The sequence below is a fragment of the Tachyglossus aculeatus genome, chromosome 10 (genome assembly GCF_015852505.1).
Source record: "Tachyglossus aculeatus isolate mTacAcu1 chromosome 10, mTacAcu1.pri, whole genome shotgun sequence".
NCBI classification, from domain to species: Eukaryota; Metazoa; Chordata; class Mammalia; order Monotremata; family Tachyglossidae; genus Tachyglossus; species Tachyglossus aculeatus.
In genome coordinates, this window is record NC_052075.1 from 28,133,360 (window position 1) to 28,194,307 (window position 60,948).

A 60,948-nucleotide genomic window follows, 5' to 3' on the forward strand; every position below is an offset into this window, starting at 1 on the left:
ATCCCCAAGCCTCAGTTAATTGGAGGGAACGGGAGGGCTTCGAGGGCGCCTCCTCCTGGCCGACCTCGCGGGCTTCAGGAGAAAACCCGACCTCAGCCGATCCCCAAGCACCGGTTGGTTTGAAGGGGTCGGGAGAAGCTGAGAGGGCGCCCTCTGCTGACCGAGTCTAAGGGATGCAGGTGAATACCTGGTCCCAGCCAATCCCGGTACTACACTAATTTGGGGGCCATGGGATTAACTGCGTGGGCGCCATCTGCTGGACGGGCCCGCGAGTTGAAGAGAAATCCCTTGCCCCAACCAATCCACGCCCCACTGAATGCGGGGTGGGCCGGTAGGTGATGTGAGGGCACCCTCTTTTGGCCGAGCCCAGGAGCTGCAAGATGGTCCCCGGCTTCAGCAGATCCCTCCGCTCCACTCAGTTGAGGAGATGGGGGACAAGGAAAGAGCTGCGAGGGCGTCATTTCCTAGAAGAGCTCACGAGCTGCAGGAGAATCTCCTACCCCAGCCAATCTCCAAACACCAGTTGATTGCGGGGAACGGGAGCAGTTGTGAGGGCGACCTCTGCTGGCCCACACAGAGCAGTGCAGGTCGGGCCATGGCCCCGGCCAATCCCCACACTCCACTGAATGGTGTGTGCGCCGTGAGGATCTGGGAGGGCACCCTCTGCTGTCCGACCCCAGGAGCTGCAGGAGTGTCCCGGGCTCCAGCCGATCCCCACGCTCCTCTCATTTAATGAGGTGGGGGGAACGGGAAGAGTTGCGAGGGCGTCCTGTGATGCCCGAGCTGGCGAGCTGCCGGAGAATCCCTGACCCCAGCCAGTCCCCAAACCCCAGGTTATTTGGGTGAAAGGGTGGAGCTGCGAGGGCGCCCCCTGCTGGCCGATATCGCGAGCTGCAGGTGTATCCCCAACCCCAGGCAATCCCCAAGCACCAGTTGCTTGGGCGAAAGGGGAGGAGATTTGAGTGCGCCCCAGCTGGTCGGCATCTCGAACTTCAGGAAAATCCGCACCCTCATTCGTCCCCAAGCGCCATTAAATTTGAAGGGGCAGAGAGAAGGTGGGACGGCGCCCTCTGCTGACCGAGTCTAAGAGCTGAAGGCTAATATCCGGGCCACTCACTACACTAATTTGGGGGCGACGGATTCATTGTGAGGGCGACCTTCGCTGGCAGGGCGCCCGAGCTACCGAAAAATCCCTTGCTCCAACCATTCCGCGCCCCACTGAATGAAGGATTTGCCGGGAGGTGATGTGCGGGCACCCTACGTTGGCTGAGCCCAGAAGCTACAGGACGGTCTCCGGCTCCAGCAGATCCCTAGGCTCCACTCAGTTGAGGAGAGGGGGGAAACCGTAAGACCTGCGAGGGCGTCCCCTGCTGGCCGACCTCGCGAGCTGCAGGAGTATCCCCGAACAACCAAAATCCCCGAGCACCAGTTGCTTAGGTGGACTGGGAGGAGGTTTTACTGCGCCCCCTCCTGGCCAACTTTGCGAACCTCAGGGGAATCCCCAAACTCAGCCGATTCTCAAGCACCGCTTGATTTGCAGTGGTCGTGAAAAGCTGAGAGAGCGAACTCTGATGACCGAGTCTAAGAGATGCAGGGAAATACCCGGTCCCCTCCAATCCCCGGACTACACTAATTTGGGGGCGACGGGATTACCGGCAAGGGCGCCATCAGGTGGCCGGGTGCGCTATCAGCAGAGAAATCTCTTGCCCCAACTAAACCACGCACCACTGAATGAGGCGTTGGCCGGGAGGTGATGCAAGGGAGCCGTCTGTTGGCCGACCCCAGGAGCTGCAGGATGGTCCCCGGTTCCAGCAGATCCCTCTGCTCGACTCAGTTGAGGAGAGGGGGGACACGGTAGGAGCATCGAGGGCGTCCTCTGCTGGCCGAGTTCGCGAGCTGCAGGAGAATCCCAAACCCCAGCCAATCCCCAAGCATCATTTGATTGCGGGGAATGGGGGGAACTCCGAGGGCGCCTTCTGCTGGCCCACACAGAGCTTTGCAGGTCGGGCCACGGTCCCAGCCAATCCCCGCAATCCACTGAATGTCGGGTTCGCCGTGAGGAGCTGCGAGGGCCCTCTGTTGGCCGAACCCAGGAGATGCAGGAATGTCCCCAACTCCAGCCTATCCCCACCATCCACTCATTTAAGGAGAGGGGGAGAAACGGGAAGAGCTGCAAGGGCGTCCTCTGCTGTCCGAGCTCGCGAGCTGCAGGAAAATCCCCGACCCCAGAAAATCCCCAAGCCTCAGTTAATTGGAGGGAACGAGAGGGCTTCGAGGGCGCCTCCTCCTGGCTGACCTCGCGGGCTTCAGGAGAAAACCCGACCTCAGCCGATCCCCAAGAACCGGTGGGTTTGGAGGGGTAGGGAGAAGCTGAGAGGTCGCCCTCTGCTGATCGAGTCTAAGGGATGCAGGTGAATACCCGGTCCCAGCCAATCCCGGCACTACACTAATTTGGGGTGAAGGGATTAACTGTGTGGGCGCCATCTGCTGCCCGGGCCCGCGAGTTGAAGAGAAATCCCTTGCCCCAACCAATCCGCGCCCCACTGAATGCGGGGTGGGCCGGGAGGTGATGTGAGGGCAACCTCTTTTGGTCGAGCCCAGGAGCTGCAGGATGGTCCCCGGCTCCAGCAGATCCCTACATTCCACTCAGTTGAGGAGACGGGGGACAAGGTAAGAGCTGCGAGGGTGTCGTCTCCTAGAAGAGCTCATAAGCTGCAGGAGAATCTCCGACCCCAGCCAATCCCCAAACACCAGTTGATTGCGCGGAACGGGAGCAGCTGCGAGGGCGACCTCTGCTGGCCCACACAGAGCAGTGCAGGTCGGGACACGGCCCCGGCAAATTCCCGCACTCCACTGAATGTTGTGTGGGCCGTGAGGAGCTGGGAGGGTGCCCTCTGCTGTCCGAGGCCAGGAGCTGCAGGAGTGTCCCGGGCTCCAGCCGATCCTCACGCTCCTCTCATTTAAGGAGTGGGTGGGACAGAAAGAGTTGCGAGGGCGTCCTGTGCTGAGCGAGCTCGATAGCTGCAGGAGAATCTCGGATCCCAGCTAATTCACAGGGCCCAGTTTATTGGGGGAAATGGGAGGAGCTGCGAGGGCGCCATCTGCTGTCAGGGCCCGCGAGCTGCAGGAGTATCCCCGACCCCAGCCACTCCCCAAGCACCAGTTGCTGGGGGGAACGGGATGGGCTCCTACTGTGCCCGCTGCTGGCCGACCTCGAGAACATCAGGGGAATCCCTAACCTCAGCAAATGGCCAAGCACCTGTTAATTCGGAGGAGCCCGGTGAAGCTGAGAGGGCGCCCTCTGCTGACCAAGTCTAAGAACTGTAGGGGAATTCCCGGCCTCAACCAATTCCCGCACTACACTAATTTGGGGGCGACGGGATTAACTGCGAGGGCTCCATCAGCTGGCAGGGCCCGCGAGATGAAGAGAAATCCCGTGCCCCAACCAATCCGCGCCCCACTGAATGGGGGGTGGGCCAGGAGGTGATGCGAGGGCGCCCTTTGTTGGCCGAGCCCCGGAGCTGCAGGACGGTCCCCGGCTCCAGCAGATCCCTATGCTCCACTCTGTTGAGGAGACGGGAGACACGGTAACAGCTGCGAGGTCGTCCTCTGTAGGCCGAGCTCGTGAGTTGCAGGAGACTCCCCGGCCCCAGCCACTCCCCAAGCACCAGTTGCTCCGGGGAAACGGGAGGAGATCTTAATGCGACCCCTGCTGGTCACCGGTTGATTTGGAGGAGTCGGGTAAAGCTGAGAGGGCGCCCTCTGCTGACCAACTCTAGGAACTGCAGGGGAATACCCGTTCTCAACCAATCCCCGAACTACACTAATTTGGGGGCGACGCGATTAACTGCGAAGGCATTTTCTGCTGGCAGGGCCCGCGAGATGAAGAGAAATCCAGCAGATCCTTACGCTCCACTCTGTCGAGGAGATGGGGGACACGGTAAGATCAGCGAGTTCGTCCTCTGCTGGCCGAGCTCGTGAGTTGCAGTAGAATCCCCGACCCCAGCCAGTCGCCAAGCACTAGTTGATTGGGGGGAAGGGGAGGAGCGGCGAGGGCGCCCTCTGCTGGCCCACAAAGAGCACTGCAGGTCGGCCCAGGGCCCCAGCAAATCCCCGCACTCCACTGAATGGCGTGATGGCCGTGAGGAACTGCGAGGACGCCCTCTGCTGGCCGAGCCCAGGAGCTGCAGGAATTTCCGCGGCTCCAACATTTCCCCACGCTCCACTCATTTAAGGAGAGGGCGGTACCGGGAACAGTTGCGAGGGCATCCTCTGCTGAACGAGCTCACGAGCTTCAGGAGAATCCCAGACCCCAGCCAATACACAAGCCCCAGGATATTGGGGGGAAAGGGAGGAGCTGCGAGGGCGACCCTGCTGACCGACCTCGCGAACTGCAGGAGTATCCCCTACCCCAGCCAATAGCCAAGGACCTGGTGCTTTGGGGGAACGGCAGAAGCTTTTAATGCGCCCCCTACTGGCCGAACTCGCTAACGTCATTGGAATCTCCAACCTCAGCTGCTCCCCAAGTACCTGTTGTTATGGAGGGTTCGGGAGAACCAGCGAGGGTGCCCCCGTTTTCCCCTCCCGCCCGGGCTCCATTTGCACATGCGCTACGCTCTCCAGGGCGGGGGCTACCTTCTCCAACGGCCTGGGCTCCGACAGCGCATGCGCCGCGCTCTCCTGAACGGCCCTCCCTCCACCACCCCCCCGTCGTGCACTCCGACTGCGCATGCTCCGCCCTCTCCGGGGCGGGGACCCTCCTCCCCTCGCCGAGGCTCCGAATGCTTCTCCCCTCAACTAGCTCCACACGCGCGTGGGCAGAGCTCCCTCCCTTCTCCCCCCTCACCCACCCGGGCTTCAACTACGAATGCGCCGCGTTTTCTAGGGCTGAAGATATAGCTTTGGGGACTGTATCGTTCATTCATTCATTCAATCGTATTTACTTATTGACCGCTTTCACTCTGTAGAGCACAGTACTAAGCGCTTGGGAATAGGACAGTATATAGTATATTACATATTTTATTAATTATAGTATAAAACAGTAGAATATAGTACAGTATAGAGAAGCAGTGTGGTTCAGTGGCAAGAGCCCGGTCTTTGGAGTTAGAGGTCAGGGGTTCAAATCCGGACTCCACAGCTTGTCAGCTGTGTGACCTTGGGCAGGTCACTTCACGTCTCTGGGCCTCAGGTCCATCTGTAAAATGGGGATGAAGACTGTGAGCCCCGCGGGGGGCAACCTGATCACCTTGTAACCCCCAGCGCTTGGAACAGTGCTTTGCACAGAGTAAGCACTTAATAAATGCCATCTTTATTATTATTATTATTACCTCCAGGCCCCGGTCCATCTCTGCGTCCTAGACTTGGGTTCCCTCAACCTTCCGGCACTGGTCCCCTTGTCTTCCGGTCCAGGTACCACTTTGCCTCTCGGTCCGGGTACCCCTATTCCCCTGGCCCTGATCCCCATCTCTCGGCCCAGGTACTCCTCTGCATTCCTGCACTGGTCCCCCTGTCACCCAGCCCAGATACCCCTCTGCCATCCAGCCCTAGGACCCCTCTGCCTCCCAGCCCTGGTCCCCCGTATCCCGGCCCAGGTACACCTGTCTCCTGGACCTGGTCCCCCTCTGCTTCCCTGCCTTGGTACTGCCGTCTGCCTCCAGGCACTGGTCCCCCTCTGCCTCCCTGTCCTGATCCCCCACCGCCACTCGGCCTTAGTCCCCCTCTGCCTCCCGGCCCAGGTACCCCTCTACCTCCCGGCCCTGGGCCCCGTCTGGCTCCCTGCCTTGGTCCCCCTCACTCAAATTCCTGGACCAGGCCGGCCTCTGCCTCTATGACCTGTTCACACCCTGTCCCTAGGCCCTGCTTCCCCTCTGCTTCTCAGCCATAGTCCCACTGTCTCCTGGCCCAGGTACCCCTCTGACTCCCGGCCCTGGTCGCACTGTCTACCAGCCCTGGTCCCCCCTTTCTCCCGGTCCTGGCCGCTCTCTGCCTCCCTGAACTTGTCACACCGCTTCTCGGCCCTGGTCCCCCTTTGCCTCCCGGCCCTGGTTCCCCTCTGCTTCCCGGCCCTGGTCCCCCGTCTACCGGCCCGGGTACCCCTCTGCCTCCTGGCCCTGGTCCCCCGCTGCCTCCAGGCCTTTGGCCCCCTCTGCCTCCCGGCCCTGGTCCCCAAGGCCTCTCAGCTCTGGTCCCCCTCTTCCTCCGGCCAAGGTATCACACCACCGCCTGGACGAAATCCCCTTCAGCTTCCTTGCCCTGGCCCCCATCTACCAGCCCAGGTACCCCTTGGCCTCCCGGCTCTGGTCCCCCTGTATCTTTCCCGGGAACCCCTCTGTCTCCTCTCCCTGGTCCCCATCGGCCTCCTGACCCTGGTCCCCCTCTGCAGCCTGCCCTGTTCCTGTGCCTCCCGGCCCTGATCTGCTTCAACATCCAGGCCCTTGGGTCTCTCCCCGTGCCAGCCCTGGGTCCCCTCTACCTCCCGGCTCTGGTCCCTTTCCGCCTCGCAGCCCTGGTCCGCCTGTCTCCTGGCCCAGGTACCCCGCTGCTTCCTGGCCCTGGTCCCCCTCTGCTGCCGTGCCCTGGTCCCCCTATGCCTCCCGGCCCAGGTCCCTGTGTGACTCTCCGCCCTGGTCTCCTTCTACCTCTACGGACGTTCCGGCCCTGGTCTCTGTCGCCTGGCCCAGGTACCCCTCTGACTCCTGGCCCTAGTTCACCCTCTATCTCCCCACCTTGTTCTCCCTCTGCCTTCTGGCCCCAGTCCCCCTCTGCCACCCTGCCCCTGACCCCCAACCCGGGCCTCTAGGCCCTGGTGCCTCTCTGCTTCCCGGCCCAGGTACCCCTATGCCCCTCTACCTCCCTGCCCTAGTTCCCCTGTCTCTTGGCCCAGTTACCCATCTGCCTCCTGGCCCTGGTCCCGCTCTGCCGCCCGGCACTGGTCCCTCTGTGTCTCCTGGCCGTGGTATAGTTCTACCTCCAGGCCTTGGGTCTCTCTCCGTCCCAGCCCTGGGTCCCCTCTACCTCCCGGCCCTCGTCACTGTCTTCCGGACCAGGTACCATTCTGCCTCCTGGTCCTGGTCCCCCTCTCTCCCGGCCCAGGTACCATTCTGTCTCCTGACCCTGGTCCCCCTTTCTGCCGGCCCAAGTACCCCTCTGCTTCCTGGCCCTGGTCCCCGTCTGCCACGGTCCACCTCTGCCTCCCAGCCCTGGTCGCCTTCTACCTCCAAGCCTTGGGTCTCTCTCCGTCTCGGCCCTGGGTCCTCTCTACCTCCCAGCCCAGGTCCCCCTGTCTCCTGGCCCAGGTAACCCTCTACTCCTTGGCCGTGATCCCCCCTGCCTTCCCGCCCTTGTCCCCCTCTGCCTCCCTGCCCTGGTCCCCTGTCTGCCTCTTGGCCTTTGTCCCACTCTGCCCTTTGGCCCTGGTATCCCTGTCTCCCAGCCTAGGGACCCATCTGCTTCCTGGCACAGGTCCCCGTCTGCCTCTAGGCCCCGGTCCCCTTCTGCCTCCCGGACCTGGCCCCTTAATGTTTCCAGGCCCTGGTCTCCTTTTACGTCAGGGGTTCGAATCCTGCTCCACCGCCTGTCACCTGTGTGACCTTGGGCAAGTAACTTCATTTATTGACACCCATGCCTGTCACCCCCGCCAGCTCTTCCGTTCATTCAACTCCCTTCTCAGGCCCCCGGTTCCTCCCCCTCCTCCTTCCCTCACCCTCAAAGATCTGGCCTCGTACTTCATTAACAAAATTAAATCCATCAAGTCCGACCTCCCCAAAGTCACTTCCCCCACTTCTCCAACCCCCCGGCTCTCAACACTCTCTGCTACTCTACCATCCTTCTCAGCAGTATTCTCAGAGGAGCTCTCCTCCCTCCTCTCAAGTACTACTCCGGCCACCTGTGCTTCTGAACGCATTCCCTGTCACCTCATGATATCTCTCGCTCCATCCCTTCTCCCCTCCTTAACTTCCATCTTCAACCCCTCACTCTCCACTGGTTCCTTCCCCTCTGCCTTCAAACATGCCCATGTCTCTCCCATCCTAAAATCACCCTCTCTTGACCCCACCTCACCTTCCAGTTATCGCCCCATATCCCTCCTACCATTCGTTTCCAAACTCCTTGAACGAGTTGTCTACACGCGCTGCCTAGAATTCCTCAACAACAACTCTCTCCTCGACCCCCTCCACTCTGGCTTCCGTCCCCTACATTCCACGGAACCTGCCCTCTCAAAGGTCACCAATGACCTCCTGCTTGCCAAATCCAACGGCTCCTACTCTGTCCTAATCCTCCTCGACCTCTCAGCTGCCTTCGACACTGTGGACCACCCCCTTCTCCTCAACACGCTATCTGACCTTGGCTTCAAAGACTCCGTCCTCTCCTGGTTCTCCTCTTATCTCTCCGGTCGTTCATTCTCTGTCTCTTTTGCAGGCTCCCCCTCCCCCTCCCATCCCCTTACTGTGGGGGTTCCCCAAGGTTCAGTGCTTGGTCCCCTTCTGTTCTCGATCTACACGCACTCCCTTGGTGACCTCATTCGCTCCTACGGCTTCAACTATCACCTCTACGCTGATGACACCCAGATCTACATTTCTGCCCCTGCTCTGTCCCCCTCCCTCCAGGCTCGCATCTCCTTCTGCCTTCAGGACATCTCCATCTGGATGTCTGCCCGCCACCTAAAACTCAAAATGTCCAAGATTGAACTCCTCGTCTTCCCTCCCAAACCCTGCCCTCTCCCTGACTTTCCCATCTCTGTTGACGGCACTACCATCCTTCCCGTCTCACAAGCCCGCAACCTTGGTGTCATCCTCGACTCCGCTCTCTCATTCACCCCTCACATCCAAGCCGTCACCAAAACCTGCCGGTCTCAGCCCCGCAGCATTGCCAAGATCCGCACTTTCCTCTCCATCCATACCGCTACCCTGCTCGTTCAAGCTCTCATCCTATCCCGTCTGGACTACTGCATCAGTCTTCTCTCTGATCTCCCATCCTCCCCCACTTCAATCCATACTTCATGCTGCTGTCCGGATTGTCTTTGTCCAGAAACGCTCTGGGCATGTTACTCCCCTCCTCAAAAATCTCCAGTGTCTACCAATCAATCTGTGCATCAGGCAGAAACTCCTCACCCTGGGCTGCAAGGCTCTCATAACCTCGCCCCCTCCTACCTCACCTCCCTTCTCTCCTTCGACAGCCCAGCCCGCATCCTCCGCTCCTCTGCCGCTGATCTCCTCACCGTACCTCGTTCTCGCCTGTCCCGCCATCGACCCCCGGCCCGCGTCATTCCGGAGGCCTGGAATGCCCTCCCTCTGCTCATCCGCCAAGCTAGCTCTCTCCCTCCCTTCAAGACCCTAGTGAGAGCGCACCTCCTCGAGGAGGCCTTCCCAGACTGAGCCCCTTCCTTCCTTTTGCCCTCGTCCCCCTCTCCATCCCCCCATCTTACCTCCTTCCCTTCCCCACAGCACCTGTATATATGCTTGTACATATTTATTACTCTATTTATCTATTTATTTATTTTACTTGTACATATCTATTCTATTTATTTTATTTTGTTAGTATGTTTGGTTTTGTTCTCTGTCTCCCTGTTTTAGACTGTGAGCCCACTCTTGGGTAGGGACTGTCTCTGTTGCCAACTTGTACTCCCCAAGTGCTTAGTCCAGTGCTCTGCACACAGTAAGCGCTCTATAAATAGGATTGATTGATTGATTGAATCATTTCTCTGGGCTTCAGTTACCTCCACTGTAAAATGGGGATTAAGACCGTGAGCCGCACGTGGGACAACCTGATCACCTTGTAAATTCCTCAGCGCTTAGTACAGTCCTTTGCACATAGTAAACCTTAATAAATTCCATCATTATTATTATTATTACAACCTGGCAACATAGTAAGCATCGTACATAGTGAGCGCGGGCGCGGAACGAATGCGCATGAGCCGGGCTCTCCCGGGAGTGCCCCCTTTTTCCCCTTCCGCCGGCGCTCTGGCTGCACATGCGCTATGCTCTCCAGGGCGGGGGCTCCCTCCTCACCCCCCGCCGTGGCGAACTGCGACTAAGCATGCGCCGCCCTCTCCGGGTCGGGGCCCCCTCCTCCCCTCGCCTAGGCACCGACTGCGCATGCGCCCCGCTCCTCCCGTCCCTCCGGGCTCCGAACGCGCATGCGCCGTGCTCCGTCCGTTCTTCCCCGCATTACCGGGCTTCGACTGCGCATGCGCAACGCCATCTAGGGCTGAAGATATAGCTCTGGTGACTGTATCGTTCATTCATTCATTCAATCGTATTTATTGAGCACTTACTGTGTGTAGAGCACTGTACTAAGAGGTTGGTAACAGGAAAGGATATAGGACATTACACTTTAGTATAGTGCAGTATAGCGAAGCAGTGTGGTTCAGTGGCAAGAGCCCGGGCTTTCGAGTCAGACGTCAGGGGTTCGAATCCCGCTGCACCGCTTGTCACCTGTGTGACCTTGGGCAAGTCACTTCAGTTCTCTGGGCCTCAGTTACCTCCTCTGTAAAATGGGGATTAAGACCGTGAGCCCCATGTGGGACACCCTGATCACCTTGTAAATTCCCCAGCGCTTACTACAGTGTCTTGCATATAGTAAGCGCGCCGCGCTCTCCCGGACGGGGCCCCTTTTTCCCCACCCGCCCGGACTCCGACTGCGCATGCGCTACGCTCTCCTGGGCGGCGGCTCCCTTCTCTCTCGGCCCGGGCTCCGACCTCGCATGCGCCGCGCTCTCTCGCGCGGGCCCCCTTTCCCTTCCTACCCGCGCTCCGACATCGCATGCGCTACGCTCTCCAGGGCCGGGGCTTCCTTCTCCCCAGTCCCGGGCTCCTTCCGCGCATGCGCCGCGCTCTCCAGGACGGGCCTCGCTCCTCCCCTCCCCCCCCAGTGGCGCACTCCGAATGCGCATGCCCCGCCCTCTCCGGGGCGGAGCCCCCTCCGACACTCGCCGAGGCTCCGAAAGCGCATGCGCGCCGCTTCTCCTCCCCCACCCTGGCTCCGCACGCGCATGCGCAGAGCTGCATCCCTTCTCCACCCCCCCCAACCGGGCTTCGAATGCGCATGCGCCGCGCTCCCCAGGGCTGAAGCTTTTGGGACTATATCGTTCATTCATTCATTCAATCGTATTTCTTTATTGAGCGCTTACAGTGTGTATAGCACTGTACTAAGCGCTTGGGAATAGTATAGTATGTCGTATATTAGAGTATGGTATAGTACAGTATAGAGAAGCAGTGTCGTTCAGTGGCAAGAGCCCGAGCTTTGGAGTCAGAGGTCAGGCGTTCAAATCCCGACTCCACCGCTTAACAGCTGTGTGACCTTGGGCAAGTCACTTCACTTCTCTGGGCCTCAGTTCCATCTGTATAATGGGGATGAAGGCTGTGAGCCCCGCGGGGGGCAACCTGATCACCTTGTAACCCTCCAGCGCTTAGAATAGTGCTTTGCACATAGTAATCGCTTAGTAAATGTCACTATTATTATTATTATTATTATTACCTTCAGGCCCTGGTCCATCTCTGCGTCCTGGACTTGGGTTCCCTCAACCTCCCGGCACTGGTCCCCCTATCTTCCGACCCAGGTACCACTCTGCCTCTCGGTCCAGGTCCCCCTATTCCCCTGGCCCTGATCCCGCTCCCTCTCTGCCTCGCGGCCCTGCGCCCCATTTCCCGGGCCAGGTACTCCTCTGCTTCCCTGCCCTGGTCCTCCTTTCACGCAGCCCAGATATTCCTCTGCCATCCATCCCTGGGACCCCTCTGCCTCCCTGCCCGGGTCCCCCTGTATCCCGGCCCAGGTACCCCTGCCTCCTGAACCTGGTCCCCCTCGGCTTCCATCCCTACTCTCCACTCCTTTAAGGAGGAAGGGGACGGGAATAGTTGTGAGGGAGTCCTCTGCGGAACGAGATCGCGAGCTTCAGGAGAATCCCAGACCCCAGCCATTTCACAAGCCCCGGTTGATTCCGGAGAACGGGAGGAGCTTCGATTGCGCCCTCTGCTAGCTCATACAGAGCACTGCAGGTCGGGCGACGGCCACAGCCAATCCCCGCAATCCACTGAATGGCGTGTGGGCCGTGAGGAGCTGCGAAAGCGCCCTCTGTTGGCCGAGCCCAGGATTTGCAGGAATTTCCGCGGCTCCAACGTTTCCCCACGCTCCACTCATTTAAGGAGAGGGCGCGAACCGGAACAGTTGCGAGGGCATCCTCTGCTGAACGAGCTCACGAGCTTCAGGAGAATCCCAGACCCCAGGTAAAACACAAGCCCCAGTTCATTGGGAGGAAAGGAAGGAGCTGCGAGGGCGACGCTGTTGACCGACCTCGCAAGCTGGAGGAGTATCCCCACCCGAGCCAATCCCCAAGGACCTGGTGCTTTAGGGGAACAGGAGGAGATTTTAATGCGCCCCCTGCTGGCAAACTCGCTAACGTCATTGGAATCCGCAACCTCAGCTGCTCCCCAAGCACCGGTTGATTTGGAGGGTTCAGGAGAACCAGAGAGGGCGCCCTCTGCTGGCCGATTCTTAGACCTGCAGGGGCATACCCGGTCCTAGCCAATCCCCGCACTACACTAATTTGGGGGCGACGGGATTACCTTCGAGGGCGCCATCTGCTGGCCGGGCCCACGAGCTGCAGATACATCCCTTGCCCCAACCACTCCGTGCACCACGAAATGGGGTGTGGGCCGGGAGGTGATGCGAGGGCGCCCTCTGTTGTCCGACCCGAGGAGTTGCAGAAGGGTCCCTGACTCCAGCAGATCCCTACGCTCCACTCAGTTGAGGAGAGGGGGGAAATGGTAAGAGCTGCGAGGGCATGATCTGCTGGCCGAGTTCGCCAGCTGAAGGGGAATCCTGGACCCCAGCCAATTCCCAATCTCCAGTTGATTGGGGGGAACGGGAGGTGCTGCGAGGGCGCCCTCCGCTGGCCCACAGAGAGCACTGCATGTCGGGCCACGGCCCCAGCCAATCCCCGCACACCACTGAATATCGTGTTGGCCGTGAGGAACTGCGAGGGCGCCCTCTGCTGGCCGAGCACAAGAGATGCAAGAAGGTCCCCGGCTCCAGCAGATCCCCACTCTCCACTCATGTAAGGAGAGGGGGGAAACGGGAAGAGCTGCGAGGGAGTCCTCTGCTGGCCGAGCTCGCGAGCTGCCAGAGAATCCCTGACCCCAGCCAGTCCCCAAGCCCCAGTTTATTTGGGTGAAAGTGTGGAGCTACGAGGGCGCCCCCTGCTGGCCGATCTCGCGAGCTGCAGGTGTATCCCCGACCCCAGGCAATCCCCAAGCACCGGTTGCTTGGGCGAAAGGGGAGGAGATTTGAATGCGCCCCCAGCTGGCCGACATCTCGAACTTCAGGAGAATCCGCACCCTCACCCGTCCCCAAGCACCGTTAGATCTGAAGGGGCAGCGAGAAGGTGAGAAGGCGCCCTCTGCTGACCGAGTCTAAGAGCTGAAGGGGAATACCCGGTCCCCTCACTAAACTAATTTGGGGGCGACAGATTCACTGTGAGGGCGCAATTCGCTGGCCGGGAGCACGAGCTGCCAAGAAATCCCTTGCCACAACCAATCCGCGCCCCACTGAATGAGGGGTGGGCTGGGAGGTGATGTGCGGGCACCCTAGGTTGGCCAAGCCAAGGAGCTGCAGGACGGTCTCCAGCTCCAGCAGATCCCTAGGCTCCACTAACTTGAGGAGGGGGGAAAACCGTAAGACCTGCGAGGGCGTCCCCTGCTGGCCGACCTCGCGAGCTGCAGGAGTATCGCCGACCAACGACAATCCCCAAGCACCATTGCATAGGTGGAACGGTAGGAGGTGTTAGTGCGCCCCCTTCTGGCCGACTTTGTGAAATTTAGGGGAATCCCCAAACTCAGCCGATTCTGAAGCACCGGTTGACTTGCAGGGGTCGTGAAAAGCTGAGAGAGCGAACTCTGATGACCGAGTCAAAGAGCTGCTGGGAAATACCCGGTCCCCTCCAATCCCCGGACTACACTAATTTGGGGGCGACGGGATTACCGGCGATGGCGCCATCACCTGGCCGGGCGCGCTATCAGCAGAGAAATCCCTTGCCCCAACTAATCCGCGCCCCACTGAATGGGGCGTTGCCCGGGAGGTGACACGAAAGCGCTGTCGGTTGGCCGATCCCAGGAGCTGCAGGACGGTCCCCTGCTCCCGCAGATCCTTCTGCTCAACTCAGTTGACGAGGGGGGGGGGAAACGGTAAGAGCGGCCAGGGCGTCCTCTGCTGGCCGAGCTCGCGAGCTGCAGGAGAATCCCCGACCCGAGCCAATCCCTAAGCATTATTTGATTGCTGGGAATGGGAGGAACTCCGAGGGCGTCCTCTTCTGGCCCACACAGAGCACTGTAGGTCGGGCCACGGCCCCAGCCAATCCCCGCACTCCACTGAATGGCGTGTTGGCCGCTAGGAGCAGCGAGGGTGCCCTCTTTTGGCCGAGCCCAGGAGCTGCAGGAATGTCCCCGTCTCCAGCCGATCCCCATGAACCACTCATTTAAGGAGAGGGAGAGAAACCGGAAGAGCTGCAAGGGCGTCCTCTGCTGGACGAGCTCTTGAGCTGCAGGAAAATCCCCGACCCCAGCAAATCCCCAAGCCTCATGTAATTGGAGGGAACAGGAGGGCTTCGGGTGCGCCTCCTCCTGGCCGACCTCGCGGGCTTCAGGAGAAAACCCGACCTCAGCCATTCCCCAAGCATCGGTTGGTTTGGAGGGGTCGGGAGAAGCTGAGATGGCGCCCTCTACTGACCGAGTCTTAGGGCTGCAGGTGAATACCCGGTTCTAGCCAATCCCGGCTCCAGCCAATCCCGGCCCTACACTAATTTGGGGGCGACGGGATTAACAGTGTGGGTGCCATCTTCTGGACGGGCCCGCGAGTTGAAGAGAAATCCCTTGCCCCAGACAATCCGCGCCCCACTGAATGGGAGGTGGCCCGGGAGGGGACGTGATTGCACCCTCTTTTGGCCGAGCCCAGGAGCTGCAGGACGGTCCCTGGCTCCAGTAGATCCCTATGCTCCACTCAGTTGAGGAGACGTGGGACATGGTAAGAGCTGCGAGGGCGTCGTCTCCTAGAAGAGCTCACGAGCTGCAGGAGAATCTCCGACCCCAGCCAATCCCCGAACACCAGTTGAAAGCGGGGAACGGGAGCAGCTGCGAGGGCGACCTCTGCTGGCCCACACAGAGCAGTGCAGGTCGGGACACGGCCCCGGCAAATTCCCGCATTCCACTGAATGGTGTGTGGGCCGTGAGAAGCTGGGAGGGCGCCCTCTGCTGTCCGAGCCCAGGAGCTGCGGGATTGTCCCGGGCTCCAGCCGATCCCCACGCTCCTCTCATTTAAGGAGGTGGGGGAACGGAAACATTTGCGAGGGCGTCCTCTGCTGAGCGAGCTCTATAGCTGCAGGAGAATCCCTGACCCCAGCTAATCCACAAGGCCCAGTTTATTGGGGGGAAATGGAGGAGCTGCGAGGGCGATTTTGCTGTCAGGGCCCGCGAGCTGCCGGAGTATCCCCGACCCCAGCCACTCCCCAAGCACCAGTTGCTCGGGGGGAACGGGAGGAGCTATTACTGCGCCCACTGCTGGCCGACCTCGCGAACTTCAGGGGAATCCCTAACCTCAGCCGATGCCCAAGCACCGGTTGATTTGGAGGAGTCGGGTAAAGCTGAGAGGGCGCCTTCTGCTGACAGCGTCTAAGAACTGCAAGGGAATACTGGGCATCAACCAATCCCAGCACTACACTAATTTGGGGGCGACGGGATCAACTGAGAGGGCGCCATCTGCTGGCAGGGCCCGCGAGATGAAGAGAAATCCCTTGCCCCAGCCAATCAGCGCCCCACTGAATGGGGGGTAGGCTAGGAGGTGATGCGAGGGCGCCCTCAGTTGGCCGAGACTCGGAGCTGCAGGACAGTCCCCGGCTCCAGCAGATCCCTACGCTCCAGTCAGTTTAGGAGACGGGGGACAAGGAAAGATCTGCGAGGGCATCGTCTCCTAGAAGAGCTCACAAGCTGCAGGAGAATCTCCGACCCCAGCCAATCCTCAGAAGCAGTTGATTGCGGGGAACGGGAGCAGCTGCGAGGGCGACCTCTGCAGGCCCACACAGAGCAATGCAGGTCGGGCCATGGCCCCGGCCAATCCCCGCACTCCACTGAATGGTGTGTGGGCCGTGAGCACCTGGGAGGGCGCCCTCTGCTGTCTGAGCCCAGGAGCTGCAGGAGTGTCCCGAGCTCCAGCCGATCCCCACGCTCCTCTCATTTAAGGAGGGGGGTAACGGAAAGATTTGCGAGGGCGTCCTCTGCTGAGCGAGCTCGATACCAGCAGGAGAATCCCTGACCCCAGCTAATCCACAAGGCCCAGTTTATTGGGGGGAAAAGGAGGAGCTGTGATGGCGTCATCTGCTGTCATGGCCCGCGAGCTGCCGGAGTATCCCCGACCCCAGCCACTCCCCAAGCACCAGTTGCTCGGGGTCAACGGGAGGAGCTCCTTGTGCGCCCCCTGCGAGCAGACCTAGCGAACATCAGGGGAATCCCCAACCTCAGCCGATGCCCAAGCACCGGTTGATTAGAGGAGTCGGGTGAAGCTGAGAGGGCGCCCTCTGCTGACCGAGTCTAAGAACTGCAGGGGAATACCCGGTCTCAACCAATCGCAGCACTACACTAATTTGGAGACGACGGGACTAACTGCGAGGGCATCTTCTGCTGGCAGGGTCCGCGAGATAAAGAGAAATCCCTTGCCTCAACCAATCCGCGTCGCACTGAATGGGAGGTGGGCCAAGAGGTGATGAGAGGGCGCCCTGTTTTGGCCGAGCCCCGGAGCTGCTGGACGGTCCCCGGCTCCCGCAGATCCCTACACTCCACTCTGTTGAGGAGAAGGGGGACACGGTAAGAGCTTCGAGGGCGTCCTCTTGGCCGAGCTTGTGGGTTGCAGGAGAATCCCCGACCCCAACCAGTCCCCAAGCTCTAGTTGATTGGGGGAAACGGGAGGAGTGGCGAGGGCGCCCTCTGCTGGCCCACGCAAAGTACTGCAGTTCGGCCCAAGGCCTCAGCCAATCCCAGCACTCCACTGAATGGGGTGTGGTCTGTGAGGATCTGCGAGGGCGCCCTCTGCTGGCCGATCGTAGTAGCTGCAGAAATACCCCAGCTCCAGCCGATCCCCACGATCCACTCATTTAAAGAGAGGGGGGACACGGGAAGAGCTGCGAGGGCGTCCTCTGCTGGCCAAGCTCTCGAGCTGCTGGAGAGTCCCCACCCTAAGCACTCCTCAAGCACCAGTAGATTGGGTGGAACGAAAGGAGGTGCGAGGGCGGCCCTGCTGGCCGACCTCGGGAGCTGCAGGAGTATCCCCTACCCCAGCCAATCCCCAAGGACCAGGTGACTTGGAGGGGACGTGAGAAGCTGAGAGAACGTCCTCGGTTGATGGATTCTACGAGCTGCAGGGGAATCCCCGTTCCCAGCCAATCCCCGCACTACACTAATATGGGGGCGACGGGATTAACTGCGAGGGTCCCATCTGCTGGCCGGGCCCGCGAGCTAGAGAGAAATCCCTTGGCCCAACCAATCCGTGCCCCCACTGAATTGGGAATGGGCCGTGAGGTGATGCACGGGCGCCCTCTCTTATCCGAGCCCAGGAGCTGCTGGATGGTCCCCGGGTACAACAGATCCCACCTCTCCATTCATTTAAGGAGGGGTGGGGGGGACGGGAACAGTTGCGAGGGAGTCCTCTGCTGAACGAGCTCGCGAGCTTTAGGAGAATCCCAGACCCCAGCCAATTCACAAGCCCCAGTTGATTCCGGAGAATGGGAGGAGCTTCGAGGTCGCCCTCTGCTGGCCCACACAGAGCACTGCAGGTCGGGCCACGGCCACAGCCAATCCCCGCGCTCCACTGAGCTGCGAGGGCGCCCTCAGCTGGTCGAGTCCAGGAGCTGCAGGAATTTCCTCGGCTCCAACAATTCCACACGCTCCACTCATTTAAGGAGAGTGCGAGACCGGGAACAGTTGCGAGGCCATCCTCTGCTGAACGAGTTCACGAGCTTCAGGAGAATCCCAGACCCCAGCCAATACACAAACCCCAGTTTATTGGGGGGAAAGGGAGGAGCTGCGAGGGCGACCCTGCTGGCCGACCTTGCGAGCTGCAGGACTATCCCCCACCCCAGCCAATCCCCAAGGACCTGGTGCTTTGGAGGAACAAGAGGAGCTTTTAGCGCGCCCCCTGCTGGCCGAATTCGCTAACGTCATTGGAATCCCCAACCTCAGCTGCTCCCCAAGCACTGGTTGATTTGGAGGGTTCAGGAGAACCAGAGAGGGCGCCCTCTGCTGACCGAGTCTAAGACCTGCAGGGGCATACCCGGTCCTAGCCAATCCCCGCACTACACTAATTTTGGGGCGACTGGATTAACTGCGAGGGCGCCATCTGCTGGCCGGGCCCGCGAGCTGCAGATGGATCCCGTGCCCCAACCACTCCGTGCACTACGAACTGGGGTGTGGGCCGGGAGTTGATGGGATGGCGCCCACGAGAGAGGCCCCGAACAGCGGGTATTGGCTGGGGAAGTGTCCCATCCTGCATGTCCCTGGGTGGGCCAGCAGAGGGATCTCCCGCTGCTCGGCCTGTTCTCCCGAATCAACAGGTGTTTGGGGATTGGCTGGAGTCGGGTATTCTCCTGCAGCTCGCGAGCTCGGCAGGCAGAGGACGCCCTCGCAGCTCTTGCCCTTTCCCCGACTCTCCTTTAATGAGTGGAGCGTGGGGATAGGCTGGGGGAGGGGACCATGCTCCAGCTACTGGACTCTTGGACTCTGTCAGGAGAGGGCGCCCTCTCAGCTTCTCGCGTTCCCTCCAAATTAACTGGTGCTTGGGTATCGGATGAGGTCGGGGATTCTCCTTAAGTTCGGGAGGTCGGCTAGCACCTCCGGTTCCCGCAAACAACCGGTGCTTGGGGACTGGCCGGGGTCGGGGATTCTCCTGCAGCTCGCGAGCTAGTCGAGCAGTGGACGCCCTCCCAGCTTCTCCCGTTTCAATCAATCAATCGTATTTATTGAGCGCTTATTGTGTGCAGAGCACTGTACTAAGCGCTTAGGAAGTACAAGTTGGCAACATATAGAGACGGTCCCAACCCAAAAGTGGGCTCACAGTCTAAAAGGGGGAGACAGAGAACAAAACCAAACATACTAACAAAATTAAATTAAATAGGATAGATATGTACTAGAAAAAAATATAAATAAAAAGATTGAGTAATAAATGTATACAAACATATATACATATCTACGTTTCGCAGCTTCTACTTAACTGAGTGGAGCATGGGCATTGGCTGCAGCTGGGGACCCTCCTGCAGCTCCTCGGCTCAGCCAGTTTAGAATGGCCTCGCAGGGATTCACTTCTCCTCCATTCAGTGGGGCGCAGATTAGTTGGGGCAAGTCATTTCCATGCACTCTACGACTCTGTCAGCAGAGGGCGCCCTCTCAGTTTCCTCCGTTGACTCCAAGTCAAATAATGTTTGGGGATCCGCTGAGTTCGGGGATTCTCCTGCCGCTCGCAAGGTCTGCCAGCAGGGGGCCACCTCGCAGATCCTCCCGATCCACTAATCAACTGGTGCCTGAGGATTGGCTTGGATCGCGGATTCACCTGCTGCTCGCGAGCTCGTCCAGCAGAGAACGCCTTGGCAGCTCTTCCCTTTTCCCCGATTCTCCTTAAATGAGTGGAGCGTGGGGATAGGCTGGGGCAGGGGACCATGCTCCAGCTACTGTGCTTGGCCAGCAAAGAGCGCCCTCGAAGATCCTTCCGCAACTCCATCCACTGGGGCGCGGATTGGTTGGGGCAAGGGATTTCCCTGCAGCTCGAGGTCACGGCCAGCAGATTGCGCCCTCGCAGCTTTTCCCATCACCCCCTCATCAGTGGAGTGCAGAGATTGCCTTGGGCCGCGAATTCCCCTGCAGTTCTTGGACTTGGTCAGCAGAGGGCGCCAAATCTCATCCGCTCCAAATCAACTGGTGTTTGCGGACCGCCTGAAGTCGGGGGTTCTCCTTAAGCTCGCGAGGTCGGCCAACAGGGGGCGCCCTCGCAGCCCCGCCCGTTCCCCCCGTCAACTGGTGTTTGGGGGTTGGCTGGGATCTGGGATTCACCTCCACCTCGCGAGCTCGTCCAGCAGGGGACGCCCTCGCAGCTGTTCCCTTTTCCCCGAATCTCCTTAAATGAGTGGAGCGTGGGGATCGGCTGGAGCTGCGGACCCTCCTGCAGCTCCTGGTCTCGGCCAACAGAGGGCGCCCTCGCAGCTCCTCCAACCCCAGGCCCCATTCAGAGTAAAGCGGGTATTGGCTGGGGAAGTGTCCCGTCCTGCAGGTCTCTGGGTGGGCCAGCAGAGGGCACGATCGCAGCTCGGCCTGTTCTCCCGAATTAACAGGTGCTAGGGAATTGGCTGGGGTCGGGGATTCTCCTGCAGCTCGCGAGCTCGGCCGGCAGAGGACGCCCTCGCTGCTATTTCCTTTTGCCCCTCTCCTTAAATGAGTGTAATGGGTGGATCGGTTGGTGTCGGGGACCCTTCTGCAGCTACAGGGTTTGGCCAACAGAGGGCGCCATCGCAACTGCTCCCAGCCACCCTCCATTCAGTGCAGGGCAGGGATTGTCTCGGGCCTCGGCCAGTCCTGCAGTGTTCTGGGTGGGCCAGCAGAGGGCGCCATCGGAGCACCTCCGGTTCCCGCAATCAACCAGTGCTTGGGTATTGGCCGAGGTCGGGGATTCTCCTGGAGCTCGCGAGCTCGGCCAGCAGCAGACGCCCTCACAGCTTTTCCCGTTTCGCACCCTCTCCTTAACTGAGTGGAGCATGGGCATCGGCTGTAGCCGTGGACCCTCCTGCAGCTCCTCGGCTCAGCCAGCTGAGAACGCCCTCGCAGGGATTCACTTCTCCCCCATTCAGTGTGCAGCCGATTAGTGGGTGCAAGTGATTTCCCTACACTCTTCGACTTTGTCAGCAGAGGGCTCCCACTCAGTTACCTCCATCACCTCCGAATCAAATAGTGTATGGGGATCCGCTGAGTTCGGGGATTCTCCTGACGCTCGCGAGGTCGGCCAGCAGGGGGCCACCTCGCCGATCCTCCCGATCCAGTAATCAACTGGTGCCTGGGGATTTGCTGGGGTCGAGGATTCACCTGTTCTCGCGAGGTCGGCCAGCAGAGGACGCCCTCACAGCTCTTCCCACTTCCCCGCTTCCTTAAATGAATGGAGCGTAGGGATCGGCTGGAGCCGGTGACCGTCCTGCAGCTCCAGGGCTCGGCCAGCAGAGAACGGCCTCGCAGGTATTCCCGTCCCCCTATTCAGTGGGGCGCGGATTGGTTGTGCCCCCTCGCAGGTCCTCCCGATCACTCAATCAACTGGTGCTTTGGAATTCGCTGGGGTCGGGGATACGCCTGTGGCTCACGAGCTCCCTGCAGCTCGAGGGCCCGGCCAGCATTGGGCGCCCTCGGAGGTTCTCCCGTCGCCTCCAAATCACTGGACTGAGGGGATTGGCTTGGCCGGGATTCACCTGCAGCTCTTGGACTCGGTCAGGAGAGGGCGCCCTCTCAGCTGCTCGCGTTCCCTCCAAATTAACTGGTGCTTGGGTATTGGATGAGGTCGGGGATTCTCCTTAAATTCGGGAGGTCAGCTAGTTCGGGGCACCCTCGCAACTCTTCCCGTTCCCCCAATCTACTGGTGTTCAGGGATTACCTGTGGTCCTGTCTTCTCCTGCAGCCTAGCTCGGCCAGCAGAGGACGCCATTAGAGCTCTTCCCGTTTCCCCCCTTCTCCTGAAGGAGTGGATCGTGGGGATCGGCAGGAGCCCGGGACCCTCCTGCAGCTCCTTTGCTCGGCCAACAGAGAGCGCCCTCATAGCTCCTCCAGGCCCAGGCCCCATTCAGAGAAAAGCGTGTATTTGCTGGGGAAGTGCCCCGTCCTGCAGGTCTCTGGGTGGGCCAGCAGAGGGCGCTCCCGCTGCTCGGCCTGTTCTCCCGAATCAACAGGTGCTTGGGGATTGGCTGGGTTTGGGGATTCCCCTGTAGCTCTTGGACTCGGTCAGGAGAGGGCGCCATCTCAGCTGCTCGCGTTCCCTCCAAATTAACTGGTGCTTGGGTTTCGGATGAGGTCAGGGATTCTCCTTTATTTCGGGAGGTCGGCTAGCTCGGGGCATCCTCGCAAGTCTTCCCATTCCCCAAATCTACTGGTGTTCAGGGATTGGCTGGGGTCCGGTCTTCTCCTACAGCCTAGCTCCTCCAGCAGAGGATTCCATAAGATCGCTTCCCGTTTCCCCCCTTCTCCTGAAGGAGTGGATCATGGGCATCGGTAGGAGCCCGGGAACCTCCTACAGCTCCTATGCTCGGCCAGCAGAGAGCGCCCTCTCAGCTCCTCCAGGCCCAGGCCCCATTCAGAGTAAAGCGGGTATTGGCTGGGGAAGTGTCCCGTCTTGAAGGTCTCTGTGTGGGCCAGCAGAGGGTGCTCCCGCAGCTCGGCCTGTTCTCCCGATTCAACAGGTGCTTGGGGTTTAGCTGAGGTCGGGGATTCTCCTGCAGCTCGCGAGCTCGGCCGGCAGAGGACGCCTTCGCAGCTCTTCCCGTTTGCCCCCTCTTCTTAAATGTGTGTAGTGGGGGGATCCGTTGGTGTCGGGGACCCTCCTGCAGCTTCAGGTTTAGGCCAACAGAGGGCGCCATCACAACTGCTCCCAGCTACCCTCCATTCAGTGCAGGGCAGGGATTGGCTGGTGTCTCGGCCCGTCCTGCAGTGCTCTGGGTGGGCCAGCAGAGGGCGCCATCGCAGCACCTCCGATTCCCGCAATCAAGCGGTGCTTGGGGATTGGCCCGGGTTGGGGATTCTCCTGCAGCTCGCGAGCTCGGCCAGGAGAGGACGCCCTCACAGCTTTTCCCGTTTCGCAACACCTCGTTAACTGAGTGGAGCATGGACATCGGCTGTAGCCGGGGACCCTCCTGCAGCTCTTCGGCTCAGCCAGCTGAGAATGCCCTCGCAGGGATTCACTTCTCCGCTATTCAGTGGGCCGCCGATTAGTGGGGGCAAGTGATTTCCCTGCACTCTTCGACTCTGTAAGCAGAGGGCGCCCTCTCAGTTTCCTCCGTCACCTCCAAATCAAATAGTGTTTGGGGATCCGCTGAGTTCGGGGATTCTCCTGCCGCTTGCGAGGACGGCCAGCAGGGGACCACCTCGCAGATCCTCCCTATCCCCTAAGCAACTGGTGCCTGGGGATTGGCTGGGGTCGGGGATTCGCCTGGACCTTGCCATCTCCTCCAGCCTAGACGCCCTCGCAGCTCCTCCTGGACCAGGTCCCTTTCAGAGAAAAGCGGGTATTGGCTGGGGAAGTGTCCGTCCTGCAAGTCTCTGGGTGGGCCAGCAGAGGGCGCTCCCAATGTTGGCTATATGTTGCCAACTTGTACTTCCCAAGAGCTTAGTACAGTGCTCTGCTCACAGTAAGCGCTCAATAAATACGATTGATGATGCTCGGCCTGTTCTCCCGAATCAACAGGTGCTTGGGGCTTGGCTGGGGTCGGGAATTCCCCTGCAGCTCTCGAGCTGGGCCGGCAGAGGACGACCTCGCAGGTTCTCCCGTCGCCCCCAAATCAGTGGACTGAAGGGATTGTCTGGAGCCGGGATTCCCCTGCAGCTCTTGAACTCGGTCAGGAGAGGGCGCCCTCTCAGCTTCTCACGATCCCTCCAAATTACCTGATGCTTGGGTATCGGATGAGGTCGCGGATTCTCCTTAAGTTCGGGAGGTCGTCTAGCTCGGGGCACCCTCGCAACTCTTACCGTTCCCTCAATCTACTGGTGTTCAGGGATTGGCTGGGGTCCGGTCTTCTCCTGCAGCCTAGCTCGGCCAGGAGAGGTCGCCATTAGAGCTCTTCCCGTTTCCCCCCTTCTCCTTAAGGAGTGGATCGTGGGGATCGTCAGGAGCCCGGGACAATCATGCAGCTCCTTTCCTCGGCCAACAGAGAGTGCCCTCGCAGCTCCGCCAGGCCCAGGCCCGATTCAGAGAAAAGTGGGTATTGGCTGGGGAAGTGTCCCTTCCTGCAGGTCTCTGGGTGGGCCAGCAGAGAGCGCTCCCGCTGCTCAGCCTGTTCATCCCGAATCAACAGGTGCTTGAGGATTGGCTGGGGTCGGGGATTCTCCTGCAGTTCGCGACCTCGCCCGGCAGAGAAGGCCCTCGCAGCTCCTCCCGCTTGTCCCCTCTCCATAAATGAGTGTAGTGGCGGGATCGGTTGGTTTCGGGGACCCTCCTGCAGCTACGGGGTTCGGCCAACAGAGGGAGCCGTCGCAACTGCTTCCAGCCACCCTCCGTTCAGTTCAGGGCAGGAATTGGCTTAGGCCTCGGCCCATCCTGCAGTGCTCTGGGTGGGCCAGCTAAGGGAGACCTCACAGCACCTCCGATTCCCTCCAATTAACTGGTGCTTGGGGAGTGGCTGGGGTCGGGGATTCTCCTGCAGGTCGCCATCTCCGCCAGCCTAGACGCCCTCGCAGCTCTTCCCGGGCCAACCCCAATTCAGAGAAGCGTGGGGATTGGCTGAGGCAGGTGCCGGTCCTGCCGGTCTCTGGGTGGGCCAGCAAAAGGCGGCCTCGCACCTCCTCCCGTTCCCCCAATCAACTGGTGCTTAGGTGCGAGGTGGGCCAGCAGATGACGCCCTCACAGCTCTTCCCACTTCCCCGCTTTCTTAAATGAGTGGATCGTGGGGGTCGGATGGAGCCGGTGACCATCCTGCAGCTCCTGGGCTTGGGCAGGAGAGAACGCCCTAGCAGGTGCTCCCGTCCACCCATTCATTGGGGCGCGGATTGGTTGTGCCCCCTGGCAGATCCTCCCGATCCCCAAATCAACTGGTGCTTTGGAATTGGCTGAGGTCGGGGATTCGCCTGCGGCACACGAGCTCCCTGTAGCTCGAGGGCCCGGCCAGTAGAGGGCGCCCTCACAGCTTCTTCCGTAGCCCCCAAATCAGAGGACTGAGGGGATTGGCTGGGGCCGGGAATCCCTTGCAGCTCTTGGACTCGGTCAGGAGAGGGCCTGCGTCAGCTCCTCGCGTTCCCTCCAAATTAACTGGTGCTTGGGTATCGGATGAGGTCGGGGATTCTCCTTACGATCGGGAGGTCGGCTGTCTCGGGGTACCCTCGCAACTCTTCCCGTTCCCCCAATCTACTGGTGCTCAGGGATTGACTCGGGTCCGATCTTCTCCTGCTGCCTAGCTCGGCCTGGAGAGGACGCCATAAGAGTTCTTACCGTTTCCCCCTTTCTTCTTAAGGAGTGTATCGTGGTGATCGGCAGGAGCCCGGGACAATCCTGCGGCTCATTTCCTCGGCCAACAGAGAGAGCCCTCACACCTCCTCCAGGCCCAGGCCCGATTCAGAGAAAAGCGGGTATTGGCTGGAGAAGTGTCCCGTCCTGCAGGTCTCTGGGTGGGCCAACACAGGGCGCTCCTGCTGTTCGGCCTGTTCATCCCGAATCAACAGGTGCTTGGGGATTGGCTGAGGTCGGGGATTCTCATGCAGCTCGCGACCTCGGCCGGCAGAGGACGCCCTCGCAGCTCTTTTCGTTTGCCCCCTCTTCTTAAATGAGTGTAGAGGGGGGATCGGTTGGTTTCTGGGACCCTCCTGCAGCTACAGGGTTCGGCCAACATAAGGCGCCATCGCAACTGCTCCCAGCCGCCCTCCATTTAGAGCAGGGCAGTGCTCTGGTGGGTCACCAGAGGGCGCCATCGCAGCACCTCCGGTTCCCGCAATCAAACGGTGCTACGGGATTGGCCGGCGTCGGGGATTCTCCTGGAGCTCGCGAGTTCGGCCAGCAGGGGGTCAACTGGCTGATCGTTCCGATCCTCTAATCAACTGATGCCTGGGGATTGGCTGGGGTCGGGGATTCACCTGCTGCTCGCGAGCTCGGCCAGTAGAGGACGCCCTCGCAGCTCTTCCCGTTTCCCCGACTCTCCTTAAATGAGTGGAGCGTGGGGATAGCCTGGGGCAGGGGACCGTGCTCCAGCTTCTGTGCTTGGTCAGCAGAGGGTGCCCTCGAAGATCCTTCCGCAACTCCATCCACTGGGGCGCGGATTGGTTGGGGCCAGGGATTTCCCTGCAGCTCGAGGGCACGGACAGCAGATGGCACCCTCGCAGCTTGTCCCATCACCCCTAGATCAGTGGAGTGCAGATATTGGCTGGGGCCGCGAATTCCCCTGCAGTTCTTGGACTCGGTCAGCAGAGGGAGCTAACTCGTCTACTCCCGTCCGCTCCAAATCAACTGGTGCTTGCAGACCGCCTGAAGTCGGGGGTTCTCCTTAAGCTCGCGAGGTCGGCCAACAGGGAGCATCCTCGCAGCTCCGCCCGTTCCCCGCGATCAACTGGTGTTTGGGAATTGGCTGGGGTCGGGGATTCACCTGCACCTCGCGAGCTCGGCCAGCAGGGGACGCCCTCGCAGCTCCGCCCGTTTCCCCGACTCTCCTTAAATGACTGGAGCGTGGGGATCGGCTGGAGCTGGGGACCCTCCAGCATCTCTTGGGCTCGGCCAACAGAGGGCGCCCTCGCAGCTCCTCCCGGCCCAAAACCCATTCTGTGGAGCGCGCTGATTGGCTGGGGCCTGGGCCCGTCCTGCAGTGTTCTGGGTGGGTCAGCAGAGGGCGACCTCACAGACCCTCCAATCAAGTGGTGCTTGGGGATTGGCTGTGGTCGGGGATCCTCCTGCAGCTCGCCATCTCCGCCAGCCTAGACGGCCTTGCAGCTCTTCCCGGGCCAACCCCCATTCAGAGAATCGTGGGGATTGGCTGGGGCAGGGGCCTGTCCTGCAGGTCTCTTGGTGGGCCAGCAGATGGCGGCCTCGCAGCTCCTCCCGTTCCCCCAATCAACTGATGCTTAGGGATTGGCTGGGGTCAGGGATTCTCCTGCAGCTCGCGGGGTCGGCCAGCAGAGGACGCCCACGCAGCTCTTCCCACTTCCCTCTTCCTTAAATGAGTGGAGCCTGGAGATCGGCTGGAGCCTGTGACTGTCCTGCAGCTCCTGGGCTCGGGCAGGAGAGAACGCCCTCGCAGGTACTCCCGTGCCCCCATTCAGTGGGACGGGGATTGGTTGTGCTCCCTCGCAGTTTCTCCTGATCCCCCAATCAACTGGTGCTTTGGAATTGGCTGGGGTCTGGGATTCGCCTGCGGCTCACGAGCTCCCTGCAGCTCGAGGGCCTGGCCAGCAGAAAAGGCGCCCACGCGGATTCTCCCTTTGCCCCCAAATCAGTGGACTCAGGGGATTGGCTGGGTCTGGGATTCCCCTGCAGCTCTTGGACTCGGTCAGGAGAGGGCGCCCTCTCAGCTGCTCGAGTTCCCTCCAAATTAATTGGTGCTTGGGTATCGGATGAGGTCGTGGATTCTCCTTTAGTTCGGGAGGTCGGCTAGCTCGGGGCACCCTCGCAACTATTCCCGTTCCCCCAATCTACTGGTGTTCAGGGATTGGCTGTGGTCCGGTTTTCTCCTACAGCCTAGCTCGGCCAGCAGAGGACGCCATATGAGCTCTTCCCGTTTCCCCCCTTCTCCTGAAGGAGTGGATCGTGGGGATAGGCAGGAGCCCTGGACCCTCCTGCAGCTCCTTTGCTCGGCCAATGTGGGCCGTGAGGATTTACGAGGGCGCCCTCTGCCAGCCGAGCCCAGGAGCTGCAGGAATTTCCGCGACTCCAACATTTCCCCACTCTCCACTCATTTAAGGAGAGGGCGGGACCAGGAACAGTTGCGAGGGCATCCTCTGCTGAACGAGCTCACGAGCTTCAGGAGAATACCAGACCCCAGCCAATACACAAGCCCCAGTTTATTTGAGGGAAAAGGAGGAGCTGCGAGGGCGACCCTGCTAGCCGACCACGCTTGCTGCAGTAGTATCCCCCACCCCAGCCAGTCCCCAAGGACCTGGTGCTCTGGGGGAACGGGAGGAGCTTTTAGTGCGCTCCCTGCTGGCCGAACTCGCTAATGTCATTGGAATCCCCAATCTCAGCTGCTCCCCAAGCACCGGTTGATTTGGAGGGTTCAGGAGAACCAAAGAGGGCGCCCTCTGTTGACCGAGTCTTAGACCTGCAGGGGCATACCCGGTCCTAGCCAGTCCCCGCACTACACTAATTTGGGGGCGACGGAATTAACTGCGAGGGCGCCATCTGCTGGCCGGGCCCGCGAGCTGCAGATAAATACTTTGCCCCAACCACTCCGTGCCCCACGAAATGGGGTGTGAGCCGGGAGGTGCTGCGAGGGCGCCCTCTGTTGTCCGTACCGAGGACCTGCAGGACGGTCCCTGGCCCCAGCAGACCCCTGCGCTCCACTCAGTTGAGGAGAGGGGGGAAATGGTACGAGCTGCGAGGGCGTGATCTGCTGGCCGAGTTCGCGAGCTGTAGGGGAATCCTCGACCCCAGCCAATTCTCAAGGACCAGTTGATTGGGGGGAACGGGAGGAGCTGCTAGGGCGCCCTCTGCTGGCCGAGCCCAAGAGCTGCAAGAATGTCCCCGGCTCCAGCAGATCCCCACTCTCCACTCATGAAAGGAGAGGGGGGGAAACGTGAAGAGCTGCTAGGGAGTCCTCTGCTGGCCGAGCTCGTGAGCTGCCGGGGAATCCCTGACCCCAGCCAATCCACAAGCCCCAGTTTATTGGGGTGAAAGGGTGGAGCTGCTAGGGCGTCCCCTATTGGCCGACCTCGCGAGTTTCAGGTGTATCCCCGACCCCAGGCAATCCCCGAGCACCAGTTGCTTGGGGGAAACGGGAGGAGATTTTAGTGTGCCCGAGCTGGTCGACATCTCGAACTTCAGGAGAATACACACCCTCACCCGTCCCCAAGCACCGTTTGATCTGACGGGGCAGCGAGAAGGTGAGAAGGTGTCCTCTGCTGACCGAGTCTAAGAGCTGAAGGCTAATATCCGGGCCACTCACTACACTAATTTGGGGGCGACGGATTCATTGTGAGGGCGACCTTCGCTGGCAGGGCGCCCGAGCTACCGAAAAATCCCTTGCTCCAACCATTCCGCGCCCCACTGAATGAAGGATTTGCCGGGAGGTGATGTGCGGGCACCCTACGTTGGCTGAGCCCAGAAGCTACAGGACGGTCTCCGGCTCCAGCAGATCCCTAGGCTCCACTCAGTTGAGGAGAGGAGTGAAACCGTAAGACCTGAGAGAGCGTCCCTGCTGGCCGACCTCGCGAGCTGCAGGAGGATCCCCGACCAACAACAATCCCCAAGCACCAGTTGCTTCGGTGGAACGGGAGAATGTGTTACTGCGCCCCTGCTGGCCGACTTTGCATACTTTAGGGGAATCCCCAAACTCAGCTGATTCTCAAGCACCGGTTGATTTGCAGGTGTCGGTAAAAGCTAAGAGGGCGAACTCCGCTGACCGAGTCTAAGAGCTGCAGGGAAATACCCGCTCCCCTCCAATCCCCAGACTACACTAATTTTGGGGGCGACGGGATTACCGGCGAGGGCGGCATCAGCTGGCCGGGTGCGCAATCAGAAGAGAAATCCCTTGCCCCAACTAATCCGCGTCCCACTGAATGGGGCTATGGCTGGGAGGTGATGCTAGGGCGCCGTCAGTTGGCCGATCTCAGGAGCTGCAGGAAGGTCCCCGGCTCCAGCAGATCCCTCCGCTCCACTCAGTTGAGGAGAGGAAGGGAAACGGTAAGAGCAGCGAGGGCGTTCTCTGCTGGCCGAGCTCGCGAGCTGCAGGAGAATCCCCGACCCCAGCCAATCCCCAAGAATCATTTGATTGCGGGGAATCGGAGGATATCCGAGCGCGCTCTCTGCTGACCCACACAGAGCACTGCAGGTCGGGCCAAGGCCCCAGCCAATCCCCGCACTCCACTGAATGGCGTGTTCGCCGTGAGGAGCTGCGAGGGCGCCCTCTGTTGGCCGAGCCCAGGAGCTTCAGGAATGTCCCCGCCTCCAGCCGATCCCCACGATCCACTCATTTAAGGAGAGGGGGAGAAACGGGAAGGTCTTCGACGGGGGCCTCTACTGGCCGAGCTCGCGAGCTGCAGGAAAAACCCCGACCCCAGCAAATCCCCAAGCCTCAGTTAATTGGAGGGAACGGGAGGGCTTCGAGGGCGCCTCCTCCTGGCCGATCTCGCGGGCTTCAGGAGAAAACCCGACCTCAGCCAATACCCAAGCACCGGTTGGTTTGGAGGGGTCGGGGGAAGCTGAGAGGGCGCCCTCTGCTGACCGAGTCTAAGAGCTGCGGGTCAATACCCGGTTTCACCCAATTCCGGCACTACACTAATTTGGGGGCGACGGGATTAACTGCATGGGCGCCATCTGCTGGCCGGCCCCGCGAGTTGAAGAAAAATCCCTTGCCCCAACCAATCCGCGCCCCACTGAATGGGGGGTGGGCCGGGAGGTGTTGTGAGGGCACCCTCTTTTGGCCGAGCCCAGGAGCTGCAGGACGGTCCCTGGCTCCAGCAGATCCCTATGCTCCACTCAATTGAGGAGACGGGGGACAAGGTAAGAGCTGCGAGGGCGTCGTCTCCTAGAAGAGCTCACTAGTTGCAGGGGAATCTCCGACGCCAGCCAATCCCCAAACGCCAGTTGATTGTGGGGAACGGGAGCAGCTGCGAGGGCGACCTCTGCTGGCCCACACAGAGCAGTGCAGGTCGGGACACGGCCCCGGCAAATTCCCGCACTCCACTGAATGTTGTGTGGGCCGTGAGGAGCTGGGAGGGTGCCCTCTGCTGTCCGAGCCCAGGAGCTGCAGGTGTGTCCCGGGTTCCAGCCGATCCCCACGCTCCTCTCATTGAAGGAGGAAAGATTTGCGAGGGCGTCCTGTGCTGAGCGAGCTGGATAGCTGCAGGAGAATCCCTGACCCCAGCTAATGCACAAGGCACAGGATATTGGGGGGAATGGGAGGAGCTGCGAGGGTGCCATCTGCTGTCAGGGCCCGCGAGCTGCAGGAGTATCCCCGACCCCAGCCACTCCCCAAGACAAAGTTGCTCCGGGGGAACGGGAGGAGCTCTTAGTGCGCCCCCTGCTGGCCGACCTCGCGAACTTCAGGGAAATCCACAAACTCGGACAATGCACAAGCACCGGTTGATTTGGAGGAGTCGGGTGAAGCTGAGAGGGCGTCTTCTGCTGACCGAGTCTAAGAACTACAGGAGAATACCCGGCCTCAACCAATCCCCGCACTACAATAATTTTGGGGCGATGGGATTAATTGCGAGGGCATCTTCTGCTGGCCGGGCGCCCTCTCTTATCCGAGCCCAGGAGCTCCTGGATGGTCCCCGGGTCCAACAGATCCCTACTCTCCACTCATTTATGGAGGGGTGGGTGGATGGGAACAGTTGCGAGGGCGTCCTTTGCTGAACGAGTTCGCGAGCTTCAGGAGAATCCCAGACCCCAGCCAATTCACAAGCCCCAGTTGATTCCGGAGAACGGGAGGAGCTTCGAGGGCGCTCTCTGCTGGCCCACACAGAGCACTGCAGGTCGGGCCACGGCCACAGCCAATCCCCGCACTCCACTGAATGGCGTGTGGGCCGTGAGGAGCTGCGAGGGCGCCCTCTGCTGGTCGAGCCCAGGAGCTGCAGGAATTCCCGCGGCTCCAACATTTCCCCACGCTCCACTCCTTTAAGGAGAGGGCGAGACCGGGAACAGTTGCGAGGCCATCCTCTGCTGAACGAGTTCACGAGCTTCAGGAGAATCCCAGTCCCCAGCCAATACACAAACCCCAGTTTTTTCCGGGGAAAGGGAGGAGCTGCGAGGGCGACCCTGCTGGCCGAACTCGCGAGCTGCAGGAGTATCCCCCACCCCAGCCAATCCCCAAGGACCTGGTGCTTTGGGGGAACAAGAGGAGCTTTTAGCGCGCCCCCTGCTGGCCGAACTCGCTAACGTCACTGGAATCTGCAACCTCAGGTGCTCCCCAAGCACGGGTTGATTTGGAGGGTTCAGGAGAACCAGAGGGGGCGCCCTCTGCTGACCGAGTCTAAGACCTGCAGGGAAATACCCGGTCCTAGCCAATCCCCGGACTACCCTAATTTGGGGGCGACGGGATTAACTGCGAGGGCGCCATCAGCTGGCCGTGCCCGCGAGCTGCAGATGAATCCCTTGCCCCAACCACTCCGTGCCCCACGAAATACGGTGTGGGCCGGGAGGTGATGCGAGGGCGCCCTGCAGAGAGCGCCCTCACAGCTCTTCCAGGCCCAGGCTCCATTTAGAGAAAAGCGGGCATTGGCTAGGGAAGTGTCCCGTCCTGCAGGTCTCTGGGTGGGTCAGCAGAGGGCGTTCCCGCTGCTCGGCCTCTTCTCCTGAATCAACAGGTACTTGAGGCTTTGCTGGGGTCGGGGATTCTCCTGCATCTCCCGAGCACGGCATGCAGAGGACACCCTCGCAGCTCTTCCCATTTGCCCCCTCTCCTTAAATGAGTGTAGTGGGGGGATCGGTTGGTGTCAGGGGCCCTCCTGAAGCTACAGGGTTCGGCCAACACAGGGCGCCATCGCAACTACTCCTAGACACCCCCGATTCAGTGCAGGGCAGGGATTGGCTGGGGCCTCGGCCTGTCCTGCAGTGTTCTGGGTGGGCCAGCAGAGGGCGCCATCGCAGCACCTCCGGTTCCCGCAGTCAACCTGTGCTTGGGAATTGGCCAAGGTCGGGGATTCTCCTGCAGCTCGCGAGCTCGGCCAGCAGAGGACGCCCTCGTAGCTTTTCCCGTTTCGCACCCTCTCCTTAACTGAGTGGAGCATGGGCATCGGCTGTAGCCGGGGACCCTCCTGCAGCTCCTCGGCTCAGCCAGCTGAGAACGCCCTCGCAGGGATTCACTTCTCCCCCATTCAGTGGGCAGCGGATTAGTGGGGGCAAGTGATTTCCCTACACTCTTCGACTCTGTCAGCAGAGGGCGCCCCTTCAGTTTCCTCCGTCACCTCCAAATCAAATAGTGTATGGGGATCCACTGAGCTAGGGGATTCTCCTGCCGTTCGTGAGGTCGGACAGCAGGGGGCCACCTTGCAGATCCTCCCGATTCCCTAATCAACTGGCTCCTGGGGATTGGCTGGGGTCGGGGATTCGCCTGCTGCTCGCGAGTTCGGTCAGCAGAGGACGCCCTCGCAGCTCTTCCCATTTCCCTGACTCTCCTTAAATGAGTGGAGCGTGGTGATAGGCTGGGGCAGGGTCCGTGCTCCAGCTACTATGCTTCGCCAGCAGAGAGCGCCCTAGAAGTTCCTCCCTCAACTCCATCCACTGGGGCCCGGATTCTTTGGGGCAAGGGATTTCCCTGCAGCTCGAGGGCACGGCCAGCAGATGGCTCCCTCGCAGCTTTTCCCATCACCCCCGCATCAGTGGAGTGCAGAGGTTGCCTGGGGCCGCGAATTCCACTGCAGTACTTGGACTCGATCAGCAGAGGGCGCCAAATCGGCTACTTCCGTCCGCTCCAAATCAAATGGTGCTTGCGGACCGACTGAAGTCCGGGGTTATCCTTAAGCTCGCGAGCTCGGCCAGCAGGGGACGCCCTCGCAGCTCGTCTCGTTTCCCCGACTCTCCTTAAATGACTGGAGCGTGGGGATAGGCTGGAGCTGGGGACCATCCTGCAGCTCCTGGGCTCGACCAACAGAGGGCACCCTCGCAGCTCCTCCCCGCCCAAACCCCATTCTGTGGAGCGAGAGGATTGGCTGGGGCCTGGGCCCGTCCTGCAGTGTTCTGGGTGGGTCAGCAGAGGGCGACCTCACAGCCCCTCCCATTCCCTCCAATCAAGTGGTGCTTGGGGATTAGCTGGGGTGGGGGATCCTCCTGCAGCTCGCCATCTCCGCCTGCCTAGACGGCCTCGCAGCTCTTCCCGGGCCAACCCCTATTCAGAGAAGCGTGGGGATTGGCTGGGGCAGGGGCCGGTCCTGCAGGTCTCTGGGTGGGCCAGCAGAGGGCGGCCTCGCAGCTCCTCCCGTTCACCCAATCAACTGGTGCTTAGGGATTGGCTGGGGTCGGTAATTCTCCTGCAGCTCGCGAGGTCGGCCAGCAGAGGACGCCCTCGCAGCTCTTCCCACTTCTCCACTTCCTTAAATGAGTGTAGCGTGGGGATCGGCTGGAGCCGGTGACCGTCCTACATCTCCTGGGCTCGGGCAGGAGAGAACGCCCTCGCAGGTACTCCCGTCCCCCCATTCAGTGGGGCGCGGATTGGTTATGCCCCCTCGCAGATCCTCCCGATCCCCAAATTAACTGGTGCTTTGGAATTGGCTGGGGTCGGGGATTTGCCTGCGGCTCACCAGCTCCCTGCAGCTCGAGGGCCCGGCCAGCAGAGGGCGACCTCGCAGCTTCTCCCGTCGCCCCCAAATCAGTGGACTGAGCGGATTGGCTGGGGCCGGGATTCCCCTGCAGCTCTTGGACTCGGTCAGGAGAGGGCGCCCTCTCAGCTGCTCGCGTTCCCTCCAAATTAACTGGTGCTTGGATAGCGGATGAGGTCGGGGATTCTCCTTCAGTTCGGGAGGTCGGCTGGTTCGGGGCACCCTTGCAACCCTTCCCGTTCCCCCAATCTACTGGTGTTCAGGGATTGGCTGGGGTCCGGTCTTCTCCTGCAGCCTAGCTCGGCCAGCAGAGGACGCCATAAGAGCTCTTCTCGTTTCCCCCCTTCTCCTGAAGGAGTGGATCGTGGGGATCTGCAGGAGCCCGGGACCCTCCTGCAGCTCCTTTGCTCGGCCAACAGAGAGCGCCCTCGCAGCTCGTCCAGGCCCAGGCCCCATTCAGAGAAAAGCGGGTATTGGCTGGGGAAGTGTCCCTTCCTGCAGGCCTCTGAGTGGATCAGCCTATGGCGCCCTCTCAGCTTTTCCCATAATCCCCTCATCAGTGTAGTGCAGAGATTGGCTGGGGCCGCGAATTCCCCTGCAGTTCTTGGACTCGGTCAGCAGAGGGCGTCAACTCGGCTACTTCCATCCGCTCCAAATCAACTGGTGCTTGCGGACCGCCTGAAGTCGGGGGTTCTCCTTAAGCTCGCTAGGTCGGCCAACAGGGGGCGGCCTTGCAGCTCCGGCCGTTCCCCCCGATCAACTGGTGTTTCGGGATTGGCTGGGGTCGGGGATTCACCTGCACCTCGCGAGATCGGCCAGCAGGAGACACCCTCGAAGCTCTTCCCGTTTCCCCGAATCTCCTTAAAAGAGTGGAGCATGGGGATCTGCTGGAGCTGGGGACCCTCCTGCAGCTCCTGGGCTCGGCCAGCAGAGGGCGCCCTCGCAGCTTCTCCCGTCGCCCCCAAATCAGAGGATTGAGGGGATTGGCTGGGGCCGGGATTCCCCTTCAGCTCTTGGACTCGGTCAGGAGAGGGCGCCCTCTCAGCTGCTCGCGTTCCCTCCAAATTAACAGGTGCTTGGGTAGCGAATGAGGTCAGGGATTCTCCTTACGTTCGGGAGGTCGGCTAGTTCGGGGCACCCTCGCAACTCTTCCCGTTCCCCCAATCTACTGGTGTTCAGGGATTGGCTGGGGTCTGGTCTTCTCCTGCAGCCTAGCTCGGCCAGCAGAGGACGATATAAGAGCTCTTCCCGTTTCCCCCCTTCTCCTGAAAGAGTGGATCGTGGGGATCGGCAGGAGCCCGGGACCCTCCTGAAGCTCCTTTGCTCGGCCAACAGAGAGCTCCCTCGCAGCTCCTCCAGGCCCAGGCCCCATTCAGAGAAAAGCGTGTATTGGCTGGGGAAGTGTCCCGTCCTGTAGGTCACTGGATGGGCCAGCAGAGGGCGCTCCGGCTGCTCGGACTCTTCTCTCGAATCAACAGGTGCTCAGGGATTGGCTGTGGTCGGGGATTCTCCTTCAGCTCGCGAGCTCGGCCGGCAGAGGTCGCCCACCCAGCTCTTCCCGTTTGCCCCCTCTCCTTAGATGAGTGTAGTGGGGGAATCGCTTGGTGTCGGGGACCCTCCTGCAGCTACAGCGTTCGGCCAACAGAGGGCGACATCGCAACTGCTCCCAGCCACCCTCCCTTCAGTGCAGGGCAGGGATTGGCTGGGGCCTCGGCCCGTCCTGCAGTGCTCTGTGTGGGCCAGCAGAGGGCGCCATCGCAGCACCTCCTGTTCCCGTAATCAACCGGTGCTTGGGTATTGACCGGTTTCGGAGATTCTCCCGCAGCTCGCGAGTTCGGCCAGCAGAGGACGCCCTCGCAGCTTTTCACGTTTCGCACCCTCTCCTTAACTGAGTGGAGCATGGGCATCGGCTGTAGCCGGGGACCCTCCTGCAGCTCCTCGGCTCAGCCAGCTGAGAACGCCCTCACAGGGATTCACTTCTCCCCAATTCAGTGGGCCGCGGTTAGTGTTGGCAAGTGATTTCCCTGCACTCTTCGACTCTGTCAGCACAGGGCGCTGTCTCAGTTTCCTCCATCACCTCCAAATCAAATAGTGTTTAGGGATCCGCTGAGCGCGGGGATTCTCCTGCCGCTCGCGAGGTCGGCCAGCAGGGGGCCACCTCGCAGATCCTCCCGATCCCCTAATCAACTGGTGCCTGGGGATTGGCTGGGGTCGGGGATTCACCTGCTGCTCGCGAGCTCGGCCAGCAGAGGAAGTCCTCGCACCTCTTCCTGTTTCCCCGACTCTCCTTAAATGAGTGGAGCGTGGGGATAGGCTAGGGGCAGGGGAACGTGCTCCAGCTACTGTGTTTGGCCAGTAGGGAGTGCCCTCGAAGATCCTCCCGCAACTCCATCCACTGGGGCGCGGATTGCTTGGGGCAAGGGATTTCCCTGCAGCTCGAGGGCACGGACAGCAGATGGCTCCCTCGCAGCTTTTCCCATCACCCCCACATCAGTGGAGTGCAGAGATTGGCTGGGGCCGCGAATTCCCCTGCAGTTCTTGGACTCGGTCAGCAGAGGGCGCCAACTCGGCTAGTCCCGTCCGCTCCAAATCAACTGGTGCTTGCGGACCGCCTGATGTCGGGCGTTCTCCTTAAGCTCGCGAGGTCGGCCAACAGGGGGCGCCCTCGCAGCTCTGCCCGTTCCCCCCGATCTACTGGTGTTTGGGGATTGGCTGGGGTCGGGGATTCACCTGCACCTCGCGAGCTCGGCCAGCAGGGGACGCCCTCGCAGCTCTTCCCGTTTTCCCGAATCTCCTTAAATGAGTGGAGCATGGGGATCCGCTGGAGCTGGGGACCCTCCTGCAGCTCCTGGGCTCGTCCAACAGAGGGCGCCCTCGCAGCTTCTCCCGTCGCCCCCAAATCAGAGGACTGAGGGGATTGGCTGAGGAGGCCGGGATTTTCCTGCAGCTCTTGGACTCGGTCAGGAGAGGGTGCCATCTCAGCTGCTCGCGTTCCCTCCAAATTAACTGATGCTTGGGTTTCGGATGAGGTCAGGGATTCTCCTTCAGTTCGGGAGGTCGGCTAGCTCGGGGCACCCTCGCAACTCTTCCCATTGCCCAAATCTACTGGTGTTCAGCGATTGGCTGGGGTCCAGTCTTCTCCTGCAGCCTAGCTCGGCCAGTAGAGGACGCCATAAGAGCTCTTCCCTTTTCCCCCCTTCTCCTGAAGGAGTGGATCGTGGAGATCGGCGGAAGCCCGGGACCCTGCTGCAGGTCCTATGCTCGGCAAACAGAGAGCGCCCTCGCAGCTCCTCCAGGCCCAGGCCCCATTCAGAATAAAGCAGGTATTGGCAGGGGAAGTGTCCGTCCTGCAGGTCTCTGGGTGGGCCAGCAGAGGGCGCTCCCGCTGCTCGGCCTGTTCTCCCGAATCAACAGGTGCTTGGGGATTGGCTGGGGTCGGGGATTCTCCTGCAGCTCGCGAGCTCGGCCGGCGGAGGACGCCCTTGCAGCTCTTCCCGTTTGACCCCTCTCCTTAAATGACTGTAGTGGGGGGATCGGTTGGTGTCGGGGACCCTCCTGCAGCTACAGGGTTTGGCCAACAAAGGGCGCCATCGCAACTGCTCACAGCCACTCTCCATTCAGTGTAGGGCAGTTATTGGCTGGGGCCTCGGCCCGTCCTGCAGTGCTCTGGGTGGGTCAGCAGAGGGCGCCATCGCAGCACCTCCGGTTCCCGAAATCAACCGGTGCTTGGGGATTGGCCGGGGTCGGGGATTCTCCTGCAGCTCGCGAGCTCGACCAGCATGCGCCGCGCTCTCCCGGGCGGGCCTCCTTTCCCCCTCCACCGCCGGAGCTCTGACTGCGCATGCGCCGCGCTCTCCCGAGCGGGCCCCCTCACGCCCCCCCCACCGGGGCTCTCACTGCGCATGCGCCGCGCTCTCCCGGACGGGCCCCCTTTCCCTTCCCGCCCAGGCTCTGACCACGCATGCGCTACGCTCTTCAGGGCGGGGGGCTCCCTTCTCCCCCGGCCCGGGTTCCGACGGCGCATGCGCCCCGCTCTCCAGGCCGAGCCTACCTCTTCCCCCCCGTGGCGGACTCCGACTGCGCATGCTCTGCCCTCTCCGTGGTGGGGGCCCCCCTTCCCCTCGCCGAGGCTCCGAATGCGCATGCGCCCCGCTTCTCCTCCCCTCCACCTGGCTCCGCACGCGCATGCGCAGAGCTCCCTCCCTCCCCCGCCCCCCCGTCGGGCTTCGACTTCGCATGCGCCGCGCTCTTTAGGGCTGAGGATATAGCTTTGGGGACTATACCGTTCATTCATTCATTCAATCGTATTCGTTTATTGAGCGCTTACTGTGTGTAGAGCACTGTACTAAGCGCTTAGGAATAGGAACGTATGTCGTATATTACAGTATAGTATAGTACAGTATAGAGAAGCAGTGTGGTTCAGTGGCAAGAGCCCGGGCTTTGGAGTCAGAGGTCAGGCGTTCAAATCCCGACTCCACCGCTTGTCAGCTGTGTGACCTTGGGTAAGTTACTTCACTTCTCTGGGCCTCAGTTCCATCTGTAAAATGGGGATGAAGACTGTGAGCCCCGCGGGGGTCAACCTGACCACCTTGTAACCCCCCCAGCGCTTAGAACAGTGCTTTGCACATAGTAAGCGCTTAATAAATGCCATCATCATCATTATTATTATTATTATTATATTACCTCCAGGCCCTGGTCCATCTCTGCGTCCTGGACTTGGGTTCCCTCAACCTCCCGGCACTGGTCCCCCTGTCTTCTGGCCCAGGTACCACTTTGCCTCTCGGTCCGGGTCCCCCTATTCCCCTGGCCCTGGTCCCGCTCTGCCTCCCGGCCCTGGTCCCCATCTCCCGGTCCAGGTACTCCTCTGCTTCGCCGCCCTGGGCCCCCTGTCACCTAGCCCAGATCCCCCTCTGCCATCCAGGCCTGGGACCCCTCTGCCTCCCTGCCCTGGTCCCCCGTATCCCGGCCCAGGTACCCCTGTCTCCTGGACCTGGTCCCCCTCTGCTTCCCTGCCTTGGTACTGCCGCCTGACTCCAGGCCCTGTTCCCCCTCTGCCTCCCTGTCCTGATCCCCCACCGCCTCTTGGCCTTAGTCCCCCTCTGCCTCCCGGCCAAGGTACCCCTCTACCTCCCAGCCCTGGTCCCCGTCTGGCTCCCTGCCTGGGTCCCCCTCAAATTCCTGGCCCAGGCCGGCCTCTGCCTCCATGACCTGGTCACACCCCGTCCCTCGGCCCTGGTTCCCCTCTGCTTCTCAGCCATGGTCCCACTGTCTCCCGGCCCAGGTACCCTCTGACTGCCGGCCCTGGTCGCACTGCCTACCAGCCCTGGTCCCCCTCTTTCTCCCGGTCCTGGCCGCTCTCTCCCTCCCTGATCTTGTCACACCGCTTCTCGGCCCTGGTCCCCCTTTGCCTCCCGGCCCTGGTTCCCCTCTGCTTCTCGGCCCTGGTCCCACGTCTACCGGCGCGGGTACCCCTCTGCCTCCTGGCCCTGGTCCCCCGCTGCCTCCAGGCCCTCGGCCCCCTCTGCCTCGCGGCCCTGGTCCCCAAGGCCTCTCAGCTCTGGTCCCCCTCTGCCTCCGGCCAAGGTACCACACCGCCTCCAGGAAGAAGTCCGCTTCAGCTTCCATGCCCCGGCCCCCATCTACCAGCCCAGGTACCCCTTGGCCTCCCGGCACTGGTCCCCCTGTATCCCTTCCCGGGAACCCCTCTGTCTCCTGGCCCTGGTCCCCCTCGGCCTCCTGACCCTGGTCTCCCTCTGCAGCCTGCCCTGGTCCTGTGCCTCCCGGCCCTAGTCTCCTTCTACCTCCAGGCCCTTGGGTCTCTCTCCGTGCCAGCCCTGGGTCCCCTCTACCTCCCGGCTCTGGTCCCCTTCCGCCTCGCAGCCCTGGTCCGCCTGTCTCCTGGCCCAGATACCCCTCTGTCTCCTGGCCCTGGTCCCCCTATGCCTCCCGGCCCTGGTCCCTGTGTGACTCTCCGCCCTGGTCTCCTTCTACCTCTACGGCCTTGGGTCTCTCTCCGTTCCGGCCCTGGTCTCTGTCACCTGGCCCAGGTACCCCTCTGCCTCCTGGCCCTGGTTCCCCCTCTATCTCCCCACCTTGTTCCCCCTTTGCCTTCCGGCCCCAGTCCCCCTGTGCCACCCTGCCCCTGCCCCCCCAACCCGGGCCTCTCGGCCCTGGTGCCTCTCTACTTCCCGGCCCAGGTACCCCTATGCCCCTCTACCTCGCTGCCCTGGTTCCCCTGTCTCCTGGCCCAGGTCCCACTCTGCCGCCCGGCCCTGGTCCCTCTGTGCCTCCTGGCCCTGGTATCGTTCTACCTCCAGGCCCCTGGGTCTCTCTCCGTCCCAGCCCTGGGTCCCCTCTACCTCCCGGCCCTCGTCACTTTGTCTCCCGGACCAGGTACCATTCTGCCTCCTGACCCTGGTCCCCCTCTCTCCCGGCCCAAGTACCCCTCTCACTCCCCGCCTGCCACGGTCCACCTCTGCCTCCCAGCCCTGGTCGCCTTCTACCTCCAAGCCTTGGGTCTCTCTCCGTCCCGGCCCTGGGTCCTCTCTACCTCCCAGCCCAGGTTCCCTTGTCTCCTGGCCCAGGTAACCCTCGACTTCTTGGCCGTGATCCCCCCCTGCCTTCCCGCCCTTGTACCCCTCTGCCTCCCTGCCCTGGTCCCCAGCCTGCCTCTTGGCCTTTGTCCCCCTCTGCCCTTTGGCCCTGGTATCTCCCAGCCTAAGGATACCAGGGCCGCTTGTCACCTGTGTGACCTTGGGTAAGTCACTTCACTTCTCTGGGCCTCAGTTACCTCTTCTGTAAAATGGGGATTAAGACCGTGAGCCCCGCGGGGGCAGCCTGATCACCTTGTAACCCCCCAGCGCTTAGGACAGTGCTTTGCACACAGCAAGCGCTTAATAAATTCGATTATTATTATTATTATTATTATTACAAGTTGGCAACATAGTAAGCTCCGTGCATAGTAAGCGTGGGCGCTCTCCGACTGCGCATGCGTCGTGCTCTCCCGGTCCGGGCCCACTTTTCCCCCTCTGGCCCGGGCTCTGACTGCGCCTGCGCAGCGCTCTCCAAGGCGGGGTCTCCCTTCTCTCCCTGCCCGGGCTCCGACCGCGCATGCGCCGCGCTCTCCAGGACGGGCCTTCCTCCTCCCCTCTCACGTCACGCACTGCGACTGCGCATGCTCCGATCCCTCCGCGGCGGGGCCCCCTCCTCCCCCCGCCTAGGCTCCGACTGCGCATGCGCCCCTCTCCCCACCTCCGGGCACCGAACGCGCATGTGCCGTGCTCCCTCCCTTCTCCCCCCCCCTTTCCCGGGCTTCGACTGCGCATGCGCCGTGCCCTCTTAGGCTGAAGATATAGCTTTGGGGACTGTATCGTTCATTCATTCATTCGATTGTATTTATTGGGAGAATTAGTGGACAAGTTCCCTGCCCTTAATGAATTTGCAGTCTAGAGTTAGCTCTGAGATACAGAAGTATGTATCACTAAATGTGGATTAGAACAGACCTAAGGTTCCTAGGCTCAGCTCTTTGTGACTACCGTCTGACCCCTTTCTAAAGTATTATTGAATTATTATTCTTGTTATTAATATCATAACTGTATTAATATTCTAATCTCCACTGTAAATCTGAATTGGGTAATATTCCTATGTGGCAGCCTTGCCTAGTGTTTAGTCAATTCTGTGAAAGTGGAGAGCATTCAATAAATACCATTGATGGTTACTTTCCCATCCTATTCATGTGAAGCTGAGTAGGAAAGCTAAAGAGTTGTTTTTGGGATGTGGACAAAAAAGCAAGTCATGACTAAAGAAATTACAATGTGTTTTCAGAATGATCTAGACTAAAATCAAAGTGAAACTTTTTTGAGCTATGACCAGGATACATCGTTGTCGGGTTATTAGCACAGTTTAAACCGAAAAATACCAGGGCCCCAGTTACAAACACTCAGAAAGAGCCAAGGCACTTAACAAAACTAATCAACAAGACTCAAGCCACTTAAAAATAAGCAAAAAGAAAACCACATTGAATCCATTCTGTTCTGCCCAAACCATGAACCTTATTCGTGGAGAGCTCATATTGACATCAGCAGGAATTTTGCCTGAGTAACAATCTCAGCCTCTGGCCCATTGTCTTTCAGCCTGTCTCCAAGTTACCTTTCCTCCAGAACTCAGGACAGGTTTTGCTTGCCCTCAAAGTTAGGTAACACATTTGGCTTCAAATGACAAGATAAAGAATTCCCAGGCAATATTTCTGTCAGTTCTCCAGTGTCTCCTTGATAGGTACCGTAATGAAGCAGATGTGCTTGGAATCATAGATGGCTTATTTTTTTCTTTTGATGACTGCTAAAGATGAATACAAAATTGCAAATGAACCCAGAAGAACCTAGGTTCTACTCCCAGTTCTGCCACTTATCTTCTGTTTGACCTTGGGCTAGGTACTTAACTTCTCTGGGTCTCAGTTACCTCATCTGTAAAATGGGGATTAAGACTGTGAGTCCCATGTGGTACATGGACTGTGTCCAAAGTGATTACCTGGTATCTAATCCAGTGCTTAATACAGTGCCTGACACATAGTAAGTGCATAACAAATACCACTAAAATAAGGTGAGTAGAGTATGACATCTCTGCGTTATCAGTTATGAGATGCCCTAAGACGCTTGAAGACATACTTGCATTAAATACGTCTGCAAATTCCAATCTCCTAAATCACAATAAACCTAATTTGGTCCATTTATGCATGAGATTAAGTAATCCTTTGTCAGAGGAATTTTCAGTCAAAGGAAACTGTAGTTAACTAAACTGCTTTCAATTTTATTGTTGATATTTGAACCCAGACTAATTCAATTTAACATAATAAAATTTGTTATTCTTTTAACATATAAACTATGTAAATAAATTTCATTTTAAATCGAGCTACATTGTCAATGATAATAGACAGTGAAGAAAATGTCATCAAAAACATGATTTAGGACAATTTTAAGAAATGAAAGCATATGTTTTTGAAATGTTCTTATTATTCAAGTGGAAAAGTTACCCGTTCAAGATTAACCAGATCTGTCAAACCAACATAAGGCTCTGTAAAAATGTTAAGATCTCAACGTTTTCTGTCTTTGCAATATAAGCTTTTTAGTAAGAAAGCTTACTCTTGAGAACTAAACTGCCTTTAATCAAAGTGCTGAGAAGTTTTTGAACATAGTTTTAAAACTAGAACTACCCTAGGAAGATAAAATGCATGAATCACATTTAATTCATTTTATCTCCTTGGAATACCTTAAAATAGCTTAAGGAAAGTGGAATCCGTTACTAAGCATGGGCCTTTCATTTCACCGCCTCTTAATGTAATAATAATAATAATAATAATAATAATAATAATGGCATTTGTTAAGCACTTACTGTGTGTAAAGCACTGTTCTAAGCACTGGGGAGGATACAAGGTGATCGATCGTTGTCCCACAGGGGGCTTACAGTCTTAATCCCCCGTTTTCCAGATGAGGTAACTGAGGCACAGAGAAGTCAAGTGACTTGCCCAAGGTCACACAGCTGACAATTGGTGGAGCCGGGAAAGGAAGAGATCCAGGTGGCAGTGTGCTTGGGTTATCGTCACCTTTAGCTTGGCCATCTGAGGAGAGAAAGGGGTTGACAATGTTAGATATTTTCACTGGCATTCTATTATGCCTTCAGTTGGAAATGAGCAGCCACTGGGTTACCTCTCTGGTTAGTAAGCCAGAAAATCCAGATCTTATATAACTAAAAAAATAACTTGTTCATGTTTAATACAATTGATAAATCACCTTGTGTTGCTGCTTTCTGCCTTCCGCTTCATATGAAATTGGTTTTGTATTGCACTTTTATTTCCAAATCACTCTCATTTTTGCCCTCACAATAATCCTGTGAGGTAGATAGGTAAGCAGCTGTTATTATCCACATTTTGCAGATGAAAAAACTGGGGTACAAAGATGCTAAATGACGTAGGTACAGTCATGCAGCAGATCAGTGGCAGAGCTCTCAGACTTGAATCTGAGGTGCTCCAGGTTTCAGTCCAGCACTCTTCTACTATATGCTGCCTCCCTTCGCTTCTTGTCGGCAGCTGGGGCTTTCCAAAATCTGAAAGATATAAGGTACTGCCGTAACCAATTCTGCCGTTTCTATAGATATTTTGTTTCTCCCTTTCCTCACTATTCTCCCTCTTGTTGTTCTTCAATGCTTGAAATCTTGATTTAGCTCCTCATACCCTGCCCTCTTCCCCCAGATTTTACTCCCCCTCTACTTCTGCAGTTCCCGCTCTTCCCGTCTATTATTTTTTCTATTATTTTTTATTATCTGTTATTTTTTCCATGTCTCAGTCAGTATTAGAATGATTGAAGCAATGGAGGAATCAAAAGAAAAGAGAACTACAAATAATCTACCAATAGTAGAGAAGCAGTTTTGCCTAGTGGATAGAGCACAGGACTAGGAGTCAGAAGGACCAGAGTTCTAATTCCAGCTCCTCCACTTATCTGCTGTGTGACTATGGGCAAGTCAATTATCTTCCCTGTGTTTCAGTTCCCTCATTTATCTAATGGGGATTAAGATTTTGAGCCCCATGTGGATTATGAACTGTGTCCAACCTGAATAGATTGTATCTACCCCAGCTTTTAGAACAGGGCTTGGCACATAGGAAGCACTTAACAAATACCATTAAAAAAGTAAAGTAAGCATTAAAAAATTACATATACTAAAATACATTTCTTTGTACCTATTCAAATATAAATTTGCTATAGGAAAATGATGCTTTTGTTTCATTTCAGTGATGGTGTTTCATCTTGTTTAATCCTTGTATAATGTCTTCTTGTCCAATAATGTTTTTTTCTAGTCCTAGTAAAACCATTCAGTAACCATCAGCACTTTACATGCTGTGGGGAACAGAGTCTGCCTGACATGATTATCTTGTATCTGCCACAGCATTTAGTACAGTGTTTGACACGTAGGAAGAGCTTAACAAATGCCACCATTATTATTGTTGTTAATAGTCAGCTGGCTGCCACTACCTGGGAAAGAGTTTGCCCTGAGAGTTCATAGGGATTCTAATATTCATTGCCATGAGGAGACTGCCTGCAGCAGAATTGAATAGTGGTAGTAGAAGTAGGAGGAAGACTGCTGAGGAAACAGCATGGCCTAGTGGATAGAGTATGGGCCTGGGAGTCAGATGGATGAGGGTCCTAATCCTGCTCTGCCACTTGTCGGCTTTGTGACCTTGGGGAAGTCACTTAACTTCTCTGTGCCTCAGTTCCCACATCCATAAAATGGGGATTGTCCTATGTGGCACAGAGACTGTGTTCAACCTGACTGGCTTGTATCTGCCCCAGAGCTTAGTACAATGCCTGGCACAAAATAAGAATTTAACAAATACCGTTAAAAGAAAACCTAGTTCATTCTATCTCTTCTGCATAGTCATATTTGAAGATGCAGCATGTTTAGAGAAGCATTGTGGCCTAGTGGAAGGAGAATGGGCCTGGGAGGCAGAGGACCTGGGTTCTAATCCCATCTCTGCCAGTCACCTGCTGTGTGATCTTGGGTAAGTCACTTAACTTCTCTATGCCTCAGTTCCCTCATCTACGAAATAGGGATTCAATACCTATTCTCCCTCCTACTCAGACTCTGAGTCCCATGTGGGACCTGATGATCTTGTAGCTACCCCAGCACTTAGTACAGTGCTTGGCACATAGTAAGCACTTAACAAATGCCATTATCATTATTGTTATTAACAAGAAGTCTGGAAGACAATATCAACATAGCATTCTGCTGTCCTTGGAATCTCTTCATTCATTCATTCAATCATATTTATTGAGCACTTACTGTGTGCAAAGCACTGTACTGAGTACTTGCGAGAGTACAACATAACAACAGACACACTCCTGTCCACAAAAAGTGCACAGTCTAGAGGGGAAGCCAGACATTAATATAAATAAATAAATAGATAAATTAATAAATAAAAAATACATCTCTTCCTATTTATCAAGCTAAGAGTACTAGAGAAAAGTCCTCATTTCAACCACATAAGAACTCCTATACGCTAATGACTAAACCCTTGTCAGGCACATAAAAACAAGTATTTGGATTATAAACCACTTTTCAGAATTAGTAAGTACTATGGACTGTGAGCCCACTGTTGGGTAGGGACTGTCTCTATATGTTGCCGACTTGTACTTCCCAAGCGCTTAGTACAGTGCTCTGCACACAGTAAGCGCTCAATAAATACGATTGATTGATTGATTGACTGTGAATTAGCCTGAAGAAGAGCCCTACAAATAAGTAAGAATCTCCATTGCAGGCACAGAGTTGAATACTATTAATTTAGTTGCTGTCTCCTCTGCATTGCATGTTCTTAAGGTAGTTCTTTGTTGGACTGATTGCTTTGTTGCACACAGGATCTCCTCTTTGTTTTCAAGCTGGCCTTTTGCATCCTGATCTTTGTGAATCCTCTGCAGTCCTCCATAAATACTGTTGATTATGATGATGATGATGATGATGATGCCTGCCAGTTTGTTCCATCTGCTGCAGTGGTCTCCCAGCCTCCCTCTGCTTGTTCACATAGTGGTTTTTTATTCCTTTTTTAAAATGGTATTAAGTGCTTACTGTGTATCAGGCACTGTACTAAGCACTATGGTAGATACACGCTAATGAGGTTGGACACCGTCCAAGTACCACATGGGACTCACAGTCTTAATCCACATTTTACAGATGAGGTAACTGAGGCACAGAGAAATAACTTGCCCAAGGTCACAAAGCAGACAAGTGGTGGAACCGGAATTAGAACCTGGTCCTTCTAACTCCCGTGCCTGTGCTCTACCCACTGGGTAATGCTACTTCTCTTGAGGTTGTGCTAGCCTGAATTTTTGAATCATTTGTTTTGCTCTCACTGCTTCTGTAGTCCCCTCTTTTAGTAGGCTGAATGAGCCTTCTGAAGTATTGTCTATAGTAGATAGATTCCCATCAATGTGTGCCCCACATCATACTTCCTGTTTCATTTACAGACTTCTTCTGCAGGAAGGTGGGTAAGCGGGCATCAGCAAACCCTAATCGTCCAAACAATGCTCTTCTTTTGGGGAGAAGTCCATGCCTGAGTTTACCCCTTCAGTCTTTGGGCTTCTCATATTTCAGGGGCTAGCCCAGAGGCCCCCTGGCCACATGAAGAGTGCTTGGGGTATCTAGCCGGCCTTCCCCACAGGGACTCATGGCCAAAAGAACTTGAGGGGATCAGGGTGGGGGTGGGACACTGGGTGGTTACTCTGTGCCCTCAGGGAGAGGCAGGGCTATTTGGTGGACATACTGACTGTACTCTGTGTCCACAGTGGTGTGGCCATGTGGTGGGCACACTGACCATGCTCTGTGCCTGCAGGCAGAGTGGTGGCCATGCGGTGGGCATGCTGACTGTACTCTGTGCCCGCAGTCAGAGCAGTGGCCATGTGGTGGGGACACTGACCATGCTCTGTGCCCGCAGGCAGAGTGGTGGCCCTGCAGTGGTCAAGCTGAGCTTGTTCTGTGCCCACAGGTAGAATCGGGGATGGTGGAGCTGAGCCTCAGCCACGTGGCGGACGCGCTGATCGGGAGCCATGCAACCGGAGGCGTTTCTAATGGCGAAAGTCCATCGCGGCCCAACTCCTCCGGGATCCAAGTGAGTGGCTGGCCTGCGAAGCCATCCCTGGGCACTTCAGGGAGCCCCAGAAAGCAGGCCCTTCTGCTCTGATGTGGGTACTTTAAAGTGCTTTAAAGCCAATGGTAAGGAGTTTCTGTTTGATGCAGAGGTGGATGGGTAACCACTGGAAGTTTTTGTAGAAAACCGATCCAGGTAGCAGAATGAAGTATGGACTGTAGCGGGGAGAGACAGACGGCTGGGAGGTCAGCAAGGCTGCTGACGCAGAAATCCAAGCGGGATAGGATAAGCGTCAAAATGACACGAGCCACAGCACCATAAACCCTGGCATCATCGTTCATTGTAGTGTGGTCAGTAGGTGCCATGAAGCTCAGCAGCTTACTAAGGACATGATACCGGAGTTTTCTTCCTTTGCTGGCTTTCCTATCCACTTTCCTATGAATTTTACTCTGTAACTTCTGAATAGCCTGCCATTGCCCGCCCATGGCCACCTGATCATTCGGATCCAAGGAACTGGTCTTCCGTTCTATAAGTTCTCGCAGAAGCTGGTGGTAAAAGTCATCATCACCAAAGAGCTCTGCATCCAGGTCCTTCAAGTGAGAATTGGCTGGAGCCTGAGGCAAAATCTCCTGCTGTCCTGTCACGCTGTCGGGAATAGGCTGGAGTTCTGGCTCGGCCTTGCCAAGAACACGGTACAAAGAGTGCTTAGTCTGCATCCGCCGAAGTTGTCTCTCTTTGTCCATCGGAATATGTTCTATCTGAGTCAGGATTGGGCGCTCAAAGGCTCCAAAACCCTTTCCCGGCTTGCCAGAAGCCAATTTGGTTTTGTCGTGCCATTTTTGCAGCGTCCGGTTACGATAGGATGTGAAATCAGCAAAGCGTTTTGCCATGAAGTCAGGGTAGTCACTCATCTCTAGCTTGCTTCCACTTAGGTGGCCCTTTTTTCTGCAGCTGCTGCTAATGCTGTCCCTCCTCAGCAAGCAATTCCTCCTCCTCTTCACTGGAAATTTCCTCCTCACTCTCTGCTTTGGGTTTTTCCCCACCTACCAGGTGCCTCGTGTCTGGATGCTGGTAAAGCAGTTCATCCTGAAGATCCACCAGAGACCTCAATAATGCTTTAAGTGCCTTGTGACTGTTTTTCAGGATGCTGGCAAACTCTGATCCTCTCTTGTCCTTGAATATGGGGAACGTTTCTGGCTGTGGAATCTGGTTGGTGGTGAGCAGGGCCTTCTGCAATTTGATTCTTCCTTCCAAAAGCAGGTCCCATAACGCTATTTGGTTCTTCACAGCTCTTCCTTTCTCCATTTCCTCTGTCACTTTCCATTTCCATCTCCATTTCCATGTCCCACATGGGGCTAACGGCCTTAATCCCCATTTTCCAGGAGATGGAACCTAAGCCCAGAGAAGTGAAGTGACTTGCCCAAGGACCCACAGCAGACAGGTGGCGGAACTGGAATTAGAACCCACGTCCTTCTGACTCTCGGGCCCGGGCTCCATCCTCTCGGCTACTCTGCTTCTCACCATTAATATGGGTATTCAAGCTTTGGCTGTATTTTATGGCCCTCTGACGAGAAGCTCAAAACATTTTGCAGACGTCGTCTCCTGACGGCCCACCGAGTCCGGGGAATATTGTCCCGTCCCAGCTTGACTACCATATCGGTCTCCTCACCGATCCCTCTGTCTCCGGTCTCTCTATTGCCCAGGGTATTTTCCAAAAATCTCACCTGGAACAGCGATAGTTAAAGCCATGGAAGTGAATGAGCTCCCCAGAGGGAGGGAGTGTAAAGTCAGACGGAAAAGGTCTCAGAAGAGAACCTCAAGCGATCCATAAAAGTTAAGGGATGGAGGGAGAAGAGGAACTGGTGAAAGACTTTTTCTTGACTTTGTGTTTTGAATGGCATTTGTTGAGCACCTCCTATGTACAAGGCACTTTTCTAAGTGCTGGGGTTGATACAAGATAATCGGGTTGGACAGAGTCCCTTTCCCCCATAGGGCTCACAGTCTTATTCCCCATTTTACAAACGAGGTCACTGAGGCACAAAAAAGTGAAGCGACTTGCCCAAGGACACCCAGATGACAAGTAGCGGAACTGGGGTTAGAACACGGGTCCTTCTGACTAGTAGGCCCGGTCCCTGTCCACTAGGCCTTGCCACGTATAGACTCCGAAACCATCGAGGGGCAGATGAGAACCGTGTCGACCTGTGTTCGGCCCACCTGTCCAGGATTCCGGCACGCTGTCGGGTACCGTGACTCATGGGAATTTTTGTGCTCGCTCTGTGCCAGGCCCTGTACTAATTGCTTGGGCAGAAACTAGCTAATCACATTGGATACGGTCCCTGTCCCTTTTGGGGCCCACAGTCTTTGTCCCCATTTTGCGGATGAGGGAACTGAGGCACAGAGAAGTGAAGTGACTTGCCCGAGGTCACACAGAAGACAAGTGGAAGAGCTGGGATTAGAGTCCATGATCTTCTGACTCCCAGAACCGGGTCTGTGTTTTAGACGGAAAAACATTGTTTTACCACTGAAAAACATTTCATCGTCACGGGCCCGGAGCTCTGCACATAGTAAGCGCTCAATAAATACGATTGATGATGATGACACTCCCCCGATTCGAGGCCAGAAAGGAGGGGATGCAGGCAGGAGCAGGAAGGCTGGCTCTAGGCCATAGGTCTGGGGCTTCCTTTGCTAACCCCCTGCCACACCCTAGACCGAGACACCGGAGCCCGTCGTCGCGATATGGGGGTCGCTCGCTGGCCTCCCGTAGCCCGAGCCGCCATCCAACGGTTATCGGTCAATCGTATCTATTGAGCGTTTACTCTGTGCAGAGCACTGTACTGAGTGCTTGGGAAAGTACACTGCAGTAGAGTTGATAGCCATAATCCCTGTCCTTAAGAAGTTTGCAGTCTTCAAGGGAAGACAGACAGAAGTGCTTAGAGGGATAGCATCCAAGTGCGCAGGCCACATAGAAGGGAGAACAAATAGGGGAAATGAGAACTTAGTTGTGGAAGACCTTTTAGAGGAGATAATAATAATGATAATAATTCTGGCATTTGTTAAACGCTTATTCTGCATCAACCACTGTTCTAAGCGCTGGGGTAGATACAAGGTACTAGGGTTGTCCCACATGGGGCTCACAATCTTAATCTCAATCCCCACTTTATCGATGAGGTAACTGAGGCACAGAGAAGTTAAGTGGCTTCCCCAAGGTCACACAGCAGACAAGTGGAGGAGCAGGGATTAAAACCCACGTCCTCTGACTCAATCAATCAATCAATCAATCAATCGTATTTATTGAGCGCTTACTATGTGCAGAGCACTGTACTAAGCGCTTGGGAAGTATAAATTGGCAACATATAGAGACAGTCCCTACCCAACAGTGGGCTCACAGTCTAAAAGGGGGAGACAGAGAACAGAACCAAACATACCAACAGAATAAAATAAATAGGATAGAAATGTACAAGTAAAATAAATAAATAAATAAATAAATAGAGTAATAAATATGTACAACCATATATACATATATACAGGTGCTGTGGGGAAGGGAAGGAGGTAAGATGGGGGGATGGAGAGGGGGACGAGGGGGAGAGGAAGGAAGGGGCTCAGTCTGGGAAGGCCTCCTGGAGAAGGTGAGCTCTCAGCAGGGCCTTGAAGGGAGGAAGAGAGCTAGCTTGGCGGAGGGGCAGAGGGAGGGCATTCCAGGCCCGGGGGATGATGTGGGCCGGGGGTCGACGGCGGGACAGGCGAGAACGAGGTACGGTGAGGAGATTAGCAGTGGAGGAGCGGAGGTTGCGGGCTGGGCAGTAGAAGGAGCGAAGGGAGGTGAGGTAGGAGGGGGCGAGGTGATGGAGAGCCTTGAAGCCCAGGGTGAGAAGTTTCTGCCTGATGCGCAGATTGATTGGTAGCCACTGGAGATTTTTGAGGAGGGGAGTAATATGTCCAGAGCGTTTCTGGACAAAGATAATCCGGGCAGCAGCATGAAGTATGGATTGAAGTGGAGAGAGACACGAGGATGGGAGACCAGAGAGAAGGCTGGTGCAGTAGTCCAGACGGGATAGGATGAGAGCTTGAATGAGCAGGGTAGCAGTTTGGATGGAGAGGAAAGGGCGGATCTTGGCAATGTTGCGGAGCTGAGACCGGCAGGTTTTGGTGACGGCTTGGATGTGAGGGGTGAATGAGAGAGCGGAGTCGAGGATGACACCAAGGTTGCGGGCTTGTGAGGCGGGAAGGATGGTAGTGCCGTCAACAGAGATGGGAAAGTCAGGAAGAGGACAAGGTTTGGGAGGGAAGACAAGGAGCTCAGTCTTCGACATGTTGAGCTTTAGGTGGCGGGCGGACATCCAGATGGAGATGTCCTGAAGGCAGGAGGAGATGCGAGCCTGGAGGGAGGGGGAGAGAGCAGGGGCAGAGATGTAGATCTGGGTGTCATCAGCGTAGAGATGATAGTTGAAGCCGTGGGAGCGAATGAGGTCACCAAGGGAGTGAGTGTAGATTGAGAACAGAAGGGGACCAAGCACTGAACCTTGGGGAACCCCCACAGTAAGAGGATGGGAGGGGGAGGAGGAGCCTGCAAAAGAGACTGAGAAAGAACGACCGGAGAGATAAGAGGAGAACCAGGAGAGGACGGAGTCTGTGAAGCCAAGGTCAGATAGCGTGTTGAGGAGAAGGGGGTGGTCCACAGTGTCAAAGGCAGCTGAGAGGTCGAGGAGGATTAGGACAGAATATGAGCCGTTGGATTTGGCAAGCAGGAGGTCATTGGTGACCTTTGAGAGGGCAGTTTCCGTGGAATGGAGGGGACGGAAGCCAGACTGGAGGGGGTCGAGGAGAGAGTTGTTGTTGAGGAATTCTAGGCAGCGCGTGTAGACAATTCGCTCAAGGAGTTTGGAAAGGAATGGTAGGAGGGATATGGGACGATAACTAGAAGGTGAGGTGGGGTCAAGAGAGGGTTTTTTTTAGGATGGGAGAGACATGGGCATGTTTGAAGGCAGAGGGGAAGGAACCAGTGGAGAGTGAGCGGTTGAAGGTGGAAGTTAAGGAGGGGAGAAGGGATGGAGCGAGAGATTTCATAAGATGAGAGGGAATGGGGTCGGAAGCACAGGTGGCCGGAGTAGCACTTGAGAGGAGGGAGGAGAGTTCCTCTGAGGATACCGCTGGGAAGGATGGGAGAGTAGCAGAGAGTGTTGAGAGCCGGGGGGATGGAGAAAGGGGGGAAGAGACTTTGGGGAGGTCGGACCTGATGGATTTAATTTTGTTAATGAAGTAGGAGGCCAGATCGTTGGGGGTGAGGGAAGGAGGAGGGGGGAGGAACCGGGGGCCTGAGAAGGGAGTTGAATGTACGGAAGAGCTGGCGGGGGTGATGGGCATGGGTGTCAATAAGGGAGGAGAAATAGTTTTGTCTGGCAGAAGAGAGGGCTGAGTTAAGGCAGGAAAGGATAAACTTGAAGTGAACGAGGTTGGCATGGTGTTTAGACTTTCGCCAGCAGCGTTCGGCAGCTCGAGCATAAGAGCGAAGGAGGCGGACAGTGGCAGTGATCCAGGGCTGTGGGTTAGTGGTGCGAGAGCGGCGAAGGGAAAGGGGAGCGAGTGAGTCTAGCTGAGTAGAAAGGGTAGAGTTGAGAGCAGTAATCTGATCATCAAGACTGGGTAGAGAGGGGAGGGCGGCGAGGTGGGGTGTGAGGCGCTCCGAAAGATGGGTGGGGTCCAGAGAGCGGAGATCTCTGTGAGGGAGTAATACGGATTTACAGGGGAAAGGAGTGTGAGTGAGAAGGCAGGTGAGAAGATTATGATCAGAGAGAGGGATTTCAGAGTTGGTGAGGGTGGACACAGTGCAGCGGTAGGAGATGATGAGGTCGAGGGTATGACCAAGTTGGTGAGTGGGCGAGGTGGGGTGGAGGAAGAGGTTGGCAGCGTCAAGGAGAGATAGAAGGCGGGCGGCAGAGGAGTCGTTAGGGATATCCATGTGGATATTGAAGTCTCCGAGGATCAGAGTGGGCATGGAGAAGGAGAGAAGGAAGGTGAGGAAGGGGTCAAAGTCGTTAAAGAAGTTGGAAGTGGGGCCGGGAGGGCGGTAGATGGCGGCTACAAGAATCTGGAGGGGGTGGTAGAGGCGAATAGTGTGGGCTTCAAAGGAAGGGAAGGAAAGGGAAGGGGGAGGAGGGATAGTGCGAAAGCGACATTGGGGGGCGAGAAGGAAACCGACACCTCCTCCTTTTCCGGTGAGTCTGGGGGAGTGGGAGAAGAAGAGGCCTGCACTGCAGAGAGCAGCAGAAGAGACTGTGTCGTCCGGCGACAGCCATGTTTCAGTTAGGGCGAGGAGGAGTAGAGAACTGGAAAGGAAAAGGTCCAGGATGAAAGGGGTCTTACTTAAAACGGAGCGGCGGTTCCAGAGGCCACACTTGGCAGCAGCTGTCGAGGGTGGGGAGGGAGGGGGAAGGGTGCGAGGGGTGGGAGGGTTTGGATTGGGATGAGTTGGCGGGGGCCTGGGCGGGGAGAGTGGGAAGGGGGGTGGCGATGGGAGAGGAGAACTGGGATGGGGTGGGGGCGGGGAGAAGGGGAGGGAGGGGGCAGGGAGGGAGAAGCGGAGGACCTGCGCTGGTACAGAGGAATCCTTGGTAGGGGGTGAGGGGGAGTGGTCTTGGTGGGTGAGAGGGAGGGAAACAGCTGGGTGGGAGAGGGGAAGGGGAAGGTGAGGAATGGGAATGGCAGTTGGGAGCAAGGGAACTGAAAGTTCATGGTGAGGTCAGCAGGGCGAGTGACAGTACAGCGGGGGGTTAACAATTGAGATGCAGAAGCAATAAAACAGTAGCAATGATAAAAGTAGGTGATGGCATCACAGGGTGTAGTTAAGCAATCAATATGCTATGGCAGTAATAGAATTGGCAGATAATGATGCCACAGAGAGCAGATAGAAACTATTAAGAGCTGGAGTAGGGTGGGCCAGTTAAGGGGGGTCAGGGAGCAGAGATACCTGGGGAGGGGAGCGAACAGTCAACTAGCATGGGAGGGCTGAGGAGGTGTGAATGAGGTTGTCGTTAATGTAACATGTAACATGGTGCTAACATGGTGCTAACAAGGTGCTAACAAGGGCTTTTTACCTGGGGGCGGGGGGACAGTCAGTCAGGACCGGACCGGGAAGGGGGGGGGGGATGAGGGGCACTTTACGGAAGGCCTCCTAAGTGGGGGGGGTGGAAGCAGGGGGGGCGTCCGTGGGGGCGCTGAGATGGCGGGCGGGTGGGCGGCCGGGCCTCTCGGGAACGGAGTCCCGGGCGTCAATGGCGGCGCTCTGAGGAGAGGATCCTTCCGGGAGCGGCAAGGCCGCGCGGTGTGATGGCGGGCGGGCCTCTCGGGAGCGGAGTCCCGGGCGTCTATGGCGGCGCGCTCTGAGGAGAGGAACCTTCCGGGAGCAGCAAGGCCGCGCGACTCCAACCCGTGTTCTCTCCGCTAATCCACGCTGCGAAGAAGTGATTTTAAGAGGGCTCTGAAGGTGGGGAGAGTGGTGGGCTGTCTAATTGGAAGGGCTAGGCTTTCGTGGCCGTTCCTTGGGTCCGGTGTCAGCGTCCCGGATGTGGGGGTTGTGAGGAGGGAACTGAGACGGGACAGGAAATGGGGGTGGCGGTCGGGCCGGAGATGAGACTGACTGGAGAGGCGTTTGGAATTAGTGTTTCTCTGGACAGACCCTTTCATCCTATCCTATTCATTCATTCGATTGTATTTATTGGGCACTAACTGTGTGCAGAGCACTGTACTAAACACTTGGAAAGGACAATTTGGCAACAGATAGAGACAATCCCTACCAGACAATGGACTCACAATTTAGAAGGGGGAGACAGACAACAAAACAAATCAAGTAGACAGGCATCTCTGGCATCAGAATAGATCAATAGAATTATAGACAAATACATATCATTAACAAAATAAATAGAATAATAAATAGGTACAAATATACACAAGACCTGTGGGGCGGGGCAGTGGGTAGAGCAGAGGGAGGGAGTAGGGGCGATGGAGAGGGGAGGAGGAGCAGAGGAAAAGGGGGTGCTCATTCTGGAAAGGCCTACCTGCCCTACTCTATCTTTCTGGCAGCCATACCCTTATCCAATGATGCAGCTGGACCTTCCCTCAGGGACAACTGATCTCTACCCAAGCTGTTTCCAATCAGGGGAATTAGTGACTAACGCATGCACGCCCCGCCCCCACAATCTCCCTGCCCTATATAAGCCTACAGGGGCCCCACTCACTTCAAGGCTGGTTGTCTTTGAATCGTTGTAAGGGCTGGGTTTGGTGAGCTGGGGAGAATAAGGGGATTTTTGGAAGGAGGGTTTGATGATTTGGGAGCCTTGAATCTGCTTACTGGTTTGATAGCTGGGAGTTCTTTAAGGTCACGTAATTTCCCCAAGATTTTGCCCGTAGGGTTGTGCTGAGAGGGTATCTTTACTCTACCCTGACCTCACTCATTCCTGCGTTGGGGGGTAAGGGTGGTTAGTGGGCAAAAGGGCTACTACTCCATCTTAGATGGCTTCCTGGTCACTCAAACTGCCTCTTTGTTCTACCACTTCTCTCCCTGGCAGGGGAAGTTCTAAGGGACGCTTTGCTACAGCAATCAATCAACAGCATTTGAGATCTTCCTCTGGGAGGAGTATTGTACTAATTACTTGTGAGAGCCTAATAGAACAGATTAAGCAGACATGTTTCTTGCAGCCTTGCCTCACCACCTCAACAAACCTGTTCCCACTTCTCTGTTCTCATTATGGTGTTGCTTTCCCTTAAACCTTCCGATAGGCCTGTCGTGTGCATGTTGACATAGTTCACTTTGAATCTTACAGGTCCAGTATCGGTGTAATGAGGGGGATCGGATCCAGATGATGCAATATAGGTAAGGGAAGATTCTGGGTAAAACAATAGGTACTTAATTGATGTGGGGTGAATACTTCAGTGCTTATGGGGTGGGAGTAAGTGCACTGGTGAGCTGGAAGGGAAAATAAAATGGGGAGGGGCTAGGGAGATGAGAACTTTAGGGAAGGCCTGTTGACGAAGTAACAACTTCAGTAGGCATTTTAAAGAGGTGGAAGACCCCTGGTACATTGATTGGGTAGGTGGGGGTGGGAGTGCCCGATGGGAGGATATTTGGGATGGGTTGAGGGTGGATGTGGTCCAAGTGAGGCATAAGGAGCTGGCTGGAGTTTGCAGGCTTTTCCTAATCCCAGGTGAGTGCCGTCCGGAGGTGGATGTCGAAGGAGTCTTGATGAGCAGAAGAGAGGGACTAGCTCATTTGTCCTCCCAGAAGCTTCTCAGCACCCTTCCTGGCCATGAGGACTGTTGCCCCTTCAGTGAGGACCCAGAACAGCTGATCCCCATGGAGTGGAAGAATCAGGAGCTGAGCTTCCATTCACTCATTCATTCACTCAATCGTATATGCATTCAGCGCTGATTGTGTGCAGAGCACTGTATTAAGCGCTTGGGAAGTACAAGTTGGCAACATATAGAGATGGTCCCATCTCTAAGGGAAGGTGATGGGGCCATGTGTGGATGACTAGGGGTTAATGCAGGAGGAGGATAAGGTGTGCAGAGGAGCCTGTCACTGTCAGTACTGTGGCTGGTTCTACCAACTGGGGCTAAGGCTCTGCATAGGGAACTGACTCGGTTTGACTTGACTTTGGGACTGAGGAGACCCAGGACCCTTAATTCTATAGATGGGTCATTCCTGCCTGAACCCACAGTCCTGTCCACAGGGTCACTCTGCAAATCCTCAGCACCTCTAGCGGTGGAACCCCTCTGTGCTTGACAGTGACTGCCTCTGAGGGAGTTGGGAGGGTGGGCTGGGGGGTTGGGGGAAGGAGCGGGGAAGAGCCTAGTGTTTAGAGTGATGCTGACTAAAGTGTTCTGTGGCTTGCTAGATGTGAGCTCTACTGGGCCAGGAAACTTCCCCAAGGCCCTCCATGCGGGGCTGTTCTGTGGAGGTATCATTCTCACGGACGTCGACCTCATTAATGCCTGGGTTCGGGGTCAGGGTTGGGTACTGGGTTGAAGGGCCTAATGCTGTCGCCAGGCTACCTGGCCACTCAAACTGCCTCTTTGTTCTCCAGCTTCTTGCTGTGGCTGTGGAAATTCTCAAGGGCATTTGGCTCCTGCAATCCATCAGTAGTACGTGAGGGCTTGCAGAGCGCTGTACTAAGTGCTTGGCAGATTAGACTGCAATACACCTGTTGCATGCCACCCTCACTCACCCACCTCAGCACACCTGTCCCCACTTGCCTGCAATTCTAACAGAGTTCTCTTCCTATCTTATAGGTCCAGCATCAATATAATAACGGGGACCCAGATGATACAATACAGGTAAGGGAAGAATCTGAGTAAAAAGATATGTACTTAATAGGGATTAATGCTTCAGGGCTTAGTGGGTGGAAGTAAGTGCATGAGCGAGCTGGAAGTGAAAGTAAAATGCATGTTTGGAGGGGTGGGGGCATTGGGGGCCGGCATCGGGGGCCGGCAGTGGGGAGGAGAGCTTGTCAGAGAAGGCTTGTTAGAGAAGAAAAAATTTCAGTAGGGCTTTACAAGATGTGGGAGAAGGCTGGGAGATCCACTGGGAAGGTGCGGGTCGGGGGGTGGAGGGAGGATGTGGTCCAAGTGAGGCATAAGGAGCAGGCTGGAGCTTACAGGCTTTTTCTAATCCCAGGTAAGTGTCGTTTGAAGGTGGATGTCGGAGTCCTGATGACGGGAAGAGATGGACCAGTGGATTTCCCTTCCCAGAACCTTCTCACCAACCTTCCTGGTCATGAGGACTGTTTCCCCTTCAGTGGGGACCCAGAGCAGCTGATCCCCATGGAGATGAGGAATCCAGAGCTGAGCTTCCATCTCTAAGGGGAAGGTGATTGGGAGGCACGTGGGGATGACGATGGGTTACTGCAAGAGGAGGACCAGGTGTGCAGAGGAGCCTGTCATTCTCAGTACTGTGGCTGGTTCTTCCAACTGGGGCTAAGGCTCTGCATAGGGAACTGGTTCTGTCTGACTTAACTCTGGGACTGAGAAGACCCAGGGTCCTTAATTCTATAGAGGGGTCACTTCTCCCTGAAGGCAGTCCTGTCCACAGGGTCACCCTGCAAATCCTCAGTTCCTTTAGAGGTGGAACCCCTCTGTGCTTGACAGTGACTGCGTCTGAAGGAGATGGGAGGGTGTTGGGGGAGAGGAGAGGGGAAGAGCCTAGTGTTAAGAGTGAAGCTCACTAAATGTTCTGTGGCTTGCTAGACATGAGCCTTTGTAGCCCGGGAAAACTTCCCCAAGTTTCTCCCTGCAGGGCTGTTCTGTGGGGGTATCATCCAGAGGGATGTTGACCTCATTAATGCCCAGGTTCAGGGTCAGGGATTGGTACTGGGGTGAAGGTCTTAAGGCTCCCTCTCAGAAGGCTTCCTGTCCACTCAGACTGCCTCTTTGTTCTCCAGCTTCTCAGTGTGGCCGTGGAAGTTACAAAGGACACTTGGCTCCTGCAATTTATCAATGGTATGTGCGTGCTTAGTATATGCAGACCACTGTACTAAGTGTTTGGGAGAACACAAAGCAAAAGAACTAGCACACCTGTTGCCTGCCACCCTGACTCATGACCTCAGAACACCTGTCCCCACTTGACTGCAATTCTAACAGAGTTCCCTTTCAATCTTATAGATCCAGCATCTGTTTGTTGGGGAGTCCCAGATGATACAACACAGGTAAGGGAAGGATACGAGTAAAAAGGTAGGTACATGATGTGGGGTGAAAGCTACAGTGCTTAAAGGGTGGGATAAAGTGCATGAGCGAGCTGGAAAGGAAAACAAAGCGTATGTCGGAAGGGGTGTTGGGGGCCCGGGAGGATGAGAGCTTTAGTCGAGGCAGGCTTATTAGAGAAGAAACCATTCCGGTAGGGCTTTTAAAGCTGTGGGAGACGGGTGGTAGATCCACTGGATAGGTACCAGGTGGGGGTCCAGAGGGGAGGATGTGTGGGATGGGTTGAGGGTGGGTGGTGGTCCAGGTGAGGCGTAAGGAGCAAGCTGGCGCTTTCAGGCTCTTCCTGATCTCGGGTTAATGCCGTCCGGAGGTGGATGTCGGAGGAGTCCTGATGATGGGAAGAGATGAATGGGGGGATTTCCCTTCCCAGAACCTTCTCACCACCCCTCCAGGCCATGAGGACTGTTTCCCCTTCAGTGAGAACCCAGAGCAGCTGATCCCCATAGAGAGGAAGAATCAGAAGCTGAGCTTCCATTGCTTAAGGGAAGGTGATTAGGGCATGTGTGGATGATTAGGAGTTACTGCAGGAGGACTACAAGGTATGTAGAGGGGCATGTCTGTCTCAGTATTCCACCATCTGGGGCTAAGACCTTGTGTAGGGAACTGGTTCTGTCTGATTTGACTGTGGAACTGAGAAGACCCAGGACCCTTAATTCTATAGATGGGTTATTCCTGCTTGAACCCACAGTCCTATCCACAGGGTCACCCTGCAAATCCTCTGCTCCTCTAGAGGTGGAACCCCTTTGTGCTTGACAGTGACTGCCTCTGAGGGAGTTAAGAGGGGGTGGGGGAATGGGGGTTGGGGGAGAGCCTAGTTAACTGTGGAGCTGACTAGGTGTTTTGTGGCTTGCTAGATATGAGTTCTTCTAGGCTGGAACACTTACCCCAAGGCCCTCCCTGCAGAGCTGTTCTGTGGCGGTTTCATCCTCGTGGATGTTGACCTTACCCATGCCCTCAGCGGGGGTGGAGGTCGGGTAGTGGGTTGAAGGCCCTAAGACTCCCTCTCAGAAGGCTTCCTGTCCACTCAGACTTGCTCTTTCCTGGTTCTCCAGCTTCTCTCTGTAGATGTGGAAGTTCTAAAGGACACTTGGCTTCTCCAATCCATCAATGGTATCTGAGTGCTTAGGATATGCAGAGCACTGTACTAAGTGTACTAAGGACTGTACTCGGTCCTTCCAGAGTTGGAACCCCTCCGTGTGTGTCAGTGACTGCCTCTGAGGGAGTCGGGAGGATGTCGGGGGCAGGGGAATGGGAGGAGGGGAGAGTCTAGTGTTTAATAGTCTAGCTGGCTAGGTGCTTTCTGGCTTGTTAGCCGTGAGTTCTTCTAGGCCAGGAAATTTCCCCAACTTTCCCCGGGGCCGTTTATGGGGGATATCATCCCTCCCGTATCCTGACCTCATTAATGCCTGCGTTGGGGGGCAG

At 57.3% G+C, this 60,948-nt stretch overlaps 1 long non-coding RNA gene and 1 pseudogene across 1 annotated transcript; one reads left to right on the forward strand and one right to left on the reverse strand.

Annotated features, from left to right (window-relative positions):
• Nucleotides 1–42,313: 42,313 nt before the first annotated feature.
• LOC119932842 lies at nt 42,314–49,092 on the reverse strand (annotated as a pseudogene).
• An 8,993-nt stretch (nt 49,093–58,085) lies between these two features.
• Nucleotides 58,086–59,221, forward strand: LOC119933730. Its single transcript, XR_005452612.1, has 3 exons — nt 58,086–58,104; nt 58,445–58,636; nt 59,208–59,221. It is a non-coding gene; the product is annotated as an uncharacterized LOC119933730 (long non-coding RNA).
• The last annotated feature ends 1,727 nt before the right edge of the window (nt 59,222–60,948 follow it).